At 39.7% G+C, this 68,308-nt stretch overlaps 2 protein-coding genes across 3 annotated transcripts; one reads left to right on the top strand and one right to left on the bottom strand.

Annotated features, from left to right (window-relative positions):
* Nucleotides 1-15,671: 15,671 nt before the first annotated feature.
* CARF (calcium responsive transcription factor) lies at nt 15,672-41,682 on the bottom strand. Of its 2 annotated transcripts, none has more exons than XM_075710599.1 (13): nt 41,659-41,682; nt 38,589-38,709; nt 36,190-36,319; nt 34,505-34,589; nt 29,334-29,523; nt 26,865-26,985; nt 25,785-25,928; nt 25,095-25,328; nt 24,533-24,695; nt 23,461-23,536; nt 19,593-19,711; nt 18,201-18,567; nt 15,672-15,844 (listed from the first exon to the last, which is right to left on the bottom strand). In XM_075710599.1, exons 2-13 carry the CDS (start codon nt 38,707-38,709, stop codon nt 15,726-15,728), a joined length of 1,869 nt encoding a protein of 622 aa, XP_075566714.1. In that variant the 5' UTR covers nt 41,659-41,682; the 3' UTR covers nt 15,672-15,725. The 2 variants fall into 2 exon arrangements, with proteins under 2 accessions (XP_075566714.1, XP_075566713.1); XM_075710598.1 differs by lacking the exon at nt 41,659-41,682 and adding an exon at nt 39,838-39,895.
* Nucleotides 41,683-46,972: 5,290 nt separating this feature from the next.
* Nucleotides 46,973-56,125, top strand: WDR12 (WD repeat domain 12). Its single transcript, XM_075710668.1, has 13 exons — nt 46,973-47,017; nt 47,102-47,196; nt 48,467-48,561; nt 49,223-49,329; nt 50,219-50,334; nt 50,744-50,898; nt 51,659-51,704; nt 52,520-52,605; nt 52,808-52,948; nt 53,058-53,163; nt 53,952-54,084; nt 54,921-54,993; nt 55,659-56,125. The coding sequence occupies exons 1-13, from the start codon at nt 46,977-46,979 to the stop codon at nt 55,734-55,736; spliced, it is 1,272 nt and encodes a 423-aa protein (XP_075566783.1). The 5' UTR covers nt 46,973-46,976; the 3' UTR covers nt 55,737-56,125.
* The last annotated feature ends 12,183 nt before the right edge of the window (nt 56,126-68,308 follow it).

The raw sequence follows: 68,308 nt of genomic DNA on the forward strand, positions 1-68,308 counted from the left end.
GTCAAGTAAATATAAAGACAGAAAATTAAAAATTAAAAAAAAAATTTAAAATATCATTCTAAATAACGTTTGACCTCCGTACTACTTTGTGGACACGTCCTTTGCAGATTAACAAACTATTTGGAAAGATGATTTATTTTTGTCCACTTTAAATCATTGTGTTTTTTTTTTTTATTGGAAGTCCCTTTTTCAAAAGGAACAGCGGAACTGTCAATTTATCTTCTTTGTAGTACATACACTGTTGTGTGTACCTTTATCATCCTGAGAATGAATGCAGCAAGAAAAACTTCCTAACATTTCCTACTTGCATCCTTTAAAGCAATCCAGGAAGTTGTCTTTAGAAGTGAAACTTTCAAGAAGCATGTATCAGTTAATGCTAGTTTTTATTCTTAGAGCATTATTACTTCTGGGCACCGACCTAAAACTAGATTCTGTCATCACAGGGGTAAACAAATTGCTAGATCATTACTAGTTTGGCTTAGATTTGAAGCAATAACCTGGCCTATATCTAGACATAGAATCATATAATCATAGAATGCTTTGGGTTGGAAGGGACATGCTAAGCATCTATTGAGAACTTAGTAAATAGAATATTTTTCTGTTAAAGGACAAGTATTGTTGAATGAAAATGATCAAATTTACCGATTACAGCAGAAGCTAAATTCACAACAGATGAAAACAGGTCAGATCAGTTTGGTGCTTTTGCTGCTTTAAACACCTACATTAGAAATGCCTAGCATTTGTGAATAATTAGGTCCCCAATTTCTGGCAGAATCTCATGTCAATGTATACATTCCAGACACTTAAAGTTCATCACCTCATTTTTCTTTCAAGGTATTAGGGAAGAGACTTCAGCATCTCTCTGGCTACATTTAAATAGACATCTCTCAGGATAAGTTTTTTCTCCTCAGTAGCATGTTAGAAGTGTGCTAATTGCTCAAGCACAAAATTGGGTCAAATAAAATGGAAAAATCCTAAAACCCATATCAAGATCTCTCACATAATACAGCACACTCCTTGCAATTTATACTCTGCAATAAATGACATTTGCATTAATGGGACGATAAAGATGTGGAATAATCAAAAGCTACAGTTACTCTGTCCATCTTGCTAGTGTACTCTATACACATACAGATTATTTTCTATAACCTCTTGACAACACAGATTGACTGAACAGTCATTTACACTGGAGGGGGTCTCCACAGGTCAAGTGGCCCAATCTCAGCTAAGGTCATGGACAGATTCCCATCTAAGCATGGGAAAATTCCAGCCCTGTATTCCTCATGCATAAGACTACCACAACTACCTTACACGTATACATAGTCCAGGAAAATCTCCACTGATCACCTCTTTCGAGCTATCTTCCTTTTCACAGGATCACTTTTTACAGGACCGTTACGCTTCTGGAATGTCACTAGGGTACCAGACAGACATTTCTCTAGCATAAACCTGTCGCAAGTGTAAGTAGGTCTCAAAATTTCTCAAGAGATTTAATGTAATGGAAGAGCATGTCTTTATGGTTTGATTACTTACCTTTAAGTTCAATGCTACAAAAATAACCCGTGAGACTAATCAAGACATTGCCAGAAATGTCCACTCCCTATTTCATGTTTCACTGAAAACTTTAATCAGCTTACCATGGCAATGTTCAGAACATAGTGCTATGGTTCTGATTACCATGTTTCAATAGTGTCAACCTCCCAAATACTCGGAAGCATAAATTTTACAAAGATTACAGCATTTATTGCAGCTGTAATCAATCAACATACTTTAAATATCATAGCAATTACATCACACAACTTATCACCTGAACTAAAATAGGGACAAGAGTTTTATTCAGTTTTACTCCTAGTTGTATTCAATGGATATACAAACATGAAAGTGTCTCAATCTTAAGACGACTAATATTTCTTTTCTTCTTCACAGAAGAAAACACAGGTGAAAATGGTTGAGGACATAGACACATTTCCTTACCATAATTAAAAGTAAATTACCACTGGAAAAAAACCCCAGTATGTACACCAAGTTCATAGCAGCAGTCCTGGAGGGATGACAGGCATAAGAAAGTAGCAACAGTTAAATAAGTATTATTTCCCCTCTATCTCCCTTCTAATGCAAAACAGGGGGAACTACAAATTTGAATGCTGATTTATTTTTCCAACTTCTACTTTTAAAAATGGGGTTTCAATTTTTGACTGCATCAGTGCTTTTAAACTGCTTTCTCAAGCAATCCATTTAAACTGGGATGTGGTAAAATGACACTTTAAATTAACTTAAACTCGGTATGTGGCTTAACTAGAGACTCCTTTCCTTGCTCAGGGTGAACAGGAACAAACTTGTGTGGGTGCTGCTGAGAGGGTTTTGGAGATTTGTGATAGAGTGTGCTCAGGTCCACAATGCCTGCTTGGTTCATGCTCCAGGATTTAAGAAAATGTTCTATGGGCTTTTCAAGAGCAGGAGTTACTTTTAGTGCACATTTTCTTTGCGATACAGACTTTGTTAGGCCTTTCTTCAATATTTTCCCCACTGCTTCTCTTCTACAAATTTCTGACACAGCTCGTTATCACCAAGATGACAGCCAAAATGGTTGGGAAATTTCACTTCTCATGTAGCCAAAGGTTAACCATTCATTCTAAAACAGTAAGAAGGAATCCAAGTAAGTGCTGGTCAAGTAGCCAATAATGCTAGTTCACTTCTTGCTCTGTAGGCAAAGATGATAAACGCTTGCTGACCTGTGCAAAAGAAGTTCTGCTTCAGGTACCAGCCCTTGGTGAATGTTACGATTCAACAATGACAACATCAAAAAATTGTTCCCCTCCAATTCCTCAAAATGTCAGTACTCACCATCTTCAGCCAGTGCTGCCTTCTCAGAAGCCTTAAATAATTCCATCTCTGGAGAACTAGTTTTTACCTAGAGCGCCAACTGTACTAACCTTTCTGTAAATCATCTAAGTAATGGCAAACAAATCTTTTCTGACTAAATTAGTAAACAAGGCTACAATACTTCACATCCTAGAGAGAGCATGACCACTGGAATGTAGGGACAACACTCCCCTGAAGAAATTAAGTTATGGCAACTAGAAATCTGAAAAAAAGCCCAAATGGCAGTATTAACAATCTGTAACATTATTAGTGCTACCCGATCCTAGAAAATACTCCAAATAAACTTAACATATTATCTTTTGTTACCAAACAATGCTGGGGAGGCAGGGGGAAACAACCAAACAGTTTTTTACTCCTCAAATATATCAAGATAGTTACCCATGGAAAAAATTAAAATATGCCAGCTGTTGCCTCTGTTTCTGGGTTTAAACTAAACATTTATTGTGGACTCTCTTCTTTGTATCATCCCACTGGTACATCAGCAGCAAGACACTAAATAACGAACACGAAGTATTTAGGCATCACATAACAAAGCAGAAAGCATTGCTGCCTCACAGCATATTGTATTTGTATATGATGCCAGTCAAATCTCTCTGGAAACCTTGTTGATCTTTATAACATTATGCCCAAAAGGTAATGTTTTTGTGAGTACAGAGGTGGCTCCAGTGCCTCTTCTCTTCAGAAATTCTGGCCACTCAAAATTAAATATGATGCCAGTTTCTTTACCTGAAGCCATTTCTGCTGCAGTCAGGAAACTACAGCTCATTTGAAAGTAGTCATTTCATTGCTATAACTGCTCTCAAAGAAATGGGAATTCATCAATTCCAAAAGCAAAACATAGATAAAAGAGTGAATATAGAACATGTGAAGTTTCTCTCAAATGTCTTCTGATAATTACAAATAATATTAAAATCCTTTAACTGTCTTAGAAAATACATGAAATATATCTTGCCATGAAGAACTTGTGTATTATGCTCTATGTGTTAACTATTGACTTACTTTAACTTATTGTACATAAGAGATCAGATAAAACAGATCCTACACAGGGTACGCAAAGGAAACCAAGTAAAAGCATGACAAAGCCAACAGAAACCAAAACCACCACAGACTGGTATTTTACAAAGTGCTTTATTTCCCAGTTCTCTCTGCAGTGGCTCACAATCACTATTTTTGTTTGCAAGATCAGAAGAAATGTCAGCATACCACCAGAAGTATTAGCCTGTGGTTAATGTCTGAAAGATCTTAACTTACGGATGATAATTATGCTGGCTGACTTTATGCTATCTTTTGTTACCACCTGCCCACAGTGAAACTTTTCCACTTTGCAGTTATTAGCTAATCTCACTAGCGATCTCTCAGATAATTTTGCAAAGAAGTTCACAAGTCTGAAATAAAAGGAATTGAGATGCTTTTTTCACAGATTGAACTGGCTGAATAAAAACATGTTTCGCTATGAAAACATCAACTGCAACTGATAAACCCTGGCCACAGCTCCTGAAGATGCTAAATTTGGTTCCAGGGTAGTTTGCCTGCCTTTTTTTTGTTGTTGTTGTTTTTTTGGTTTTTTTTTTGTTTGTTTTTTTTTTTTAAAGATCCCAAATTCACTTTGCCTGATCCAAGTTCACAAATTTATGGACTACTTCAGAGCAAAAGATTTTTTTGGTAGCTAGGGAGCATAGATAATCATGTATTCTTCCAGAGCAGCTGGTGGCTAAGCAAGCACGGTTGTCCCCTGCAAAATGGGGGGAATTCCTCTCCCTTTCATAGAACCTCAAGAGAGAAAAGAGAATCGTTATATGCATTAAAGCTTATAGAATAGATGATACAATAAGTAAACAGTAAGACAATAATAAAAACTGAGTAATATCACTGGAAGAAATTACTTGATGAAGTTATAATGACGGTGCAATCCTTTCTGAAGCTTATCTAATTTATTATCAAAGTAGTCTTCGTTATCCACCGCAAATAGCTTTGCATCCTCCATACAGACAACTAACAATTCACAGTGCTCCTTTCAACAGAGGATCTTCCTTTCATAGTGAGATGTGGAGAGAGGGGAAGACATGAAAGATTAATTTAGCTAATGCTAGGAAGCTATCCATCAATTCTGTATTCCAAACAGTGCCCCTGTTAGAAACCATTAAGTGTGTCATGCCACCTAGTACCCTGTCTAGACACCCTTGGTGGCCAGTGCCAGGTATTTTTGGTAGGTGGTGTAAGAAGCCACATACAAAACTTACCTTCTAAAGAAGTTCCCTTCTCATTCAGGAAAGTAATCTCTAAAAAGCACAGGAATATCAGTCTCATTCCTGAACTCTGCTTATTTCTTTTCCCAAGATTAACAGTCCTTTTACCAAAGATGCCACTCACCCCAAGCTCTGTCCCCTTCTGAAGCACAGCTAGATATAATGTGTGAAGATGCTGCATGCTTAACATCTGAAAAAACACACTGCCAAAGTAGATAAAGTAGAATCCACTGACACAGCATCCTTTCCTCAGAATGATTCTCCCATGCTCAAACCTGTAAAAATATGGCTGATACTCTTCTCCAGCAGAAATGTAGTGGATTAGACCTGTTCCTGAGTTGACTCTGCAGCTGAGATTTACTCTAGTGAAAAGGTGAATGAGCAGAACTTGAAAAGCCTAACCAGAATACATTAAAAAATGCAACTCCTGATTCATCCAGGGTGCACTCCTTTCTACACCCAGAATGATGACTTAAAAATTAAAATTTGACCCATTTAAGTCCTACTTAAAAAATTAAAGGCAATAATGGCTTGTAGCGATCAAAGAGAAATCAGTATTTTCCACTGTGACTTGAGTCCAGATATAAATTTGGAGTACTTGATTTGATATGAGGAAAATTAACTTTATTCCCGATTAAAATAGTGAGAAACAAATACAAGTTAAAACAGCACCTTCCCCTCCTGCTCCCCTCTTTCTCCAGGCTCAACTTCACACCTTCACCCCCAACTCCTCTACCTCCCCCCTGCCCAAAGCAGCACAGGGCAAAGGGGAATGGGGGTTTGCAGTCAGTCTGTAACAGCTCCTTTCTGTCGCTCCGTCCTCCTCACACTTTTCCCCTGCTCCACCATGGGTCCTCTCCACAGCCTGCAGTCCTTCAGCACAAGCCTGCTCCTGCATGGCTCCTCTTCGTGGACTGCACTTCCTTCAGGAAATCTCCACCTGCTCCGGCATGGGGTCCTCTGTGGGCTGCAGGCAAATACCTGCTCCAGCACCTGAAGCAAGTCCTCCTCCTTCTCTGACTTTGCTGTTCAGAGGACTGCTTCTCTCACTTTCTTCCTCGCTCTGCTCTGCCGTGCAGCATTGTGCCCTTTCTTAAATACGCTTTCACAGACATGCCACCAGCGTCACTAATGAGCTCAGCTGTGTCCCGCAGCAGGTCCATTGCAGAGGTGGCTAGAACCAGCTGTGTCCTGCACAGGGCCACCCACACCTGGGCACCCACACCCAATACAGAAGCATAACCTAAAAGCTGGAGATTAAGAACTTCCTGACCCTCTCCCTGTGCTCCCCGCTTCAAGTTGTGCCCAAAGAGTAATTAGTGGGGTGCACAATGGGCCAGGCCCACAGACTGATCTGGATTCAAAACAATATAAGGCGGAGAAGGACAGTTATTTGTACTGATAACTTGCTGATACACATAATGCAAGCCACTGCTCTCATCAGCACAGCTCTGCAGTTGTGCTAGCCTGCATGGAGATGCAGGTGCAGGAGTAAAACCTGTGGCAGATGCTTCCTGCAAGAACTTCTGGAGTGAAGGGGGCAGTGGAGCTCACCCCAGTATCTCACCCTCCTCAAGCAAAACATAACAGCATCTTACATTTCAGTCATGCAAGGAATCAACCTCCAGCACAATAAAGCAGAGAGGAAATTCATCCCCAAACATGGGAAACTGAGGATGATAGAGCAGTTTTTAAAAAAGAGAAATTTTTGTTTCTGTGCTGCTCTGGATGGGAGAAAAAGGCAATGGGAGAAAGGCAGAAAAGTGGTAGATGAGAGTGTGTTAAAATAATTCCCCCACTCCCAAAAAGTGCTGAGTATGAGTACAGTGGTAGGTGACCCCCCCCCAAAAAAAACCCCAAAAAAAACCCCATGCATGGGGAAGCCAGAGAGAGGTAAATTTATGTATTTTGTATTATGTTCAAAGTTAGACATGCACTAGAACCTGACATGAAAAACCTGTGCACCCACCAAATTATTGTGAAGATACTGATTTAAAACTGGTAAAGCCCTCTTTCCACAGATCATCTGTTCTCAGTAGAAGCAAGAAGGTCCAGAAGGTTCCCACTTTCTCCATCTCCTTACACAGACAAAACACTTCAGATGTGATAACAGCTTTGTCAACAGCCAAGAACACGGAGTTGTAACACCAGTTTGCATTCAGAAGATAACTAGTGCACTGAAGATAAAAGTAAATATACATGATTACCATTCTAGCTTTTATTAGATGTGAGCTCAGAGCATAAAAAAGTTGTATATTAAAAAAAAAAACACATTTACCATTTAAAGTGAACCGCTTCAGCCAGAAGAAACTGCAATCTTGAGCCGTAACTTTGAGAGCTTTCTATCTCCGGCAAGCAGCTTTTTACAGACTTCACTTCCTCTTCTGTTCTCCGTTCTGGTCTCTTGCCGGTTATCTGGAGTACTCTCAGAGGTAAGTGATCCTGAGAAAACATTCAACACATAGTGAACTAAGAGCTAAAAGGAGAAGCCAAGGACAAAACACCTGCACACTTCAGAAAACTGAAGAGTGTCATCTGTAAGAAACATAAATAATTAATTTCCAATTCTCTCTCCCATTTAATTTTAGCTTTAAGAGAAACATCTGTGAGAAAAAGTTAAATTTATGTCTAAAAGAACAGTGACCTGACAACGCACAACTGAATTTTTAGCATGGTCCTTTAGGAATTAAACACTGTACACTTAGATCTAGGAGAGAAGATATTTTTAGGCCAAATTTGTGGCTAATTAGCAAACCCACTGTTAAACTGTAAGTTGGGGGGGGGGGGGGGGGCAGGGGAAGGGAGAAATTGAGATTTGTTTTCCTCCCACTGCGGACCAGTGTTTCTTTCAAGATGTTTAAGAAACAGTACTGTGTGAGAAGGGTACTACGTGAAGACCAAGAACGCCTACTTTTACCATTATATTCTTCGGTTGCTTATTCCTTCTACCAGCTCCCATTCCTAACACAGCTTAGATTACAGCATGCTTGAGCGTGACTGTTCTAGGTGCTCCCAACTCACTCGGCCTATGTACACTGACCATCGAGTTTTCATACAGGGAGACCTCTCTCTTCCCTTAAGCTGGAAAGCAGAACTCCACGAGCCATCCTTGAGGAGATAAAAATGAGCAGCTCTACATCAGGTAGAAACACAAATGCAGCTCTTCTTGGGAGCTGGAAGAAACTGAAGGTTTTTCTTCTGCTCAACAAGTACTGCAGAACACATGGGCACAGCCTCAGAATGTCTCCCTAGCTCAGAGCTCAGATTACGACCAAATTCACAGCTGAAGGCTCTGTCAGTTCTTGAGACTTGACCATTTATGACACCGTTGGTTTCACTAAGCCAATACAAATTCCAAGCACAAAGAAAAGTTGTCACATCTAGACTTGATGTGACTATGGTTTGCAAATATTGACATGCTGTCAAGTGACCAGGTCAGATTATGCAAATGAGAAGGAAGTGCCCTCGTGATGGGAGAGGTGGTGAGGAAGGATTCTGGTGTCATCCCTGTTTCCCACCCCACCCCCTTCCCCTGCGCAAGTTTGGTTATATAATTGCTGTTCTTTTTTTGTGGAAGACCCTGAACACAGTGATTTGCAGCATAGATGGAAGATCACCTACAGAGGAACAAAAGTGCCAAACCTTTGAGGCTCTGAACATGGTGGTTTTGAAGGACAGTTTGGAATGCTTCCTGTTCTGGATAAAAAGAAAAAAAAAATTGGAAAAGGCTTTGGTTGTTTCAGGTTATCACAGGGTTTGAAATATACACTAATATTTCCTCGTAAGAAATTTCTGCAGAAAGACGTTATCTGCTTTAAGTTAAACCTTACTCTGCAAAAAGCATGTATCTGAAAGAACTTCAGACAAAAGCTCTCCACTGTTTCTTTATAAAACAAGCTTTCATTTACTTTAAGAAAATGTACACAGACAATACAAAGATTGGGAGGCACCACTGGCCTACAGTTTCAGTATAACATGCAAAGATGGCAACGCATGGATAAATATTCATTAACATTTTGGTACATACTCATAAAAACATTGAGATCTGTCCAAACACTAGGCATTTTGTCAAGCACATCAGAGACACACAGTAATTCTAATACTTTGGAAAAGGAAGATTTACTTTTATTCTCTTGAAAAACCCTCTTCCTCCCACCAAAGAATATGGGCTTTATAGAAGTCACGTCATCAACCTTTAATCTCCTCCATTCCATTCCTGCAGGTCCTCCCATAAGATCTCACACACTTTCTTAATGATCTCCGTGTCCTTTGCAGGCTTCTACAACTTCTTGAATGGGCAAGCAAAAAGAACAGCTATGCCAGAACACAAAGACAAATCATCACTGTTTCTCAAGGGGTGCAATTCAGGACTAGCACAGACAAACGTTAGTCTGGAATGAGGACACTGGGACTGAACTCCTCCCTCTCCCACTGATCTGCCAACACACACGTCTCTCTCTCTGCCTCTCCTGCTGCCACTTGATTGCCATAACTAATTACATTTTAAATAGTATCTAGAGACAAAGACTATTCTACAAAGAGCAGAAGTCTCTGATCTTTCCTGGAGCCACTGAACTATCAACATTTAACCACAGGATAGAGCTAAAATTTTAACAGTAGTTTAGTGGTAGCTTATGCTGTACTGACACTGTCCTGCTGTAGAAATCCAAGTACATTAGAAAAATGACCAAATGGCAGATCCAATAGTATGTAAGTTTTTGCTCTCTTGTTCCTTCATACTGAGGACCAGAAATTAAGTCTTATGAAACCACTATACTACAAACAGATTTTCATCCTTCTATGAGCCTTATCAATCTCTATTATAAAAAAGATAAGGAAGAGTGAGAACTTTAATTTGCTTAGAACAGCATGCTCTTGTTTAAACAGGCAGACTATCATTAGCAGAACCGCAGTCCATGCCAAATGACCAATGGAGCTGCACTGCAGAGAGCTAAGGATGGTAGTAAAAACATGAATTCCAATTATCCACATTAAAAGATCTGATTATATGTGTCAGTATATATCATTTATATCAATATATCATTTAAGCACAGTTAAGTGCAATTAAAACTGTATTAAAGAACTACATGCAAACGACTATATTCACGTCTCCATTTTCTTTTTTCCTTTTTTCCAAGATATATGCAATCCCTTATGCATGTATCACTTAAAACTATTAAGCATCCAAAGGTAACTTCTTCCATAAAGACATGATCATATGCATGCCTTTCGCAAGTTTTCTTTTACCTAGCACAGGCTAACAGATTACTGATGAGAATTACTCTCACAGCATCCAGTGCTCCCGATTTTCTGTCCAGAGAAGACTTCTTCGGACAAGGAGTGTCAGCATTTGTCCTCAGAAAGCATTCCATGCTTTTAAAATCCCTTCTATACTCGAACAGGATGGGGCCCTAGATGACAAACACCCACTGATACTTTCTATGATACAGCAGTACTGTTTATGATCACTCCTCTGAAGACTCCAGAAAACACATCAGATCACTTCAGAAAATAAACTCTCACTTGTCACGTGCAATGAGATACTGAGGTGTTAACAGCTTACATTGGAAAAAAACCCCAGGCAAACACACATACGCTCCTGTCATGTGATGAGATTTTTGCCTTCCCCTCCTCCCCCCAAATCATGCCTTAGTTGATGCTTGTTGGATAGAACTGCTGGATAGCTTCTGACCTAAAAAAATCAACACAGCCCATTTTACACAATGCTTTTTTCATTCATTAATGAGGTGCACTGTTGCTGGGAGAAGGTAATCATTACTGATGGGATAGGCTCTGAAGTTTAATCCTACAAAGCTTTTTTCAGAAGGGACAGGCAGATCAAGAATTCTTCTCATCAGAGATCCACGAAGAGCAGTAACTTTTCACAGCACCACCCTCAGCTATATCACGCTTTCTATCCCTAATGGAACAGATTGTTCCCGCCTAACCTTCTGAGAACATACCTGTTTGAATAGGCTTAAGGGAGCAATTTTTAAGTTTGCCAACAGACAGACAAGTCAACAGCCAGCTACTATCCACAGCCAGAATCAGGAATTCAAGTGGTATGAAAGAGGCCAGTTTCTCAATATAAAGCCCTAACAGCTGGCAGAAATTATCCTTTTCTCCTGTTTTCTCAAATCTTTTCAGTTGCTGTGAACATAACAAATGTCCTGTGAAATGTGGCTGCCTGATACTCATCCAGGTGAGGACGATAAGCCCCAAAGCACACAAAGAAAACTTAATGAAATTAAAAGGAACATATGGACTTAGGATCATGGGGAGACAAGAAGAAAAACTGACAGGAGCAAATTTCACCAGTGTTTACTTGTGCAGTGATCTCACCAGTTGCTTCAAGAGTGTAACAGTGAAACACTGAGAACTGGAGGCCCCGAGGGCATGGGACTTTGGTGGAAGCCCTAATAAGTGTGAAGGAAGAGAGACTTGGGTGGATACTGAGCATGCTTGAGGTAGTCAGAGCTGCGGTCAGAGGGACGAAGAGAGCAGCAAGTTAATTCAGCTAGGAAGAAAAGGTGTATTTTCCTTGGTAACAGGTAAAGGAAAAGAGTCTACACACTCCTGGGTGAAGGTCCAAGAGGAGTTTCTTCTTCATATTAGAAGATAAGAATGGTTGCCTCTGGTACTCACCAAAACTCAAGCAGCTCTGTTGGTTCTGAGGGCAGGACAGGCTTCCCTTTTCCTCCATACCTTTCAATTCCTACCATGAACTCACCCTATCCACTACTGGCATAGATTCAGGAGCTGCACTGAGCCTTTGTGATGGGCTTGTAACCCCTTTCCCGGAGCCCACCCAGCACAGCCCCTTCCAGCCCTCCCTGCAGGACCCTTGCTTTTCACACACCTTCAGGCCTTTCTTCCACCTGGTCTCCCTGGAGCTGTCCTACTTCTTCTCCCTTCATCCCCGGAAACCACTGCCCTCAAGTAGCTCTTGTATTTCTCCCCATGAGCCCCCATAACCACAACATAGACCATTACTTTAAAAGAAAAAGTAGTTTACATTTGAATAGAAATATTATACATTAAGTTACTATATAAATATATATATACACACATACATATACAGACATTTGCCTCTAAATTTTGTACAAACTGTAACAATCTTCATACCACATGACCAAGTCTGGATTTTTGAACAGCGCAAAAACATTAACTCATTAACACTACTGGTTTCCACCCAAGAGGCTGCCAGTCTTGAACGAGAGCTATGCCTGTGTGCCCTTTTATGTCTTCTACATTTCAGCAAAAAAATATTTTTGCATGCACATACATAAGCATAGCCCTTCTTGTCAAGCCAACCAATCACTATTACGTGTAACCAACAATGAGGATAAATTAGAAAATAATTTGTTCATTTACAGTACTGTGGAAGCTCAGGATTTCTAGGTTTGCAAAATAAATGCTTGAACATAACAACCACAAGAAAACAAAGTAAACATCAGAAAAACATCTACAATTCCAACACAAAGTAATAACCAACTACTTTGCATCAAGCTACATAACTTTCTCCGAAAAATCAGCTTTGAGTATTCCATGCAACCAAATTTAAGTGCATTGAAAGTGGTATTGTTTACTTGTGATTTTTTTCATATACATAATAGAGTCTTTTCTGTAAAATTTAGGTGGACGTTAGTGAACTACGGTGTTAAGCTGAATATAGAGCCTGGATATGGTGATGAGTTTGTGTTCCCCCATTAGCAACATGCACAAAACAATGTAAACACATTCTTTAAAGAAGAAAGGTTATGCTAAATTAAAAACCAAACACAATAATAAACTGGAATATGTATTTGGAAGACAACTGAAATTCTGTGAAAGTGAAGGAAACTGAAAACAAGAATGTGAGTATTGGCTGAAGAAGCATTTCAAATAAAATTTTTCGATGAACAGAATCGCAACTCTCATCCCCAGCTTTTAAAAACAACTAATTCTTTACTGCCTCTTTAAATTTCTCCCAACTTTTTGTTCTATTGTTTTCAGGGTAGACTATAAAATTCATTTCACAGCCTGCAATTCAAGATGGACTAAAAGAGTATTTCCTCCAGCTGTGAGCACTAAACCAAAAATAGAAGTACAATCAGAAATATTGTTCAGCGCAGGATGAGACTGTAGCTCACGGTGGGAAGAACAGTGACTGTTAAAAGAACAGATTTGTTAATGAGGGAACTAAGCAAGAACTGATGGAAATGTAACTTCTCTTTCCTTAAGCTTTTACTCCAACCACAAATGTATTATCTGCTTTGAAGAGAACTAAAACTGAAATAACCTCTTGCTGGTAATCTTTAACTGTAATTTATTCTTTTGAGAATAAGCATTCTCAAAAATGAGGAACAATTCTCCAAAAAATGAGTAATATTGAAAAAAGTGATATACTTCGGAATGCATTAAACTAAGAAAAACTGAAGGTGATGGAATCACTGAATACAGCAGTGTGGAAGGAGGTACCCGTTCTGGTATATAGTTACTGAGTTGGAAAAGAAAAGGTAACTGCTGCCTGTGTGCTCCAGAACTATGATTGCAGCAGAGAACATCCATTTTGGACATATTTACAACTAACAACAAAAAAAAACCCCAAAGGGCGAACCTTGTGGGATTTTACCTACCCAGAAATGAGTAAGGCATACCACAAAACAAGTCCATGTAGAAACTAAATATGAGAGACTCCAAAGAACTGGAGATTCTCTATGCACTTGCACAATAAAATACTGACTCTTATTAAATAAGAGCATGATCCTGTTGGAAAATTCTAATGTAAGCTAACCCATAAACATTAGCTTTAAATGAACAGCATTAACAGTGTTCGTTAACCTCACAGAAGTTAATATATTTTAAGGTAAGACTAAGATACAGCACCTACCTAACAATGCTGCATATAAAGGTATTAGGAACCCAAGTTCAATGTGAGACTTCTGAAAGTTTTAGCTTTAAATACTCAAAAGAAAAGTAAAAATTAATTTAAAATGGCCACTATTTAGATGAGGTTTGCGAACGCCTTGAACGCATGTTAACAAATTTACCAATTTTAAAATTTTAATCTTCATGTTCATATAATATTCCTAACACTTTCTCCTCTACATCAACGAACCAATCTTTTTCCTGGGATTTTTTTTTGTTTTTGGGGGGTGGGGGTGGGGTGGGGGTAAGAGAGGGTTATGTCTGAAAAACAGAAAGTCCTCAAATTACATTCTTGTACAGCATGCAGAAAAAAATATCTAATTCTATGATCAAGTTCTCAACTACTTAATAGCAACTAATAACAAAACTGCTGATATTGCTGTATACAAAATATTGTGAATGTTGCTCTAAGAATTCAACATCCGAAGCAAACAGTGTCATCATTTAACTTGATATCTACGTTGGCATCAGTTTCATTTAATTTACTACTTTAGATGGATTCCAAGTTATTTGTAGGTGTATTTTTTTTCATAAAGAAACATGTCTGTCAGATTACACAACTCGGGGCTTGTCACTTATTATGGCTTTGGCTTAAGTATTGCTAAAAGATACTTCTTTATCATATTAATTTTTTTAAAGATTCCTGGTAATTATTTTAAGTAATACAGACCACTTTAGTCTTAGAAGCTGCCACCATTGAAAAAGATGAGTTTGTTTTCTGAATGTTATAGTGACAGCATACTTGCACATATTGCTTGGATTTATATTACTTGCTTTGTTTTCTTGGGCCTCTCTTCGTTAGTAATGTATCCACAAGCCCTACATCACGAACAGCAGCAGGTTAAATCATATTTATCTGAGCTGATAGCGTAAGTGCATAAAGTAAAAGGTAGATAAGCTGAAATGGCAGGATCAATCATTTTCCATGAGACAAGACTCCTGCTTTTAGTTTTTATGACCAACAGCTAATACAGTACCACTGCAAAGGCTGCATGCAGCAATGAACCGCATTATAAAGCCAGAACATAAGCTTAAAGATGTCAAAGTTTAAAACATTCACCGTTAGAATTCACACACTTTTCTTCATCATACAACCTTACGTTCACCTGGCAACCTCACCTTTCTCCTCTCCTTGATCTTCACGCCAGTAACATTATGATCAGGTCAAAGGTGCATTTTCTGAAGCATCCATGTCCTTCATCACTTCAAAATTTGTGATCTTGGACCTTCGTTTTGTCCCAAAACCATTGCTGTATTGATAACACTTTGCTGTTGGATTCTGTCGTCTTGGAGCTGGTAGATTCTGTGGTCTCTGTAGTGCCGTAACAGTTGAGGGTCTCAAGGAGAAAAGCAAACCCAGCATTGTGATCCACATTCTAAAGCTAAGGAATTAAATTGTGGAAGACCTTCAGAAAACAGGCCATTTGGATAGCATCCAAATTACTCAAAACTTGAAACAGAAGAGAGAGGTGGTGTTCCACAGGGCAACTGAATGACCTGGAATTGGCAGTGAGCCACATCAGTCATAAATCAAAACAGCTGTCTGTCAGAGCTAGTGTAAAATATGCCTAGTCTGAATGTCACGATACCACTTAAAAAGAATGGTATATCTTTGAGAGCACCTGCCTTTTCTTCCAAGACATTTAGAGTTCTCCAATTTGAAAAATCATTCCAGGCTTCACAGATTTAAACAGGTGAGGAACTATGGCAGTCTCTGATTTTATCTGGCTCCATAGACAATGCTTTTTCTGTTGGCTCTTGTTTAACGTGGCTCACACAGATAACACTCTCTGTATTTTCTTCAGCTTAAAAACAAAACAAAAATCAAACATTGAAGTTCACACTCCACTGATAATACTTCAGACCCAATAACTGTATGCATTTAAAAGAAAAATATTTGAGGAACTCAAGCTAATAGGTAAGGCATTTGTGAAGTTAACTGCTGTTTCATTTGACAGCCAGTTATGTCATCTACTGTGCTATAAGACATTGCAAGTTGACATGAATTTACTGCAGTAAGGGCCCCCTTGAGTAAGAACATTTAAAAATTTTATTAAAAAAAAAGTTTGGAGATACAAAATTACTCGCATACAAAATGTCCTTCCTCTTTCCCAGGGAAAAATAATGCTACCGTCTCTTTTCTTCTTTTTTCCCCCCCAGGGGAAAGGAGGAATGGAGGTGCTATTGCTGAAAAAATTAACTCTAAAGCATGTTGCTTTAGAGAATGACTTACACTTCAGGCACGACTGGCTGCTTCTCAGTGACTGCACATACATTTTCAGCAGGAAATAGCTTATTCTTAAGTTAGCACTTGGACAAGAGAAAATCCAGAACATACAGGATAATTTTAACAAAGCATGCATGCGCATAAGTGTATGCACACACAGAGGAGAAAAAAAATATCTTGAAATACACACTTGCTGAACTGCTAAGTTCAAGTGTATGGTGTTTCCTCCAAATAAGCTCTGTAACATCACCCTCTCTTCAGTCTAGACTGTTTTTTGTCCTCTTTCTCTCTGGAAAAAGAACTTGCCTCTGGGGAAAAAAAAACGTATCTGTGCATTTTATAGGCAACTCCTCCACATAACTTAGGAATGGCACCAATATTCTCACAATTTCCAAATTCAGGCTGGTGATGATACACTGAGACCTCGAGCAGAAAAAAAAAAAGGAAATCCCAAAGGAACAGTGAGTTTAGTCCTTGCAGTTATAGATTTTTTTTATATTTGACTACATTTCTTTTTGTGTAAAATAGTATTTCTTTAAAAATTCACTTACAACACTCATGACTTACAAAAATTTTTGAGAGGCGTCAACATCTAGATTGAACAAATGGGTTAAACAACTGAATGGAAGAGGTGCATTTGATAACCTCTCTGAAATTCTTTTACCCTGAATGAAAACAGAATTTGTCAGATTAGTCAAATTCAATTATAAAAGGACAACCAACCAGTTACATGGACATTTGAGTATAGCAGGTAGAAAAACCCTTAAATTTAACTTTGACAATACTGCCACAGTAAAGTATCCCAATATTACTTTAACATGTATGAATTTCAGTATATTTCCTCATGTACCCTTTATTTTCTTTTTATCTCCTTATGTAGTCTTATATTTCCATTTTCAGAATATTACAGAATTTAGTACAAATTATGTTTTGCTGACCTGCAAAAGTCATCAGGACACATGGAGATAATTACCACTATGGCATTATGAAGGTGTAGGCTATGATCTAGCACATCTTTACCTAGATGTTCCTGCAAAACTACTCAAGTCATCTTTTTAGAAGTCATAGATGACACAAAAAGATAATATAGAAATAATAAAGCATTGCACAGCTAACATTTCAGACTCTCTGCAGAGTCAAAAGGACATGTTGCACTGATCTATACATACTCCATATCTAATAGGTTTTCTTCACCAAGAATTAGAAATCATTCTTTGAGAATGCAAGCTTTCATACTCAATCAGGTTCCATGGCTGCGAATTCAAAGACTGTATCTGTATTTGACAACAATGGTTTTAAGGAGCCTTCTATTTTGACAAGGAGAAAGTTATTTATGGTGTTTATTGTGTATTCTTTAAAAAGCATTTTCAAACAGCAGTTTGAAATTCCAAGCTATTACATACAACTCCAACTGGTCACTGCTAAAGCACATTGATGACTACAGGATCCTAGTAAAGGTTTATTAAAAAAAAATTCAGAAATCTGCTGGAATGGTGCAAAGAAAGAAGTAATCAAAAAACCCCACATTTCCTTCTGAAGAGTTCTAACTAGATTCAATATTGGTTATTTTCTATTCTTCTTATTTTTTCTTTAAAAAAATAATTTGAAGATCATAATTTTAGCTAAATAGGATTTTTGGCAAAAATATTGTGTTCTTCAAATAAGTTGGTATTTGGTCAAAGAAAGTGATAAGCAGTTTAACTAAGAAGTCATCTTTTTATGGGAAAAACGAGGATTTTGAGTTTGGTGGGGTTTTTTTGTTTTGTTTTGTTTTTTCAGTTGGCATGTTTTCACAGTAAAAGCTCATTAGAATCCACTGAAAGAAGTCTATGCTGGAGTTTCCCATTATCAACACACTTCTTTCTTCAAGACACACAGAACAAAATCCACCGTATTTTCTATATTTACATATTATTGGGAAGACTGAAACTTACTAAGTGCTGGATGGCTGTCCACAATCCGTACTGGAATAGTCTGTACATCTCCCAAAAGAATCTGTTGGACTCCTCCTTCTAGGCTTCTGGAGTCATCCACCCCTCCAACAGCTACCAACTGGTTCATGGTGACCAGACTCTGCTCAGAGCCAGGCAGAGTCCCAAAAGCAGAGGCAGCAGCACCGTGCTGTGTTAGGCCAGCACCTGCTTGCAGACTGTGACCCTGACTAAGTACTAGAGAATGGTTGGTTATTGCACTCCCTATGGAATCCAGGAGACTTGCAGGGCTGGGAGGGGAATGGTTATGTACAGCTATCAGGGCCGATGATCCATTTGTGGAGGTAAAAGTTGACTGCAGCTGTAATCCCTGTGAAAGAGAAGGCAGAAGTACTAACATACCAATATTTACAGCAGGAGGAATTTGCATTTAGTGGCACGTATTTTGCAATGCTGGAACCAGACAGCTTCTGACTTCCTATACATCATCTCTTTTGAACAGTCAATCCCAGCAACCCTAGGCTAAAGCTGTATTAGAAAACAATTAGGACAATGGTATCCAGCTGCACCTAGAAGCCTACTTAATGACCATAAAGCTCTAATTTTGGATTGATATTCAGTTTCAAATCATTCTCCAATACTGCCTATTCCCACAGGAGATGGGCACGAAAAGCTAAGCATACTGCTTTGAAAAAAGAGAGTGGCATGGAGCCAGGCTGTCTTCAGAAATAGAGGGAAACAGCAAGTAGAACAGCACCTTACTGCAGACTGTATTTCTAGGGAAGAGATCATGCATTTCATCAGGGCTAAGGAAGTACGAAGGTAGCTTTTCAAAGTAGTAGTTAGGGAACAAGGCTAAGAGAGCCAGCTTTGAAGGGAGATGAGCTTTAGAAGAAGCTCTTTTATTGTGACATTCTTATCCCCACTCTTGAGCCTTTCATCCTGGAAGTTTACAGATCTAAGCTGGGAGCAGTTTTGGAATTTTAACATATTTTCTTAAAAGGCTGGAGGAGGATTTAAAAGGAATAATTAAGACTGACTTATCTCCCCTCAGTTTTGCAACATTTTCATTATGAAATGACTGCCCCATGTGGAAAATGAATAGGTGCTTGGTTTGAGGCAGAAGCCCACCACCTTCACCTTCTTGGTTTTGCCTTCACAAGAAGCCCTAACTTCAAAGTGTCAAAAGATGGTAGTGGGATCCCCTGCACCACAGCTAAATGCTAAATGTGACATGCAAGAGAGGCCAAAGTAAGAGTTGACAGCTATTTCAAAGTCCGTGTTAACCTAGCCAGTGTTTGGGATCATTAGCTGAGAGGGAACTTGCCATTCTCAGCTTGCCTGCAGCATTCCCAACACAGAATGTCTGACATTCTGTAAACCACTTGACTGTACCTGAAGTTGTGCAAATATCTTGGGCTGAAGCGAAGAGAGCGAAGACAACAGCTGAGCTGTTTCTGGTAGCAAGGACTCCCCGCTCTGGTTGGATTCTGCTTTGGTGACGACTGACTCCCCTGCTGAGCTCCCTACAGTGCCACAGAGAGGACGCAGACAGTTATGACAAATTTCTTCTTCCCATTTAAAAGCTTCCCTTGTGAACTGGACAAACCCCTTCAATCTCAATAAAGACATATAAGAGACACGTATATACATATATATACTGTTCTCTTTGCAGACGAACTTGGATGCTAAAGAAAAAAGGCTGGGTATGAGAAAAAGACCATACTGTAGGAAGATTGTATGTGCCTGTTCAGAGTAAAAAAAGAAGCACCAATAAATCCATTTTGGAGAGCAAAGTAATTGCAGCCTACCCTGTGCTTTGAATTTCTATTTATAACATAAAAGCTGAAACATTTCTATCAAAGCAGCAATCAAATAATTTGACAATACATACACCTCAGTAAGGGCTCCATAACGGCTCAATAACAGACAGGCATCAAAAGAAAGTGTTGTCTTCCAAACTAAAAATCTACACAGGAAATCCTCTAAGTCTCACCACTCCCTTCCAAACATCTTTGTGGAATTAGGATAACTTCTATGCAGTATCACACCAAAAGGCCATTTATCTGGAGGCCTTTCAGCCTACAGATTACATCACATCCTCAAAATTCTTATTTAATGCAAGAGTGATGGACTTCATTTCCTGAAGACTTGTAAAAATTGAGATTCACTTGTAGCAATTCCTGCAAGGAAACTTCCCATGGGATCGTTCCATTTCCTGTTTGAGCCCTGCAGAACATTCTGGATAAGATTTATCCAGACACAAGTAGACACTGCCTAGCCTCTTATTTTGCAGTTTTATTGCTATAATTGTAAAAGAAGAGCTTGCCCTCTGCGTGTAGATTAGCCTGGTGAACGGAAAAAAATTGAGACTGGCCAATCACAAAAAGCTTTCTAGCAGAAAATCATACAAAAGTTTCCAGCAATCTAAGTGAGTGGGGATGCATTTTTCAACATATACACTGATTTGCAAACTCTAACACTTTATTGTAACTGACCATAAGATACATTCTATAAATCTCCTTGAACACAACTACTTCAAATATTCAGGCTCTTTTTAATACTATACAGAGATCCCATATGCATATCAGAATATTCACGTGCAGGAAGAGATGGTAGTTCTTTCCTTAGGTTGTATTCTACACCAACATGCCTAGGAATAAAGATAGTAGTTCAACTCCTAATCTACCCACTCCTTACACTGCATGGGCATTCAGTATGAATGCCAGAAGTTTAAAAAAAAAAAAAAGGGTACTTTATCTCACTTGTCATTAGACTTCATAAAAGATGTAAAAGGGAACACACTTAAGTTTGATAGTTACAGGGATTTGTACACCTAGGAGAGAACAGAGAAAGCTGTATCGCATGGAGATACAAAGTTCTGCACAACAAGAAAACAAACAGCTAGGCTTAGTTCTGTTATTGTTTGATTTCATAAATGTAAATTTGTCCCTATTCAGCACAAGTTGAAATGAAAAAAATGTATACAAACAGTAGTTTGAAAAGTCAGTGTTGGTTCTTCCTTGCTACCAATTCACATACATTAATGAGAGGTGATTTTTTCAAAGTCAGGCTTCTTTTTTTGCTTAGACTTGTAATACAGTTATAAACATGTGTTTGCAATGTGTACAAACACATACCCACATATTTAAGTGGAGACAAGATATGTTAGAATTAGAATATCTGCTTATATTCACTGAATTGATGCACATGTGCAGAAAACTAAACAAATCCAATTCTCTGCTTCCTTTAAAACTCAGTATGTCTCTGGATTCTATGGATATTTACACATTTGATAGGCTACTTTGCCCTAGAAAATTACCTGTAAAAGACAAAGAAAACAAGAACTGGTCTTCCTGAACCTTCTCCAGCACTCAGACAGTTCGTACCAAAAGTCATCCCTGTTGAGCTCTATCACAGGTGTTGAAGGCACAACTATTCCGTGCCTCTCCATAAAAGCGCAGTAATGGAAATATTAATTTAGACATGCAAGCTTAAGCACAGTAAGACTGCTCATACCGCAAATTCACTTTTTTCCTAAAACCCAAGACTTCCTCAAAAAAACCAGGGACACTATTCAAACTGAGCCTAAAAATTTACCTCTTGTCCTCTGACAGTTGTCAACACTGAAATTCTTAGCCTAAGAGCACCAAGCGTATATGATGCTTTTCAGTTCAAATTGATCCATTGCAGCAACAGCTGAAATAAGAGAAAATCCCAAACAAAACAAAGCCCAACACTGGCCTTTTTATTAACTGTAAATGCATGGGTGTACATGGAACCGCTCCACATAAATCAGGTTCACCAAGTCATTTAGGAGAAATCACACAGTGAGCCAAACCTCTGGGGGGTTATTTTTCCTGCTACAACAAAGAAAAGAAATAGATCAGGGAGTGACAGGGGCCAAAGAGGAAAAACCCAAACACATCAGGACTTCTTCAGGCAAGAACCACAGTGGAGGACAACTGTCAACATGAGTAAATCTTTAAACGTGACAACTGTGGCAGTGCCCCTTTGGTCCCTGTAGACTTCTCTATCAGCCGTCTGGAACAAAAAGTACCCATCACCATGTTCCAATTAAATGAGGAAACAAGGTAGTACCACTGAAATTAAAAAGCCTGCAGCATTATCTTAATGTATGCAAACAATTAGGCTCTTCCACCTTGCTGCAATCAGATGCCTGCTAAAAGCCAACAACTTTTCTGATGAGTTTCATATCAAATCTATTAAACAAGGGATGGGGAAAGCATCCACAAACATGCAAGTAATTTCTTTTGGTGTCACACTAGCCAAAATATCCTTGAAACCTGGGGAAATTTATTATCAGCCACCATGATCCAGCGGAGCATTGCAGCCTATGTGTAATCCTAATTATGTGGGTAGCAAGTAGATCTAGTTACAAACACTTGTATTTTGGTTTAGTACATGTTCTGAAGTCAAAGTAATAGTAGCAGGAACCTGCTTTTAACAAGGAAAAATAGTGCAATTAGCATCTACAAAAAAACCCACAAAACCTTCGACCATGAATGCATAAAACTAAGTTTCTATAGAATCTACACTCCGGTTTTGCAGCAGTGTGGAAGTTTAATACTTTGTTCGGTGGCTCAGCAATCACTGGGAAGAGATACTACTTTGGCTTCTCACATTAATAAAGAAATTACACCATATAAAGAACTAAAGAAACGTATCTCACAGCCTTGCTGCCACTAAATACCTGAGTTTCTATTCTAAGCATTGAGAAAAATGGAAAAGAGCGCTCTCAAATGTGACAACAGAAATACAGCATTCGTTGTTCAGGGCCTGATCCTAGCAGTGGAACTCATCAAGCCCATGACTTTGTGAGAAGCAGACCGTCACGGAACTCAAGTACCCAGGCTCCTGGGTATTGTGTGCCCTGACAGATATATCTATTCAGTAGGAACTTAATTCTGTATACACAGGTGTTATTAGCACCTTCATCCAAGGCAAAATGTTCTTTTCACACAACCATCTTGTTAAAATCTTCAGCTCCTTGAGGATGCTAAATAAAAGCCAAATTTATAATTTTCATACTTCTACCAGCCCCATCACGACTACACGTATTTTTCCACACATACAGTCAAACAGTTAAAAAGTATGCCAAAATAGACACGCCAAAATAATCCTTCTTAAGCTCAGCTGAGTGACAGAACATGACAGCAACCTCTCTGGAAGGAAACTAAACTTCTGTGACATAGCTAATAAATCACATTTGGAGACAGGGAAGTTATTAATGCAGTCCTACCATCTGAAGGTGGTGATGCAAACGTAACAGTCACTGTTTCTGTGAGAACGTTCCCACTGTCTGTGGTCCACTGCAGCTGAAAGGAGAAAGATCTCAGTTCTCAGAAAGGGTGCAAGTTTGTCTACTACAGGAACACAGGGTCAATACAGGACCTGTAGGAAAACAGTGTCTAAAACTACACTTTCTTATTTTCTTGTAACTATGTATTTTGGGAGCTCTTGGTTTACAAAAAGAAAAAATACTGTAAAAGATTTTTTTTACCATGCATTATACCAGGAAGGCTGAAGTCTGTTCATGACAGTTCAAAGATTTTAAAATAGAAAACAGTCATACCATTTGGCTAAGTAACAAGTATCACCCACTCACCTGGGCCAAGAACAGGGTAGGGGGAGGGAAAAGACTGATGACACAGCATGATCTAACAGTACAGTTTGTCAAAGCTGATTTTAAATCAGCAATTCCTTAGCAGTCAGCCTTGTAACTGGGAAAATTAGGATCACTGTGCATCCCTTATTACTCAATAGGCGGAAGAAAATTAAGGAACAACACATAAGAGTTACTGAGCATTCTGAAGTATGTACTTCATGCATACTTCACTTGCTATCAAGTGCATTTATTAATATTTACACATGCAAAATGTTGTGCAAGTCCTAGTTTAGACTGCACCTAAGACATACTTCACCCCCATTTTTCAGATACGGAAAAGTAGTAGTAATTTCTCCAAAACACAGAGAATGACAAAGCCATGAATAAAAGTTTCTGACGTGTGCCAATTTTTCTGCACCACATAACTTCCAGTTCATGCAGTCACCATGAAGTGCTAGTACTGTATGATTTGTCAATCAACTAATAGTAATCTAATGCTGATGAGATAAATACCAAATAAGGTCAGAAGGTTTTATTCACATTTAATCCAGTCTTGCTCAGCCACAGATTCCACTGAAGATATTGCTGCTGGAAATACAAAGTCATAGAGAATTTTGGATGAAATACAGCTAAGTGGTAAAAACTAAAAATAAGATTTCCAGTATTTAACTCCAAAAATCAAAAACAAACACAAAGGCCAACATACCGTTGCTGGGATACTTTCTGAATTATACACCATCTCTCCATTCCTCAGGGACTTCTGCACTTCATGAATGTGGTTCTTGATGTCATTCACAGTGGGGAAGAAGGACAGGTTATGTCTTTCTGGCACTTCATCAGGCTTGAATAATTCTCTTTCCACATACTTTCTGTCACATGTTAAAGGACATTAAAATATGTGTATTTAAAATATATCATGCTACTTCTGCATCTGTTACAGACACTGCTACCTTCTCCCTCCCCTTGTTGCAATGACAAGAGCAAGCTAGATAATCTTCCGACCCAGTTCTTTGTGCATCTGCTACAGAGTTTGGAATTTAAAAAAATCCCCATTTATTCAACCAACTTTAAAGAGGACAGCAGCTCTTAGTGGCTACCTACAACAAAATGGAAAGAGAAGACAAAAGCTGGGAAAAACAGACTCTCATGACATATGGGGAATATATCCAGCAATGCATCAGCACTGCCATTTAGCTGCAAACCAAATTAATCAAATGCAAGAGTAGATACAGCACTACAGACTGAGAGCATGCCAGACAGTTCTGTACCTTAGTTGCTTCCTCACTGCATAGACCTGCTCTATTCCCTGAGACACCAGTTCTCGGATCTTGTCTGCCACTTGAGGATGAAGTCGGGAAGGCAGAGTACAGTTCTCATCTCTAACAACTTCCTCCTCCTCCTCAGGAGGAGACACAGAAAAATGGGACGGTGAAGAAGGGAGGCAGGAAGTTTCCATCTCATGATATTGGTGGGCTTGCTGAGTGGGTAACTGTACATACCACCTGGCAAGAAGGAAAGAGTTTCTACACGCAATTCTCAAGCAAAGGCAAACAAAAGAGTCTCTTGGGAGAACACTCTGACAATCACAAACAACCTAGTTAGAGTGACTTAGGTTTTTACAGCCCCTGAGCTAGAAGTTATTGCCTTTCAGAGCTCAGGGCCCTCTCGCATCTTTCAATGCAAAATAAACCAGCTCAAACCCTCAAATAATACAACTATTTCTATCTACTCCCTGCATGAAAACATCTGCTGAAGTTCCACAGCTTGGTGCTTAATACATTTACTGAACTAAATACTCTAGAGCCACAGAAGTCTTACTGACATCGTGGGGTTTTTTACTATTGCTATTAAGCAAGAGCTTTAATAAAGGTGACTGAGTAAAAAATAAAGCAAACCAAGTAAATTATTGCTCTTTTTTGCTTCATTTGACAAGATATAGAAAAAAGTGGAAGTTTCACCTGAGGACACCACCAGCATCTATTAAGTTCTTCTTCAGCATGTTGAATGCTTTCTCCTGCTCCATTCTTATGATTTTCTTGTCAATTTTAGGGTCAGTAGGAACTCTGTATTCCGGAAACTTTTGAACCTTTTTAATATAGATCCTTCCAAGGGGTGGGGGGAGGAATTTAAAAAAAAAAAAAAAAAAAGTCTCCTTCAGTACACTTCGCTCTCAGGAGGGAAGGCAAAACCCCCTCCTACTTAGTATCAGGTATTAGTATAGAAAAAGTTCAAGCACAGTGTTGCAGGGGGTGAGGAGCCTCTAAGAGAACTGTAGAATTGTTAAGGACATGCCAGCAAAGTCAGATGCAGATGGATACATACAGACACACTTCTGTTCCAGGCTGGAAGCCACTCAGCCAGAGTGATTTTGCACCTCAGCAAAAATCCTCTGTCCCTCAGTATAGTAAAAGCACACCACCATTGCTGAGCAGGCTGTAGTTCACCCAGCTTGAAGCCAGAACCGAGCACGTACATATGTAACTGCAACTGTCCAGGTAAACACACTCTTAGCTCAGTAAAAACTGAACAAGCACCCAGGAGGATGCTCAGGGACAAGAAAAAAAACAGTAGTGTTGGATAAGGAGAAAGTCCCCAGTGAACAGGAAGAACTGTAACTCCTTCAGCAAATAGGACATAAGCTAAATTAGGATGACTGACTGATGTGAGTGCAATTAAAAGCCTGAAGGGAAAACAACAAATAAGATGACAAAGTTTTAGGACCGAAAATGGTCACTAAAGGACACCACAATAATTAACTAAAGCTCAGGTAGAGAATGATTCCCACTTGTATTTCATATCCTGATGTACTGCTACTTTGCATCCATGCAACCTACCAAATGTCAGCCTTACTCAGTTTAACAGGACAGCATTTCCTCCTTCCCTCTCAATGAGTATCAACCTCAAGTTATCAAGGAGACGAAGCTAAGAGCTGCAGTGCACATCAGCTACCACCCCCAAACAGTACTCCGTCAAGGCTCACAGAAAGAATGCTTTCTTAGGATGCTGAGTAGCTCTTCCAGCTTATAGACAATTCTTACCTTGCTGGACAAGTGGCTTTGTACAGATGGCCAGAGGTGCTTTCTTGCTCACCAGCTTTTTTGGGCTGGAACCCTTTCCTCCTTGGCCCATATTGACACTCCATTACAATGGCTCTGCTTCCTGGGAACAGAAAGTAATGCACTCTATTTATTCAAGCAACCACTGAAGCCATTACAGTAAAACAGTAACTACAGAAAAGATGAGAGTGCCGAAACAGTTATTTCTGTTTACCATCAGAGTCTTCAGAAGGCAGAACACTTAAGTTTAGCAAATACAGTACAAATGCTTCTCTTGCAGCATGTAAGGAACACAGAGCATTTTCAAAGCATTTCCCAATTATTATTGGGATTATTACATCTCACAACACTCCTGCAACGTATATGAAGGCAAAACATTGAATTCTGCCCTGGTGAACACCAATACTTTACAAGACAAGCAGCTGTGCAAATTACCAAAGCAGCACAAAGCTGGTAATAAACATAAGAGAAGCAGAATCCCCAAAATAACCAACGAAATCCACAGCTGAAATCAAAGGTCAGCAGCTATTTCCAGCCTCCTGTCTTAAATCAATAGTTCAGACCATGCTGTCCCATAAATTCTTACTTGCAAGTCTGACCTATCTTATCTGCTAAATAACACTGTTTCAGCGTGACATACCCACACAAAACCAGACAGGCTTAAACAAACATTGCTTAGCTCTAAACTTAAGTAAGTGACTTCCTCCAGTCAGACCTCTAACAAAAGGGGTAACAGCATTAAAGCAGTCAGGAAAGGAGCTCCTTCCAAATTTCTTCCACATCATGTTTAGTTATCTTTTATTTATAATTCATATACTCCAGTAAGCAGGCAAGGAGCTGCCTATACCACAAGTGATATAAACGAAACCTTTTTAAGTATCACAACAGCAACATAATGTGTTTCCATAAGATACCCAATGATTTATTGCCTTAGAATGTGACATTAAAAAATAAAAAAAATTAAAAACAAGTAAATCAATGCAAATAAAGAAATAGGAAATTTAGAAGAGAATTATGTGTAGCAAACAGGTATCTTGTCTCTTTTTTAAAAACAAACTTAAAATCTAAGCTCTAGGATTGAAAAGACTTCAATGGCTTTAAACTAGTCCTTGCTAATATGAATCTCAAAGGCAATTTAATGGGGCCCTTGTTTTACAGAAGTATCAACTATCCAAAATTCTTATTAAAAATAACAATCAAGATTTTGATGATTAGTGCATGTTTTACACTACAGGGAGCTACCCAGCTTCTCTGTATTTCCCCACAGCTGAAGCACAGCAGGGAAGGTGTTACAGATTGGTTCCACTTACACAGAAGGGATAAACTCCTTGAGAACAACATTTTTGTCCTGCACAGTTTAGAATTCAGTTACCTGGGATTTAAACTGCAGTTCACTAAATCACATTTACAGCCTCTGCTCTACAGGTGTAAAGGATTTTAATTAATTTCATAGAGGAGTTATAAACTAAATCTAAACTTATTGGAAGGGCAACACATTAGAAATACACATAATGCCTGTTTGGGGGTTTGAGCAAAGCAAAAAATGTTACAACTTAATTACCTGAGTCTCTATTAGTCTACAACACTTTAAAAAAAGAATATACAGGTGTTTTTTCTCTAAATATCTTACTGTGGGGCAACTCACTTATCAGGCAGATCTTACAGGAAACTAAAGATGTCTCATATGCATTTTGGGGAAATTATAAAAGTGTAAGTTGTTTTGGCTTTGTTCTTAGCTTTCTTATACCTCACAGTTTATGACTGAAGCTTTAAAACTGCTGCTAACATTTCACTTTTTCAGTTACTTTCAGAAAAAAAAAGAAAAAACCAAGCACGTAACCTACATTCCAGTCATTCATTATCTCTATGTTACAATTAAACCCTGTTGATTTCGTATCTGAATAAACTCTTAGTATTTTCACATATGCAGTGCATGAGCTACGTGTGTAATTACCAACCTGTGAAGTCTGCACATTCATTTAAAAAAAAAACATCTGTCTGCTAAGGTATGCTGATGTTTATTTTACTTTTAAAATTTGTTTTTTTAAAGGGTGTCATTTAAATAGTTTATTGGTTCCTGTGGAACAAACTCTTCAAAGGATCTCCAAGTTAGGCAAGAATACTTGAACAAGCTTTTACCCTTATGAGAACTTTCACATCCTGATAGAGCAGAGGGGACCCTCCATCTAAAGATCTCATCACAAGAACCCCCATTAAATGGTACTTAGTTAATTTATTTCTAAAGAACAAAAGGAATTAAACACAACAAAACATAAGCCTACAGTTTCAGGGAAACAAGCTCCTTCAGACTGTGTCACCCAGGCTGCTCTTTTTTTATGTTTGTGCCTTGACTTTATCAACACTAAGGAACACCATAAAGATCCTTCTTTGCGGCCAGTCGGCAACTGAGTTGAAATTTTGAAAATAGTTATTAAAAGAAAAGTTAGTTACCTGCATTGACAAAGGGGATCCCATCATATGGGACATACTGAGATTTCCACATCAACCGTGTGGCAGGTTTGGCTGGGCTTGGAGACTGGCGCGTCCCCCACACACTTTGTGTTTGCTGCTTGTGTAGCGTTAGAACACTCTCTAATTCTGTCTCGCTCACACAATAGCCGCGGTACGAGTCCCCAATTTTCTGCATGGAAAGGAGGTGAAATAATAGGATTATTCACCCAGCTGACTGCTGAACATTACACAAGAAAATGAAAGCAGTCAGGGACTCTGGCAGGTGAGGACACAGGCTCAGATTTTTGGTGTTTCATGGTTTTTTTTTCCCCACACTAGTATCCTTACAAATAGATTTACCATAGGATCTAACACCAAAGCAGTCCCCACCAAGGTCAGGATCTGTCAGCCCTCCAAGACATTAAGTACACCAAGAACCCCTGAAAATATTACAGTTACTGTCAACTCTGATTTCCATCGGACAACTTCACTCCTGTTTTTTTCCCCCCCAATACACACTTCACTTGCAGTCACCTCCTAGACAAATTCATCTTAGGCGAACATTTTCATTTGAATCCCACAGAGAATCTCTGAAGCACTAAACTTGTCTATGCATGTACTGAAACACACACAGAGTGCACTGAGCTGGAGCAAATACACCTGCTTGTACCACCAGTAACCGCCTCACCCACTTAGTGCGCTAACTTTGAATTCAATGCCTCATGTAATACCCCTCCCAATCTTCAAGGCAGTCTTGATTCTCAACATTACACAGAAACATAATATACCAGATTTGCCATGTGCAAATTGATGATGGTTTCAATGAACTCTGCTAAGCTCTGGGCAATTCCAGAAAAACTGCATCTAACCTGACTCAAAGCAAAAAAAAAAAAAAAAAAAAAAAAAAAAAAAAAAGCCAAAACAAAACAAAAAAACCCACAAACAACTTGCTGACTTTGCAACATCCCATGGCAGCTGTTCAGCTGCTCAGAGCCATCACAGCTGGTTCAGTGCTGGTCTACCAGGGCCAGCCAGCCACCAGCAAAAGTACTGGGACAGAGAAGAGCTTTCCATCCAAATTTGGAACACCATGCTCGCTTCTGTTCATATGCAGCTCAGGATCAGGCTGACCAAGCAGACGGAAGTAACACCCAGAGTAGATTACCAGCTCAGCCTTACAGCGTATCTGTGGGCCAAATGCATGGTGAATAAGTACTAAAGTCTGATGGCTCTATTTTGCCGCCTTCAGTGACAGAGCAGCCAGATGTTTAAATAACACCGACAACAAAAGCAGCAACAGCATCTCTCCAAGATTATTATCGCACAAATACGTTAGTGACAACTGCATAAAACCTGCCTCATAGTGGCCTAAGAAAAACAAAATGTCTGTGGTTAGCAAGACCTAAAGTCAACAAAGAATAAATGAACACCTTGTGAATGAACTGGGCCAGCATGGCATTGCTGCTAGCACAGGCCCAAAAGCAGAGGGTTATGTATAAGGGTTATGGGCCCCTCAGTACAAGAAAGACATTGAGGTGCTGGAGCGTGTTCAGAAAAGGGCAACAAAGCTGGTGAAGGGTCTGGAGCACAGGTCTTATGAGGAGCGGCTGAGGGAACTGGGGTTGTTTAGCCTGGAGAAGAGGAGGCTGAGGGGAGACCTTATCGCTCTCTACAGCTCCCTGAAAGGAGGTTGTAGTGAGGTGGGTGTTGGGCTCTTCTCCCAAGTAGTTAGCAATAGGACAAGAGGAAATGGGCTCAAGCTGCACCAGGGGAGGTTTAGACTGGATATTAGGAAAAATTTCTTCACAGAAAGGGTGGTCAAGCATTGGAACAGGCTGCTCAGAGAGGTGGTGGAGTCACCATCCCTGGAAGTGTTCAAAAAACGGGTAGATGTGGCACTTCGGGACATGGTTTAGTCTAGTCTACCTTTGATTGGCTTAGAGTAGACTTGGTAGTGTAGGTTAATGGTTGGACTGGATGATCTTAAAGGTCTTTTCCAACCTAAACGATTCTAAACGATTCTATTCTATTCTATGTATGCGCTGACTGCGTGAGTCGCTCTGAGATACCAGTTGCTTACACTTCAGCAGCTCACCGCACTGCAAGCACACTGCTCCAGCAGTTAAGAAAAGTCTACACAGGCTGCGCTCACGCAGCTGTGGTGAGAAGGAGAAGCTGGCAATTGTTCAGCCAGAAATTATAAATAACATTTCTGCCCACAGCTTGGTCTGAAAAATCCAGGAGAAGCAAAGCAGCCTGAGAAGTACTGGAAGTACCTTCTTTACAGAAACCTGGGGTGCCCCCTTTTGCAAGAGGGATTACAGTACCACTCCACACAGTGAATACTGCGGGACCAGCATTTTCCTTTCCACATCTTATACCTGTCACTAGAAATAGGTCATTGACCTTATTCTAGGGAGATGAGAGAAGACTGATAAAACTGTTGTGCCAGAAAAGTAGTGACAACAGTCAAGGCACTGTCTCCTATTCTGGCTCTACTTCTGCACAAGATAGATCATTTTCCCCAAAACTGGTGGGAGGGGAGGAGAAGGAGAAGAAAATCATATACCACATAGGATCACTGCTCTCTAGGAGCTTCCCAAGTAGGAACAAATGGACAAAGGAGACCATCTGCTCCACTCAAATACATGAACTTAGCTTTGTACTGTTGATTAATTAATGCATTTTTAATTACACTCTATTTCAGCATGCTGATACATGCTGAAAACGCATTCCGATCAGACCACTGAAAACTAAGTAGGTTATAGAAAAGAACTTTTTTTTTAATTTAAAATCTACTTTTTATTACCAATGTAATTACCCTGAAGTAAACTGATACTTTCCAACCCTTAAACTCCAACCAAGCTTCAAGCCAAAAAAAAAAGGAGCAATTCCTTCTTTCTCCCCTAGCCTCATCACAGCAAGTGTACATAAAAGCTTACACTGAAGTACACATATCAAGACTACAGTTTTCTTCGAGTGAACTAACAGCAAGATACCAGAGGCATTACACTGCCTAGGCACAGCAAGTGTAAGCTGAACATTTTGAGGCAGTCAAGGAATCAACACCAAACACAGAGCTTAGTGCTAATTTTGGACAGCTGCAGCTTTTACTGCTCTGTGTTTGCCTGCAGTACTAACTTCCAAAGGAGTCATTGCCCTTTGGAATTCAGTCTTGGCCAGCTTCCTGGGATATATGATTGGCAGCATGTACCAAGGCTATGCCATGGCTTCGCCTGCTGGCATCTTCTCTGAAATTCACACAAACCTCCGTGCTGTTTGCTTCTATTCTGGCAAGTGACTGCAAGAACGGAATTGTGAGTTGCATTTATCTGCACCTCTACTAGATCTTCAAATACTGGTTGGACCCTTCTACCCTGTTACTAATAACAAAACATTCTGCAAGACAGTCACACCTGAAAGATAAATGACACCTCAAAATCCCATTGTCTCTAGTCTGTGCCCATGAAAAGGCACATGCATCCTAGCATCTCCAGTGGATCTACACTGTGTAACTGACAAACTCAGCAAAGCAACTCTGCCGATAATACACAAAGAGGAAGAGAATTTGGGTTATTCCTCCTTGGATAGGCTGACTCTGCAGGAAGAACAGCAACAGAAACTTTTTTTTTTTTTTAAAGGAACAGGGAGGATTAATGCATACAGGCAATAGTTCTACTGAACAGCAGAGGCAGATGTTTATATCCTCAGAACACATACAGACAGTATTTTGATTTCCTTTTCTTTAAAAATAAGAACTCTTTTATAAATGCTGCTGCTGTGAATTTTAAACACAGCAGGTGAAATTTCTTGTAATAGATTCAGATAGACCAAGCAGACCATAATACAAGTCCTCCTATAAAATGAAACCAATAGTAAATGATTCAGATAAGCTACATTGATGTTAAGACAGGAAAGTATGTGCCACACAGTGCTAAAAACACAATAACAGGGGTTATGCATCTTACTGGACTTTAACAACTAACTGGCCATTTGAATTAAGTGACTCATTTATTCTGTGAAAACAGTACCTCCACCATCGAAGAATTAGTATTAATTTTCTGACCTCTTAATGTTTCAGTTGATCTAACACCGGACAATACCACTGATATGAAATAAAAGGCATGTAACAAAGAGGAACAGATTAATGTATTTAGTTAATTTAAAAATTATTTCTAAGTGGATACAGAAAGAAATTCCATCTCTAAGTCCCTGCAACTGCAATGTCCAGTTACCAGCAGCCAAGCCAATAGGAAAAACCTCAAACAGTAGGGATATCTAAAGAGGTGAACCAGCTAGGGAGAGTATGAGTTTTCCTTTAAAAAAGTATTAAGGCAAAGTAAAATAAACATCTATCAGGAAGAGTCTGGTAGAAGGAGGAAGGGGTAGGTGATCTCTCAAGAATCTTCCCATCTCCCCTCCCTTCCTTTTAAGTGATTAATGATGCATTCTAGCTGTTGATATCATCCCAGTCATCAGGACAGTTCTGCAGGCATCTAACAATATGCAAATAAAGAGAGAGTTCTGTTTAGGTCAAAAGCCATCATAGGGAATAAAGAGAGCATTTTTTAACAAAAGAGAAAACAAGCACAAGTAACCATACTGGTACAACAACAACAACAAAATCTGTGAGGATACCTAAAATAGAAATCCTTAGTAAAACACTGACATTAAGGTGCTCTGTTAAGTCCCAGACTTGACCCTGGCAATTCACATGGATTTTGATTTCTAAGTGACAATACAAACTAATATGAACAGTTGCAGACTTAGGCTATACAAAAGCCATTTCATTCTTTAATTAATGGATCACTAAGGGCAACAAAACCCAAATTGTTCAGCAGAGCTTGGACTGTAGTTCAAAAGTGAACTCTAACACAGCACAGAAAGTGTGGACCAGTGGCTTTTCCCAGCACTGTACGGCATCAAGATTTCAGAAGCTTCAGGAGCTGTTGATGGTCAGTTATTCTAGTATTCCCAAAAAAGGAAGGAATTCCATAGCATTTTTTGTGTTTAAATGTGCTAGTAGTACCAGCTAGTACCAGCACTATTTCATAATAGCAGGAAGCTTGAACACAACTTCTACAACTATGAACATTATTCCTTTCATGCAATAGGGTCAGTATCTTAGATCTAGATGATAAAACATCAAGTCAGAATTCTTTGCAGCCCACCTCACAGTTCCTGAGACGGCGCGCCCATGCAGGCGTATTTGGTGGCAATGGCTGAAGAGGGCTGGGAAAGGGATCTTCCACTATCCTGAAAAATAAAAAAAACATAATAATAAAAGAAAAAGTAAAAGTCTATACAGGCATCCAGGAAAGCAACAATTTAGTCTAAAGTACAGGCAACATATCAAATCAGTGCATTATGTATAACCCTACAGCATATGACAAAAATAGATATTGCATCAACTTGCCTTAAAAACATGACGCTCATTTTCCCCATATTCTATTTCATTGTTAAAATAATTCACAGTAAATATAAGTATTTAAAAAAACCACTGGTTTCTACATTCAGGAAGACTTCTGAGCATTCAGTATTCTCAGTATTGTTGCTTGACAACAATAAAAAAAAAAAACATGGTGAAATAGACCAGTTGATTGTCTTGATAATTTTCTTCCAGACTGCTGTTAGAATGCTAAAGATTAAAACCAATATCAAACACCTGTTAAATGCTGCACATTTTAGTATATTTTAAATTACTGAAAACCAGCTCCAGTAACTATTTTAAGTATCTAGTTTCTCCATTCCCTAAATCCTGGGACAGAAACAATGCTTACTTGATGTTTATTATTGCAAAACTCAAGTGCATCACCTCCTATCCGTACAAATACGTCTCCTTTCCAGGATTATTTTTCTAATGTGTACAGACTGCGTTCACAAAATCCATTCACAAACTGCTTCTCTTCACTTTAAATGTTTCTTGAACATAGATAATTTGTGCTGTAATTTGTGCTGTAGTGAGATTAGAATAATCTCTTCCATGTCTCGATTTTCAAAGAGCATAAACCAATGCAAAGCCAGTCTGCAGTCCACAGAAACATCTTCGTTGGGGTTATTTTGGGTTTTGAGGGTTTTTTTTGTTGCTTTGTTTGCTTGGTGTTGTTTGGGCTGGTTGGTTGGGTTTTTTTAAAAGCAAAAAAGAATCCCAGAGTATTCAGGAATTAAAATAGTAGCCATCACTTAGCACAGGGACAGAATCAGGCGGATATCAAGAGAAGAAAAACATAGTAACTATTTTAACTCTAGAAACTTTGCTAACCAGTCTGCTTGTCTGCGTGTTCCACCGAAACACACCATTGGCAGATACTTTCTCATATTTTACCAAAGGAAGCTGAAGAATTTATCCAGAGAACAAAGATTAGGCTCTCCCTGTTAACGCCACCTAATGAAATCTCTATCTAAAAAATTAATCTCTAAAATCAACCCTTCTTGTGGGAGGATGGTTTATATAGGTTTTAATATACTCATACAAGAAAGTTTGCTCCCTCGAACTTTCCCTGCAGTTCCTTCACTGGATCACTTTCAAGTCTTAGTAGGCAGTATCAGTGTCCATCTGGAGTAATTTCAGTAATCTGCACTGTGCCACTTTAAATACACACCTATTGCTCTGGTCAGAATATATCCAACTATCTCTTGAATACAGGTACTTCAATTGCTTTTTCCACTGCTCTAGCACATAAAAAAGCTGCCTGCAAACACAGTTGGCTACCCATCGTTCACCAATACTAAGGGTTTATAACCTCTATTCTACAGTAATTTTGTGATAACCATTGAAAAAACAAACTGCAATAAAAAAAGGCAGTACTAATGGTGGATCAAAATGATTGTTCATCCTTTTAAACTCCTGACCTACCTGGTGGTTGTTTTTTTCGATATGGTGAGAGATGCCTGTGGATGGAGAATATAACTGCTTGCACTGTCTGCTGTAGCAGCCACCGCCACAGTCTGCAAGTTCCCATCACCACACTTCTCTTCTGAAACATCTTTGCAAAAATAAAACATCCACCTGGTTAATAACTGAACTCAGAATGGTGAAATGACAAGCTATGATTAAACTTTGTATGTTGGAAAAGCAAGCATTTTGACATATGAGATAAGATTTCTCGATGATAAAGTAGTTTAACAGTTGTGAATCAATACTCAAACTCTAGGCACACATATGAAGATACACTTCATAAGGTGTTTGTACTCAAGGACTTTGGTAATCACGCTATTCCTAATGAATCCTTCCACAACAAAGTAAATAATCAGAACTTGTAAATTACTCTGCTTTACATTTCCACAAATCCATAGCTTTACATTTCCACAAATCCATACAGGATTGCACAACTGTTTTGTTCAGCTGCAAATCACACACTGATTGCTTTTAAAATAAGAAAAAACAAGATTATGACACTGCTTTGCACCTAGAAAAGAACACCTAAACAAGAAAGAACAGGCCTCTTGTAATTGAATCTGCCGTGCTGTTAGAACAAATATTTTAGCCTTTCTTGATAACCGGGAGCGATCCATAAGCCAAAAACTAGACTGAAGCCTGCGTGTATAGTTAAACATAAACATAATGGAAAACTGTGAAAGCAGGCATTTGATTCTTTGGTCTCAACATAAAGAACAAAGGACCTCTCTTTAGATGCGGGATTTTCGCCCTTCAATTATGAAAGCTTCCTTCCCCCATCCTGAGAGAGAGTGAAGCTATTGACTCAGTACAGAATCACTCCACTAGAAAGCTTCTGCCAGAGGATTCATAAGTGTGCGCCTCAGAGTAACACCACCCTGGCTGAAAGCTCAGAGCACTCGTTCCTTCTACATAAACGTGCCCTTAAGACACTACGATCTACTCTGAAGCCTGTGCCATTTCATGCATTATCACCACCTGCAGGCAAGCAAAACTCAAGGGCTGACAGTCCACTCTCCTTCCCCTTTAATCTCCACAGTAAACCACTGACAAGTCTTCCTAACTGTCTTTTGATGATCAAATAACTACAAAGTCTTTTACACAAGTCTCTAGAAAAAAGAAAACAACAAAAAACCCACAAAAAAACCTGCAGCACTGTTCCAGAACATATATTAAAATACTGTGAAACTGAGCTATTTGCAAACAGGGAGCCCCATGTAGGATGAAAAATGGGAATACAAAAATATTATTCAGCATCGCAAGTTACTGCCTACAAAAAGTAGCAGCAATTTTTTAGTAACTGAAAGCTCACAGTCAGCTTAAAGTCATGTAAGACTACACTGCGACCAAACGGTGGTTTTACCCCTGCAAGAGCAGGCAGAGAGGGAGGGAAGGATGAGCATTAGGGTAGGAGCAAGCCTTTCAACGCAAGGTCATGAAACCATATTCCAACTGTAAGTGAAAAAGGCTGGATCATGACTTGACAACTCTTTTTTTCTATCCACCCAGCATCAGGACTCTAATCTTACCTTTGAGCCGTCATTCCACAGGAGCACCAGCGCTCAGATTTTGAGAATTTTATACAGAAAACGCAAAACCAGTTTAGAAAACCTTGGAGAGTTTAACAAAATGTGACAACCTAGTTCTCAGTCTTATTCTGTGAATGTAAGCCAGTACACAGCATTTTGCCAACAAGCAAGGCTTGCAGATAAATAATCAATGCTTTCAGATTTCAGCATGTCCCTTTTCTAGAGGAAAGCTTAAAATTTGCACTTCTAGTTGTGCATCGCACGACATACATAAAATGTGACAGTTAACACATTGAGGGAAAAAACTTAGCAATGAAGTGAAAGTTACATCTCATTTTCTTCATTGGGAACTGAATTTCTACCTAGGTACTTAATTTCTGGCTTCACAAAAGATGCATCAACACCAGTGATCTCTGGAACAGACCAGAAGAACATTAAGTCTTCTATCTGCATTACATTAATTAACTACTTCACTCAAAATGAAGTAAACAGTGAAAATCTGAAGCTGATAGTACAGCTGTCTGACTTGGCACAAATATCCTTATTAATGGTCAATAAGGAAAGAAGCAGCTTTGTGCTCGATATCTTGATTTATCTATCACATATCTAATGTGAGCGTAATAGTTTTATTTCATAAGGCTTTCATCCAACAGAAAATGTGGTGTGGGGGGTGCCAGATTCATAATCAGAAAGCAGATTCAGTATCTATTTTTGTCTTATAACTGACTAAGGAAAGGAAACACGTACAAACAAGGTGCTTAAAAAGAGATCATGCAGGATATGCTTAGTTACAGGAACACACACCCTCAAGTCCCAGGTTAAACTCACCCTGCGTGCTGGTCACATCCAGAAGTTGACCTTGAGGAATAATCACTTGGGCCATTCCTGGCTGGGCAGAAGGAAGGACATGCAGCACCTGTCCATTTTCTGACTGGCTGGCAACAATCATCTGTAAGGCAATCACACAAAAGCATGAATGGCACTATTTTATATGGTGATCATCATGCAGCACAGCTGGGTTTGCTTATTACCAGAACAGGAAATATTTTGGTTGGAATTAGGGCCTGTAAATTAACTTGATTTCACATAATAAGGAAACTGCCTATTTACTGTCAATTTCTGAAAATTACTTTCCCACTTTTAAAATAACCCTTTAATTGATTAAAGGAGAGAAAAAAAACCAACCTTTAACAGGATTCTACAATGAATTACACATTTATTTGAAATGTACAACACTACTATTAAAGCTATCAAAAACCTAAAAGCCATTCATAATTGGATTCACTGTAACTCCATTCATGGACTAGCAGAATTAATCACAACATATAAAAATTTTCACCTTTACTACTAAGAAACTGACCTCTATGGGCAGCATTTTATGCAAAAGCAGATAGAAGAAAAGCTCCAGGACTTTAAAAAAAGATATAAATTAAATCTCCTAGAATTCTGGAAAACTTAAACTCCTCCTTATGGTAAATTTTCCCATAATTACCAAGGACTTGTTCCCAGCAATGTTATAAAACCTAAAATAAATAAAATATCGTCTTGTTTCCAATTTATTACACTTAAAAGGGTGAAGTGTCTTTTAGTGCCAGTACAACACATGCCAACCAAACCCTCTGGGTGAGAGAGTTACCTTTTTACAAAATAAGCATTAAGAATTACAAAGCGATGCTTTAAGCAAATTAATTGGCGGGGGGGAGAAGGAGAGACATAATGAGTTAGCTTAACGCTAATGTTCCAATCCCCCCAAAAAAACACAGAGAGACTTATCCAAGGAATATATAGAAAGCTACCAGCAGCGGTAGAAGTATGAGATCCCATCACACAATAACATCGAGGCTTGACAATGAGAAAAGACATAAGTTGCTGTTTAATAAAATTAGTAATGGCTGGAGACAGGATTTGCCTACCTGAGGAAGGGCAACTGGAGCATGCATTGAAAAGTTTCACCTTGTTGCTAGAAATAAAGTCTGAATCAGCTGTTGTTACAACAAACAAGCAGCATGGAAAAGAGTTCTTCAAAGAGCTCCCTCGTCTGTGAATACACCACCTGCCCTGTTTCAGACACACTCACCATCTGCGCACTGGGCCCTCCTAGGGGCTGCAGCTCATAGAGAGGCTGCCCGGTTTGGTCTACCAAGTGGAACTCCTCTGCAGAGTGAGGCTGTGGCTGGGGTGGCCGTGCAGGCGCAGCCGATGACGGAGAACTGCCCGAGAGGCGTACTGCGATGGGCAAGGCTGCGGGAGAGTCACTCTGTCCAAACAAGGGATCCCTGGAATCCATGCAGGTTAGATGCTTTCACAGAGGAAAAACAGTAAAATGTACTTTAATCTTGAGTAGCAATTTCTATTAAAAAAAAAAAAAGAAAGAAAAAGAAAAGAACATTTAAAACCAGTGTGCTGTATTGTATACTCAGAGGGAGCTCTTGTCCTTCTGATCAAGAGGCTACTAGCTAACACTAGCAGTTCCATTTTTGTTTTCTATTTCCATGCTGAAAATGTATTCATATTTCTGTTTCCTAGAACAAACTCTCTCTACTAAGAGGAAAGAAAATCCCTTGTGCCCAAAATCTGTTCCCCCAAACCACTCATCACTTTAAAACATCTCAAGTCTACCCAGAAACTGAGAGAAGTTATACCTAAACCAACTGTAAAGCATCGACCAACTTGATTTGACTTCAAAAGAAATCCTAGATACTACTCCACTTGGCCTTTAGATAATGCATTTAGCTATGAAAACAAGTATCTCTATATGCTTTCTTAATTCTTTACCACTGAAGAAACACAAGCAACACAAAACCACCAATTCAAGTCCAAGAATTACACAGTGCAGGACCGAGAATCAGATTTTGCAAGTCTCACAAAATAGGTACTCGGAGGTTATTCTCATCAAGCTTGCAAAATCAAAGTCTTGCAGCACATCCCATTTTCATGAAATTTAAATGTTTAAGCACAAATATCTGTCTTGTTGAAACTCTGACAACACAAATATCAAACATGTAAAAAAAATTGGAAAATAGGCAGTCCTTCTGTAAAATACGTCAGGCTGTCATTTGGCCAATGCAAGAAGGAGCACAATTTGTTGCATCTCTTGCAGCAATCACAGAAACAACTCTGACATTTCTGCTACAAAAATTTGTAAACTACAAATCCAAACAGTAGGGAAAAATGTTTCTAAATCATATATTAAAGCCAGACCTGGGCCAAATAACCTTCTCAAAAATTCTGCAGGTATAAATCTTCTGTGCTGAAACTGTCTACTGTAAACTACACCAGAAAAGCAGCAACAAATAAATGGCACTAGCTGTGTTAAAGACATTGTGCAGAGACCATAAGCACGCTACTAAATCACTACCTGAATGATATTTTACATTAGCTGAAGTAATCTGCAGAAAAACATTTATGCACAGAAATCTCTCTGACCAGGAATATCTGGCAATATTTGATAACAAATACATTAAAAACTCCCCTTCCCCAATACCTACACAGATGTCCTGTATCTCTGGATTTCTTATTTGCCACATTTGGTCACTAAGCAATTTAACCTGATTTTCAAGTGTTCTGAACCCCTCCTACTCCAAGGCATGTCATCAAGTATTCTTTTACTACAGGATTTTGTTAACATAATAAAACATGTATTTCTTCAGCACTGTAACAGCATCTATCAATATAATTACTAAAGGCTGTCATTACACCTGGATATTTATCAGTTCAAAACTGAATGGCACAAGAATTCACGGGAAGGAACTTTTGTACTTTTTTAGAAGGCACAATGTTTTACTATAAAGGCAAGAAAAAAACACATTGATGAAATATGATACTGTAAATTCATCAGAGAGGATGAATTAAAGAAATTAAAGAAAGCATCTGCAAAGACAGGACATTCATACCTCACCTGAAAAACCCGATCATTTGTTTCTGATTCTCCTGTACTATTACAGTTGCCTATGAACAAATCATTAGATCCTTCCATAGCGATGTCATGGTTAGCTCCATCTTCTTCTATTACAAGATGATCTGAAAAAGTTACAAAAGTTTATTTCAGCTTTTCGCACTTTAACCTCAACCAAAACGCTGCTGCAGGGTGGGTTTTTTTTTTTTTTGGTCTTACAAATTTACCCTTATAAGTTCTAGCGCTGTTGCAAGCTAACAGCAAAGCCCTCAAGAAATCCTTGCCTCTATCACGTTATTACTCACTGCAAAAAATTTCAGTGTGTTGCTCCAGGAGTATAGTTTAGCTGCTTGTGTAAGACAATTTGTTTGACTTGTCATTGCACACACAGATACAAAACACACGCTCTCATGTTTTTCATCTAAGTATGTCCACAAGCACTCAACTAACAACCATCCACATCTAGAGAACATTTGATATTTAATGATATGCCAGCACTGCTTTACAAAAATATCAGTCATCTACTATTGTAATCAACAGACAGGATTTGAGTTACCCAACTCTGTCATGCAGCCATCTTGAAGTAAATTACATCTGTTTTAAAGGGTTACAAAACAACATATAAATGAAATAAAATTACTACTGTTAGTCTATAGCAGTAAGCTTTGGGCAGGAAAAACACCAGGTATCCAAAACAAAATTTGGCATTAATCATATGATGAAAGACAAAAAGACAGAGCTCCTGGCATTTCAGAGATCTACCTCCTATCCCAAAGGAAAGTACTTCAAGGAGCTCAGCTGCCCACTATAAATGTTCAGGCAAACAGAGGATATTGGAGAGTGAATTGCCACATCCACAGGATAAGGCTTTCAACCAGACAGTACACCCTTTAAAGCAGTGACCAATCCCAAATATTCATAAGCAACAAGACAAAATGAGAAATTAACTTGGACCCTACTTTACTAGAGTACATATATACTAGACTACACACATAATATGCCAAAATGAATAGAAGAAAACTTAATTCCTGCAGTTTGGGGTGAGGGAGGGGAAAGGGTGTTCAGGATTTTTCCCTTCAGTATTTATTTTAAAGACAGGCAGCATTATATTAGCACATGACTTCTACCAGCTTTATCTTCTTCACCACACCACATAGTAAATTCCTTGAGATGGACCTTCTTGGCTGTGACATTTTAACCATTTACAGCTTTAGTAAGGAGAATATAAAAGGCTAGAGAATCACTTAAAAAGAACTGTACAACCCTGTCAGCACAAATTTATTTTGCTTTGCAAAGATACAAAGGCCCACAGGCAAAGTAAATCCACATCTCCTTGGGCTTTTGAAGCCGAATAAAGCATCCTGCTGATACAAACAACATTGTGAAGTTAAGCTGCTCATATGCTCAATACTTTAATCTAAAGCAGATTTATTTTTCCATTCAATTTTCAAGTGATGACACTCCAAACCAAGTTCCAAATGAAGTTACCTCACGTTTACCACATATTTTGTAGCTTTGGATCTGAGAAGAATTATGAGATGTTTCAGTTAAAATGTCTGAAGCATGTTAGCAGCAAATGAAAAGAAGACAGAAAACTAATTTCATCATCACTCAACCATTTCCCCTCAGTTAAAAGATGTAAAGAAGATATGTCAGTTTTGCCAAAGCAGCACATTTAGTTCTTTGAGACAAACCGAAGTAGTTTGTTCCAGAGATACCGATAGCATGTACCCCGAGCGTCCTGGAACCTGACTACAGAACACAAGGATGGCTGTATCGGGACAGACCAACAGCACGAGTAGCCCAATATCCTGTATCTAACACTCATTAATAATAAGGCTCAGGGAAAAAGTGACAACAGTAGGGTAAACATATCGTGATATTTATCCAGCTTCCTCTTATAAGCAGCCCAAAAATATCTGAAGTTTTACCTTCGTGTTTAAAAAATGCCCTTGGCATGTTTTTGCCCTGTGACTTTGTCTCATCACTGTTCTAACCCAGGCAAAACACTGGCATGCACATCACCCTGGACAATGAACTTCACGTTTTAACCCTACAGGTGTCATTAACCTAAGTGCTGTGCAACCCCAAACAAAAAAGATTTTTTTGTTTTGTCTTAAAGAAATATACTTTTACAGATACTTAAAAGTATAGACATAGTTAAGAAATTTTATAGTTGCATAAATATTGCTAACAAATGCCCCGAAGAAGACAGTTAAATCCTGTACACATATGCATGTATGAATATTTTGTCATGAATGAGTAAATAACATACAAGTATCTCTTCTTTTCATGAACACTGCACATAAGTGCCACAAAAATTTCCAATGTAACACCATTGTATCCCACATTTAACAACAGGTTGAAGGAGAAACGTTGGAGTTTAATGTTAGTGTAAAATGGGATCAACAGCTGTACCCTCAGTGCACATATCAAACAGGCAGCTCTCCATGCCTCAGCTTTAGCCTTAGCGCAGCTCCACTCAAACCACGCTACAGACTGCTCTCTGCGAAGTCCACCACTCCAAGGTCATTTCCAGCTCAAGGGTTGGCACATTCTAATGCCATAGGACTGCTTCCTTCACCCTGCTTCCATCTGGGAAACACTATGGCCATTGCTATCTTTGGTTCAACTCTACAAAGACAGCAAGCAGCCACAGAAACTGCTAGCACAGGCAAACACAATAACCATCATGAGCACTTTATGCAGGGTCTTACAGACAGGATCTTCAAGAGAGAAAACATTACGCACTGCAATCTAGCCTACACATTACCATTAGTGGTTCAATTCCAAAGACAAATGCACTGATAGTTGAAGATCATTCAGCAAAACACAAAAGGCAGCCAGATCTCCATTTATTCAGCCATCAAGAAATCCTGTGATAACAGAGCTGTCAAAGCCAGCAGCATCTCTTGCAACGCTAGGTTCTCACTGACCATCATCCAGACACGACTCGTATAACATCAGGCACTCTCAACAGGAACGGGATTTCAATGCCCACTCTGAGGTGAACCTTTCTCATAACAGTTGCAATGTCCTCTCTAATCCAGAAGCCCACATACTGATTCTTAATATATAAACTTTTAAAGACACTAACAGAAAAGTCAAACTAGCATTACTTTAAAATCCTATTATTGACTAGTCACATCTCCGCCCTGCCTTAAGGCAGGATATTAGATTTCTGTATTTTCTTGCCTCCAATTCTTTATTCTATGGCAATACCTATACCTACCAACTAAAAGCAGTGGTCCCTAAAAATATACCAGTTCTAGCCTGACATAATTTTAAGGCCTCGTATGAATGCTTGCTTCTGCCTTCCCTCAGTTACGAGGCCTCCTTGTGAAGGCAACATGCACCCAGATCCCAAAGGGAAGTACTGCCTTTCAACAGCCCAGAGCTAACTATTTTAACGCTGAGTCAATATTGCAAGATTTTAGTCATGAGAAGAAACCTAAACTGTAAAAAACAGGTAAGTCCATTGTGATACTAAGCACATTCTAGCTAGGATTACTCTGTTGAGGCAGAAAGGAGGGAATTCTTTTACATTTTTCAAGCTCCAAGTCTTCAATGCATACCCATTAAAAAAAAAAAAAAAAGTAAATCAAAGGCTGACTGTGCAACTTCATGTTTTCTGCACTTCTGATAGCAACATTCCCTATTCTGGTTTTAATTTGTACTTTTTGACAGGAAATACATACAGTTGAATGCCTTACCAACAATCTTTTTTGGGTCTTCCATGAAATGTTTCAGAGGTTTTATAAAAACATGCAAAATAATTGTACAGCTTACAACAATTAAACACTCTCTCTGAAAAAGCTACCTGTGACATTTCTCTACCACCATTATGATGGGGATGAGTTGCAGTAAAACATAACAGGGAGGAAGTTAGGACACAGCGATACCCTCAAGTACATGAGCTACAATTAGCTTTATATTAACTTGCACCAGGTTTGAGATTTAGCTTCTATCTCCGTCATGGAAGAGCAGGCAGAGGGTGTTAAGAATGCACAGAAGATCTGGGGACTCCTACTTAAAAGGTTTCTCAGGTAAATCACTTTTGTGTAGCTGGCACAAGTATCTGGAAAACGCAACTGTGTCAATTATGTTGACCAACAACGTTAGACCTTTTAAGCACACTTAAGAAATAAGACAAGATTTCAGAGCCTCCCAAAACATCAAGACTCACCACCTGCTCGCTCCAACAAGTTGTCCCAACCTGAGTCACGACACAGGGAAAGCGCAACTGCTCCCCGAGAGGCCACCAGTTACTGTCAAAAAGGCGGGATAAAAGACAACATAAACCAAGCACGCTGCAGGTACTCACACAAGCAGCCCTCTCCCAAAAAAGCAAATTCACTTACAGCGTCTTTTGGAGCTCTAGAGGAGGCTGGGTTTATTACTTTAGGTGGGAAGTTTACTGTCGCTGCGCCGCTTTACGTGCAAAGAAACGCAACCCAAGTTACACCGAGAAGACACCGCCAGCAGCGAGCAGTCCCACACGCCAGCCCGCCGGCCCCAGCCCCACACGGGGAACTGCTCACCGCCACGGCGGCAAAGCCGGTACGGCGGCAAAGCCGGTACGGCGGGCTGCCCCCCCCGCCCCACTCCCCCCGCCCGGCCGGGGGTGCAGGAAGGCGGCCCCCGGGTGAGGGGGAGGCACGGGACCCCCCTCCAGCGGCGCAAGGGCCTGCGAGAGCCCCAGGAAAAGCGCGCCCCCGCCCTGAGGGGAACGGCGGGCACCTCACGGCGGGCACCTCACCCCCGGCCCCTCACCCCCGCGCCCCCCGGCCCCCCCGCGCTCGCACCCCTCCGCGCCACAGCCCCGGGGCGGGGGGGACACGGGACACGCAAGCGCGGGCCCCGCCCGCCGCCCCGGGGATAGAACGCGGCCCGGCCGCCGCCGCCACCCCCGCGGGGAGCGGCGGAGGATGCAGAAGGAGCCTACTCAGCCTCGCCGGGGTCTCCCGCGGGCGCCGCCATGCAGGTCGCCCCTCGGCGCACGCGCGCCGCCGCGCCCGCCCTCGAGCCGGGAGGGAGGGCGCGGGGGCGCGCGGAGGGCGCCGGGAAGGGAGGGGAGGGGGGGGCGGGGCCTCCCGGGAGCCGTCGCTGGCGGGCCGGGGGCGCGCGCGGCATGCTGGGCGTTGTGGTCTCCACGGCCAGCCGCCGCCGGCCGCGAGGCGTGGCGTGGCGGGCGGGGCGGCGGCGGGAAGGGGCCTCGGCGGGGCCGGCGCGCGGCCGGCGGGCGGGGAGGCGGTGCCCCGCCGGCGCGGGGGCGCGGCTCTCCGCGGCACGTGGTCGGGGGTGAGGCCGGCGGCAGCATCATGGCGCAGCTCACGGCGCGGTTCCGCACCGAGAACCGCAGGTGAGGGGCCGCCCGCCCGGGCCGGGGGCGTGGGTTTGAGGTGGGGGGTAACGCGGAGGCGGTAACGGCGCTGTGTGCCCGCAGGTACGCCGTGGAGGATGTGCCCTTCTCGGTGCCCGCGGCCTCCGAGACCACCGACCTCAGCCGCCTCATCAACAAGCTGCTGGCGGCCGGTAACGGTAGGTGCCGGGGCGGGAGCGGGCGGCCGCTTCTCCCAGGCGGGAGCTGGGAGCAGGCACCCGCCTTCCCTTCAGAGCCGCTCTGCCAAGAGGCGGCAAGTTCGGCCTCGTCCCCGCGTTTCTGAGCACGAGCCCCGGGCCAGGGCTCAGGCTGCGGCTTTGCCGCAAGCTGCCCCGCCGCCGCGCGCGCCCCGGGCGAGCCGCGTTCGTGCTTTGGCTGAACTTGACCCGCGGCAGCGCACGGTGCACGGCTCGGGGCAGGCCCGGCCGGAGAAAGGCGCTGTCAAAGTGGGAAGCGGCACCCTGGTACCCACAGGCCCCTCGGTGAGGTCAGGCTTCAGCCTGAGCCGGTCCCGCCCTTCTGTTTTGGTCTGGCTGTCCAGAGTAAGGCACGCTTTGAGCTTGATCTGAAACTCAGCTGGTGGATATTCCCAGGAGAAATGCTCCAAAAGCTGGATTAGCATGTGCCCAGCACCACAGACCAAGCTGTCCCAGCAGATGGGAACGGAAATGTTCCCAAAACCTGGTAAAAGCACCAATGAAACCAAAGGTTTGGTTTTTATGAAAGCATTTAAGAAGAGCTCAACCATTCTGTCAGTGCTAGCTGAAATGGGCCTGGCTGACTTGAAAGATTTTCGGGGGCAAGACGCCTATGCAATGTTGTTGAAAAATCCCATTTTCTATAAGAAACTAGACTAACTGTATCTTAACCTGCTGAGACTTCTGCAAGTTGCTTTTAACCTGTGAAATGGCAAACGGCCTTGAATAGAAAACTAGTGCAATGCTCCTGTTGAAATGTGGGGCCTTTGTCAACTATGCCCTTACAGAGGGAGAAATATGAACCAAAAATTCTTAGGATTTTCCTCTTGCTGCCTCAAATACAGGGCTCCAGCTAGTGATGATAAAGATGTGAGTTAGCAGTGGCAAGCTCCGTACAGAACAGTGGTGAAGCACCACTGGGGTTTGATGACACATAGCTACAGAGAAAAGGATTTAGAACGTAATGTGTTAACAATAAGATGCAAACTAAACTCTTTGAATGCCAGCAGCAAATTTTCCTTCCCTCTTAACTCACATAGTCCTGTGGAATTCATGGGCTGCCCACTTAAAACTGGGAGAAGAAACTGACTGTTTTGTTGGGGTTTTTTTGTTGTCTTTTTTAAGCTCTTGCTGGCTCCATTCTCCTGAAACAGCCAGAGAATGATGCTGTTCTTGATGGTATCAAATAAATAGTGACACCTGAACACGGATTTTTCTTAATTTGTTTCAGCGGATCACAAATATGTGGAATTTGACTTCCTTATCAATGGCCAGTTCTTGCGTATGCCGCTGGTCACGCACATGGAAATGGAAAATATCTCCACAGTAAGTCATACTCAATTTCTCCCCATCTTGGAGAGTAGAACAGACTTAGCCAGTTTACTTCAATCTGATTTAGGTATTACACTGTCACCCTGACTAGGTAGATTTCCTTCCTCAGTTTTATTTATTTTCTGGCTTTCCCAGGAGAATTCCCTGTACGTTTAAATCCATTCTGAACTGCAAAGTGATTAGAGAGTATGGGACTGTGCAAGGAACATCATTATTCAGTCTGTTCTCTGTACACAGTTCAGAGGGGAAATTCTTGTCTTACTCAGTTCATCATTAATATATTGTTGTCTCTTACTCTGTTAGTTACATTGGGGGATAATGGGGGAGGTTAGTATTACCTCTAGAAAACATTGTAAAGTATTTTAGACACCAGTTTTGTGTGGGTAAATACAGAAGAAGAGGAACCCGAGAAGACTGAAATTATTTGCTTTTGCTTCCAGCTTGCTATTAACAGTAATTTGATAAAAATATGGAAAACAGTATAATTCGAACACATTTTTTCTAAAGACTTTAATTCCACTAAAGTGGCAAAGGACTTGGATACCAAGATCTTTGCCTGATAAACTTGTGTATTCACACCACACTATGGTTAAATATTACTGTTATTGATTAAAAAAAATAAAACCACACTAAAGTATTTTGTCTGTGAGCTCAGGAAGAAGTGGTGGAAATAGAGTATGTGGAGAAATATATGGCCCCTCAGCCGGAGGAATGCATCTTCCACGATGACTGGATCAGTTCTGTTCAAGCTACTGAAGAATGGTACCACACTAAACCAATTCTAAGTTTTGTCTTGCTTATTCCTGTTCTGTGCAGAGGACTCCATGGTGTCAATGGAGTGGTATTCTCTATAATAATCTGGGTTGGGTCCCCGCCCCCCCCCCCCCCCCCCGCTTTGCTCTGGTTTTGTTTATTTTTTTTAAACCTGTCAAGTTAGTCAGCTACTTGCTTTTGTAAGCAGTTCAGTTTTAACACCTCTATTCAGTGCTGACAGTGACTTTAACAAAAGTAGAAAACAGCTAGAGTCACTGAACATGAGATACCATTAATACAAACGGATAATACAAATGCTGTTTGCTATTCTTTTCTTAAAGGACAGCAAGATTTCCTTATCTCTCTTTTTAGCTTAAACCCTTGACTTCAAATATGACAATCATTAGCAAGAAATATAATAGTGTACCTTTATGCAGAGCTTGTCTTTAAAAAACATAATAATAATTGCCCTTTTCTAGTGTATTTTCACATTCATTTTCAATCAACTAGGCAACGTTCCTATACTAAGTAATAGTTTAAAAATGCTTTGAGATCCTCCAGTAACATACCATGAACAACAAATTATCTTTTATTTTAAATGTTGTAAGCGATCTTGAAGTCTCACCTACCAGAATATGCAGTACTCTTATTGCTTTTCTTTTTGGCCTCTACTCCTAGCCTTGCAGTTGTAGGTTTTAATGAAGCTTTGCTCTGTAACAAAAAGGTTTTTTTACTTTTTCAAACTTTGTTTTTAAACGCGCGAAGTAGCTATATTTTGAATTCATTTCAGCTAACCAGTTACTATGCTAATGTTTTCCAAGTTTCTGGTTGAGGCTTTCTTTCATACAAACATTGTTGGGTTTAAAGACAATAATGTTTCAAATTCTGTACCCTATAGGATATTAACTGGCTGCTACGATCAGACTGCTCGAATCTGGTCTTTGGAAGGAAAATCCATCATGACAGTAGCTGGGCATACAGAAGTAGTGAAGGATGTGGCATGGGTGAAGCAAGGTCAGTATATATATATATTCGGGGAGTAGTAATAGCTTGATTTATTGGGGGAGAAATGTCAGCATTCCTCAACCGTGAATATTTAATTATCTAAATGCTACAATTATTTTGATCTCTGTCAGTGGTATTAGAAATGAAGTCATGGTGCAAGTAAAACAGTCCTTTAACAGTAATGAGTATAGCTAGTTTAACATGTACGTTGTCTATCCACCTTGCAGTCTTTGTTAGCAAATATTGGTATGTATATTTATATTAATTGTACTTGCAGGGTAACATGATGTAAACTGAGATATGTACGAGTTTCTATCTATCTGCTATTTGTTCTTTGACTAGAATAATTATATAGAGACTGTCAAGACTTTGGAAAGCTCAGTTGGGTGTGAGCATGACTTTTTTTTTTCTTCCTCAGATAGTTTATCGTGCCTGTTACTCAGTGCTTCTATGGACCAAACCATCCTACTATGGGAGTGGAATGTGGAGAAAAACAAAGTGAAAGCCCTTCACTGCTGCAGGGGACACGCTGGGAGTGTAGACTCCATAGCTGTTGATTGCACAAGAACTAAAGTGAGTGACTTCTGGAAAGAAACCTTTGTCTTTTGGGACATTAGCAGTCCGTATCTCAAAAACCATCTTTTTGTCCCTGCATAGGTACTAGTCATCATGTTATTATGGCTGACACACTGATAAGTTTCCAGTCGTGTTATAAATGATGGTTACATCAACACTAGGCCATCTTTTCAAAGTGATGCACTTAACTTCTAATAACGCAAAAAGTTGAAGGTGACTTTAGATAGCACAAGCCATTATACTGCTGCTTTTGACTTCTGTGAGTGAAGTCGAATGTTTATTTTTAAGTAAATTTTACTTTTAACACATGTGAATTTTGCATTATAGTGAACTATTTTCAAATTTGACCTAAATTTTCACAGCAGTTCTGCTGGGAAAAAAAATTTCCAGAGTGATACTCAGAAAAAGCAGGTGGTAGAAGAGGTTCTTTCCCTTTATCCAGGAATTGAACAGTTAAGAGCACTCACACCAAAGGTAGAGCCCATTGCTCCCAGCTTGACTCAATATCAGACAGGTTAAAATAAAACTGTTTGGTGCTGAAGGAATTAAAGAGATATTTTGTAGATATTTTTCCTGCAAAGGAAGGAAAAAGAATAATTTAATCTATGCCAAACTTTTTTTTTTTTTTTTGAGGAGCCCAGCACTACTGTTCATGTGTTATAACCCATTGGTTAATTTTTCAAGCAAGAAGTACAATTAGTATGGCTTACAAGGTCTGTCTGGATCAACTTGTAACAAAATGTTTCTGTTCATACAGTTCTGCAGTGGATCCTGGGATAAGATGTTAAAGATCTGGTCTGCAGGTAGGATAAGCGTGAGCTGGGATTCTTGGCTCTTAAAAAAACCTGTGCTTACAACAGCCTGAAAGATGGATATCTGAATACTTTTTTTTTCTTTAAGAAAATTTTAATCTGTAATATTAAAAGCAAGCTAGCACTTTTTTTTTTTTTTCTGTAAGCTTTGTAAGGCTATAAATCACTGCATTAAGTTACTGTTTTGGTTGGTAACACATTTTCAGATATAGTTATCAACTGCGTGCTGATGTTTTTTTTATTTATAACAAAGTACTTAATCTTTTTCATACATTTTTAATGGATTTATATAAATGTGCATGTTTGAGTATAGACTTCCTAAAAATCAGAAGTTTGTGGGTTATTTTCGTGTTCTATTATTGACACCATAATATAGAGGACAGTAAGATGACCAGGTCTTTCCTCAAAATGTAGGCTAATCCCATTTGATCTGAATGCTTTCTTTCACTGTTCCAAGTAATTTTCTTTCAGTTTGGGAGTATATATGTAGGTACCGTACCTGAAAGACAGATTGTGTTTATCATGCACCTGAATTACTGTTGGAATTTTCCATGAGTAAGGATGGTCTTAAAAATTACTTGGGATTTCATTTTAAAACTGCGTGACCTGGAGAATATCACTTAATTTGTATTCATTTTCCTCTTGCTTAAAATGGAGATAATTCTGACCTGATCAGACATGTAAGGTTAAAATATTCATGCATCATAGGCAGGTTAACTACTGTGAATATGGGGGTTTGCTTAATTACTTATATGGAAATGCAATTCAAAAACCTCTAGATCAAGTCTGACTGTCTTCTGTCACAGTACCTACAGATGAAGAGGATGAAATGGAAGAAGCAGCTAACAGACCACGGAAGAAGCAGAAAACTGAACAGTTGGGACTAACAAGGGTAAGATGAGCTCCAGGTTTGTCAGGATTTTATTTTAGAAGTGTGGCCACACAAAGTAATTTCTCTTTGTTAAAAGTGGCTATATGAAAACTTCTGGTGATATGTGACAGGCTGATCAGCCATGTATTTTTATTTGTTGAAAGAAGAGATTTTTTTTTTTTAATGATATTCAGTGTGATCTCCTCTCACCTTTATGTTCTAGACTCCCCTGGCAACCCTCTCCGGCCACACAGAAGCTGTCTCCTCTGTGCTGTGGTCAGATGCTGAAGAAATCTGCAGTGCGTCATGGGACCACACCATTAAACTCTGGGATGCTGAGACTGGAGATCTCAAATCAACTTTGGTGAGATCATTATACTCTACCTGTAGGTTCAGCTGAAGTCCAGCTCAAAGAAGAAGGTTGTGCAAAATAGTAGCTCTTCTCTCAGAGTTACTATTGTCTTTTCTGACAGACAGGAAACAAAGTGTTTAATTCTGTCTCCTACTCACCACTGTGTCGACGCCTCGCATCCGGGAGCACTGACAGACACATTAGACTATGGGATCCTCGCAGCAAAGGTGAGCTAAAACATGCATGTTCTCCAAGTTGTTTTTCTTCCAAATCAGAACTTCTCCCTGTTGGGAGACATCTCACAAACCGTTTTCTGGTCCCTCTGCTTGAAACAAGCCATTTGGGGGCTTTTATTAAATAGAAAGATTACGTTTATCTTCTGTAATCTGATGCAAGACAACTTCTGATTTCTCACCTAAAAATTTAGAAAATTAACTCAGATTTTTTTTTTTTAGCTCACTAATGAATGTTCAACTGTGCAGTTGCAGGCCTGAACTATTTTTTTGTAAGGTTCACACCTAAGTTGGTCAGACCATCATTAAAGTGAAATAGTAGTCACTTTATTACGATATAGTGGTGCCATGTCTGACAGGATTGCAGATAACTTATGACTAAGCCTACCAGACTTATTTCATAGACATGTTTACTTGTTTAGCTTCTATAAATCTAATCCAGAATTTAATAGTATTTTTTCTTATATGTTAATAATAAAAGCATTTTTTTGTTTGCTTTTTTCAAAAATCTTTGAAAAGAGAGTTTAGTGACAAGAAAGTACATTCTGATTTTTGTTTATTTTGTTTTGATTTATTTTCCCCAGAACTGATGTGGCTTATATTTTTCTTTGCTTTCTTTAAAGTTCACTTTGATTTTTGAAGTTAGAATTACTGGTGGGAGAAACACTTACCTTGAACACAAATTTGTTGCTGACTTTCTCACTGCATTTTGTATGCATCTTAAAAGTGCTGGTTTCAGTCAGCATTTACTGATGTCTTGTTTTTCCTCTTTGTCTGTTCAGATGGTTCCTTGGTTCTCCTGTCTCTGACATCTCACACAGGCTGGGTGACATCTGTGAAGTGGTCACCTACCCACGAGCATCAGCTAATCTCTGGTTCTCTGGACAACATTGTGAAGCTCTGGGACACAAGGAGGTAAAATAAACGTGTTCTTTGCTGTTCAAAGGCATGTAAGCTTACAGGGTCAGTTAAGCTAATGAAATAGCAAAAGCAGTCTGAGACATTAATTGGAAACTCCCGTGGCGTTTCTGAAAATCCTCTAGGTTTTAGAGTCAAGCATGTAAGGAAAGGGAGAAAAATACTTGTAGTCTACCAGAGGACCTGTGGCTTAACATCCGAGACACCTGTATGGCATTCCAACACGGGACTTACCTGGCATTAACAGCAGCATTGATTGACATGCAGAAGGCAGCAACCATAACATTGCTACTGGGATTAGGAACAGCAGAAGGTCTGCTAACTGTTTCTCTATTTTAAGGAACAAAATACATTCTCTTTCTAAGGAATGAGACTAACAGTGTGAAGTTTCACTTGATACTCTCTTCAGACCTTTCATTACAAATTTCCAAGCAATGAAATGTTTTGTGTTCAGAAGACATAAATAGCTTTTCTGGAAAACACACACAATCAAGCAGCATCCACACATTGAAGAAGGCAACTATATAATAAACTGTTCCTAACAAGCAGATTGATTAAACTTCGGTCTTAAGGTAGTTTGCAAGCAGGTGAAAAATGTTGCTGCTTTTCTCTTTGGGGGTATAGGAGAGGTTACCATAGCTGCAATCAACTCTGGAGAAAGCAGAGAAAGCTTCACAGATTGTAGATATCTATACTCTCTGAAAGTGTTTATAACTGCTAGACCGCATTTGTTTGATAGCGTTGTGATAGCATTTCTTCCAGGGACCAATTTTGTTTTCTGTGATTGCTCACATAACCTCAACATGTGACTGTAAATACCTGTGTTTTACCAGTTGCAAAGCTCCTCTGTATGACTTGGCTGCTCACGAAGACAAGGTTTTGTGTGTGGACTGGACAGAAGCAGGGGTAAGAATCTGAAGAGCAAGTTACACAGTTTGTATGCATGGTGGTTAGGAAGAGGGCTAAAAGCAGTCATGGACTATTTTTTCCTTTATGCTTAAAGATGGAACCCCATGCTACTGTGCAAAGGAGTAGGATGGGAGTTTAAGCTCTGTAGCATTAAGTGGGCATTACACCGATATTCCAAACAAGGAGACACACGAGAACAGCACCACACTTTCCTGAGAAAATACATGTTCCAAGGTACTGTTTGCTGCTGTGGAGACTAAAGCAGCAGCATGAACTGACAGCTGGGGCATGGCAGTGCATGTAGAAGCAGGGAACCATATAATCCTCTGTAGCAAGCTGTTCTGCTGCTGTAGTGGTACACACATGTATAAAATGGGAAGAACAACCCATTTTTTTAAATGTTCAGGATTTTCACTGTGTCTCCTGTTCTCAGTAAAAGGCAGGAAAAACTTCAGAAATTTCCTGCAAAAACTTTGCTTCTAGTTTTAGGAGGAGGGTAAGAAACAAGGTTGCTTCTGCACTTTGATTCTGGGGTTTAGCCATGCATTAACAGTTCATTACTTTTGATGTCTTCAAAGGCAAGAAAATCAGAGTCCTCAACTTTTGTGTTGGTATTTTGCTTAGTTCTGATATTAATCACAGTTTTCATTTCCTCTCATCAGTTGTTATTGAGTGGAGGCGCAGACAACAAACTGTATTGCTACAGATACCCAGCTACAGCCTCTGATGTTGGAGCATGAAGGTCAGCAGCCAGAAGACTTTTTTTTTTTTTAAAAAAAGATTTTTTGCAGCAGTCAGTCTGTTAGCATCCTTACACACCCAACATCTGAAGAAAGCAGTTTTTTGTTGCTCAGAGAGCTGTTGTTCCTGGTTTTTGTATTGGTAACCTATATCCATATTTGTTACAGAAAAATGGCAACAAGCAATTATGAATGTGATTAGTGTGAAACAAAGCAAAGGGCGGTTCCTCCCTTTTTGATGGCTTTGAATTAACATCTTTTAAATTACTATTTGTATAGCCTTTTTAATAAGGAGTAAACTGTTGCTGATACTTACAGAAAAATTACTCACTGGACTAAATTATTTTTTGAGTTTACCAGCTTTCCCTTGAAAGAAATAAAGCTTTTATCTACAGTTCATTGGTTTAGTGCTTCACTTCCAATAAAAATCAGACTTCAGCTCTCCTTTCAGTATGGCTGTTCTTACAATTAGGTCCTTAATTGATGAATCCAGGCTTCTTTCCAGGGTGAAGACTTAGTATGTTTGCAGTGCAAATGGTATCATATAAAGGAACTTGACAGATTCACTGGCAGATGAAATACTCCATTTTTTTGTTGCTCATAAGTTAGGGCTGTAAATTACTTTATAAGAATGTGCCTGCCTTGTGCTACAGTAAGTGTTATGTTGCAGTACAACTAATGTAGTATCTTGCTCCTAAACAGCAGCACATGTATAGAAACAGGATCACACAGAGAAGACGGAAGAAAAACTAATTTGTTCCTAGAAAGAATGGGTACAAAAAGTTGCAATAGCTTTTAGGTTGATAGAGGATAAGTACTATCCAAACATACCCATTTTCTCTGCTGGTGGTCTTGCTTTTACTTCAGTATTTAAATGAAAAAGCTATTACTGCGGTTTGTTATATGCCATATATGTGATGTTAAACCAGCAGATAGTTTAACAATGCAAAAGTAGGTTTTGGTAGACCACAGTTCAGAAGCAGGAGGATTTTTACACCCTCCTCTCACTTCGGTTTCTCTTATTTGGAAAAAGTACTGTATCAGACACAAAGAAGCAATTAAGTAAACCATATTAACATTATGAAGTGATATCAGCATAAAAAGTACAATATATTTTTGGAATGCATCTGTCTTTCCACTGTCTATAAATTATCTTAAAACCTACAAAAACACTTTTTAGATTTGGCCGACTGACAGTTCGTTGGATAATCTGTAATCTTAATTAAAACATTTTAATAAGACTATCTGTTTTCCTCCAAACATGTAGTTCTTTCATATAAAATAATGACATAAAATCAGAATGGCCAGCATGAGTTCATTTTAAAATTGCAAGAGAACTGAGTCAAAAACAAACTTAGTCTTCCAGAATCAAGGTGTTGATGGTGATTCTACTCAAAAAAATACTTCCCGCCCCCTCCCCCCCGCAAAAAAAAAGACCCCAAATATTTCTGTGTATTTGTAGTGGCCTGGTAGCATAACATAGAACAGTAAAGAATTTTTATGTACTAACAGCTAGTTTTCCTTAACCGTCAACGTGATACAAGTGAGGGGAATAAAGACAATAGTCAACTACTGCAAGCTTTACTAATTTTTTGTATCAATGGGGGGGGGGGGTGGGTTTGTTTTTGAGAGGCTGTGCAATAAATTGTTCTATTTCATCTTTGCATTCTGCACTGACAGCTGGCATAAACTGTTTACTAGCGCAGATACGCTGCATCTAAATACAGTTCAAACAGCATCATGCATTAAGACACACATTAAAAGCATGAGTTTAAGACAAGGGTTCACCTGCTTGGTCCTTGGTTTAGTGTCACACTTGCATTTTCTGTTCGCATGTTTGCTTTTTCCCAGCTGGTTCTTTCATCTTTCTTCTTGCTTTGAGACTTCGATCTTTGTTTCTGGATGATTGTCATCGCTTCCCTACAGCCAGCCCTGGCAGAGCACTGTTTTTTCTCCCTTGTTGGCATTTTGTTTAGTTTTTTTAATCTTTAATTTCCTAGCCTTCTCTCAACTAGGAGACTAAGTTAAAAGCAAGGGCAGAGGGAAGAAACTGTAAATGTTCCACTGAAAGTGACACACAACCTGAATCAGCATGTGCGGATAATGCCATTCACCATGGCGCCTTTTCCACAAGCCCTGCAGACCCCGGCCAGGGAAGGGCACGTCAGCTCCCCCACAGCACTGTGGGCAGCAGCCTTAACCCCCATGCCGGTCATGGCTTTGAGACCCCCAAACTCACCTCGGATACCTGTTCCCCAGTCAAAGGCTTTGCTGCTGGATCCTCTTCTCTGGGTGTGAGCTGCTGAGGAGTGCACCGTGTGCTCTGGAGGCACAGGCTGACAGGAGACCATGGCTTTCTTAGTCTGCATTTTTTTTTTTTTTTTTTCACGAGTTTGGGGCAAGGATGCAGATCTCCAGCCGGCACTGCTCTGCCTATTCCTTTCAACATACAGCCCATAGCCTGGTGGTGACGTTTTTCCTTAATGAAAATAAATTTATATGAAGCTTAAATGAGTTTTGTATAGGCTGATAAATTTCCAGCTCATATACTCAAAACTCAACATAACTTCCCTAGATTTCCGCACACATATATTAGGAAATAGATCTAACTACATATGCTTAAAGTGACTTCTACAATTTAAACAAAAATACTTCACAGAGCTTGGAAGGAAAAAACTTATATAGAAAAAGGAATACGCTTTTAATGAAAATTCCTGAGATAAGTAGTTTTCTCCTGCATTTTCTGTGACATTTCTGCAACAGAAAGCACTAGATAGGCAGACACAGAGATTCCCCAAAGGAAAAATACTGTGTTATTCTAAACATGTTGGTTTTTTTTTTAAAAAAAAAAGTGGTGGATCAGATTTGGGCAGATCTGTTCCATGACCTAACTGAAATTTCAGCACATGCTCTTTTGCCCTGCTGTGGGAAAGGCGAAAGGTTTTGTCAGATTAAATACTTAATGTGAACTAGGTCAGCACACTTGACTTGGATTTCTACTCTCTGCCAGAAAGGGGCTGCCAAGCTGGCCTTCACATGCCCCAGTCCAGGGGTGAATATGGTTTATGGATTATTACCCTGCTTCATTTAACACTATTATTTGTTTTATTGCATCTTTTTGTTTCCTTGTTTGTTTTTGTTTTTTTTTAAAAAAAAGTATTCACCAAAAAAAAAGGTATTCACATTTGGTAGGATTAGTTATTGTTTACCTGTAAGTGTTACTAAATATGCTCTGAGAATGCATAATTGTGGCAGGCTGTCTTGTCACGCTATCCCCATTGCATCTCTGTATGATAGTTAAATGGCTGAGGAAGACAGCTTTTCAGAGGGCAAGGCTGAAGATCCTGTTCTGATGGACAGAACTATAACCTACCCTGGATTTCTAGCCCAACATCCAAGCAAACAGAACAGCTATTCCTCTGGTTTAGCACCAATGCCAGCGTAAGCTTCAACCTTCCCTGTAGTTGACTCCTGCTTGGCCAGCTCAGGTGAGAGAAGCACACAGACACAATGAGCTGCACAGACTACTTTGTTGGATAGCAACAAGTTATAGTAGCTTACATTGCAATTCACATGCCAAAAAATCCCAATCAAGCTAGAATCACCAATTTTGTTTGATGTAAGCATGTGGGCAGAGATCTTGAATTAGGGGCAAAACTTGGCTTAAAATTAATTGTCATGAAAACCAATTTACATTGTCCTGTAAATTGCATTAAATGAGTGGTTTTTCAGCTGCCAGTGAGAAGCTGGCTGAGTCTGGTCTAGGAAAGACAGCTGCTCAGTCTAATGAGTCTACCAAGCTGTCCAAATCAAGACATGTACTGTATGGAATGCTGAAAATGTAACTCAAACCGCAAAAATGTAAATTTCTGTATCAGTTACAATATTCATATTCAAAACTTCAAAATGTCAACTTTGCATATCTTTGTAATTTATTCCATTGGGCAACTAGTAACCTGTGACCAACAGGGGATCTTAGTATAAGTTTAAATGTCTGTAAAACTAAACAAACATCAAAATAAATGCTCTGCAATCGCTACTGAGACTTTCAGCTTATAATTTAAGCAAAGAAATTTCTTTAAATATTTGAAACCATCTCTGAATACAAACCAGAATTCACAAGAAGCTATAGGAGAAATACGATATGCCAATTATAGCAAAACATGCCAATAATCTAGATTGCTTATCCAAAAGGGTCCCCCTCATCATGCTTTCTATTGTCTATGGTCTATAAATTTAGAGTAGGGAAGTTCTCATCTTCAGCCAGACCACAGCTGCTGTAAACTGCATGTGAAAGACAGTTGAGATCCCTTGGAAGAGCATTCAGGAAATGCTCACTGACTTAATTGCTCTCCTTTAACTCTATCTCTAGCCCAGTTGTTGAAAAAACTTTCGAGTTTGTTACGCACACATGCACACACGGAGCGCTCTCATGGATTTCTACACACAAGACAGGTCAAAAGACTGGCCAGTGCTCGACAAAATGCAGAAGAAATACTGGAAATCGGAACAAGCTCACTAAAGAATGAAGATGAGTATGTGATAACATGTGATGCAGAGCTGGATGCCAAATTAGAGATAAACCTCAGGACTGTAAGCAGTATCAGTATGAATTGATATGTAGAATATGAATACATGAAAATGGCATCATTTTTCCTGCCACTAACAAGTACTAGTTACTTTCAACAGAGCAGTCTCAGTCATTTGTATCATTTGAGAAGCCCAAGAAACGGTATCTAGTGTTGGAATTGCATTATTGTTTTCTGAATCTATTCAGCATCAGAGGAGGATTTTCTTAAATTATTCTCCACTCTAAATGGTGTCACTACCACATCCGTGCACACATTCCTGCATACACTTAACGTGTGGTGGAACAGCTTAGCAGTTTTGCGTTTACTGCATTAACCAAAGCTTTACCATAGAGTCTGCCAGCCAGATCAAGAATTTTTTCTGTCATATAGGGCTTGTTTGCAGATTGGGAGGATGACAACAACGAATAAGCTACACTCTCCTTTTTTAAAATACTTGCAGCACTGAAGGCTACTGGGTGACATAAATCCCTCATTTGTGTGATTCTAAGGCTGAAGGCACATAGCTGATCGAACAGTGGATGCAGGCACCCAGAGGCATCTGCTGAAAACATGTACTCTGAACCAAAGTTTGGAAGGCGTGGCACGGGTGTGCATTAGCAGGAAGAGTTGTTCATACTATGATGTGGTTTGGATTCACAAAAAACATCTGTTTTCTAACGTTCCCTGTTAAAGTAAATACAGTAATGTGTTTTCTAATTTAAAAAGCACAATTTTCTCTCTCTCTCTCCCATCCTTTCCCTCTCAGGTTTTGCATCAACTTCAGCCTGAATCTTGGAAGGTTCACACAAATTTGGGAACTCTTTTTGATTAAAAAAAAAAAAAAAAAATCAAAAAGTCAAAAACTGACAGAATTTCACTGAGTTCCATCAGGGACCAGAATCTGTTTCTGTGCTTGTAAGATCACAGTGATCTTTGACTCTTCCACCCTCAATTTCAGATGAGAGATCTTATCTTTCAGCAGATCTTGATAGAGTAGTGGTAGTTCGTTATTTTGGTGGACTTTGTGCATAGGATGAGGTATTGGAATTTGCTGGCAGTAGGTTTTTAATACTTGGAGCAGGGATCAAGTATAGTTCCTGGTGTTACACAAAAGATCTTTCTTCCACCTTGCATCAACATGCAAGTGGTCCTCTTAATATATCCATAGCATTTAAAAGAATAATAAATGAAATAATAATAAGGTTTTGCCTTTAGGTTTAAGAGCATACAGAGACCCTCAACGGATAGCCTCTGTTGCTTCTCAGAAAACTGCACTATGGCCAGTAGCTATCTCCTGCAGTTAAAATACTAAACAAAATGTTTCCTAGATCTAAACAGCACAGATTTAAGCAGATTCTGGTTTCAGTTACACTGCTGTAATTCCAGAGCATGTCAGTTAAGACAGCAAAGCCTATCAAAATCAATGGACTTAATACAGATTTACAGAGGAGCTCACGTGCAGCCTATCTGAATATAATTTATAATAATTAGCTCTTGTATCTCAATGTAGCTGAAAACTGAGTCAGAACCAGTTTCCAAAAAATCAAATACTGCATGTCAGGAAGCCTTTTCTGGAAGGAAACAAATAAGATTTGTCTTCATAGTAACTAAGCTTTGGAGCAGAATGGTGAGCGGGATAATGGTTTTTCTCCCCTTCTAATCCGATCTATTTAAACAGAGGAATCAAAACAACAGATGTTTAGTATAAAAAATGTTTCCTGAGATACTGGTGCCACAGAATCCAGTATGAACTCATCAAAGACGAGAAGATGAAGAGTCTACAGTTTCCCTGTTTCAGTTTTACCAGTCTCTAGTCTGCTGCGATTTAAATGTACAAGTCCTGAGTGTCATGTTAAAAAGAAGCCATCATTTCTGCAAGGAGAGCAGTTTACAACCCGTGCACTGTCCCACTGTGCACCATTCTGAATCTCTGCAGTACCTATAGTATTGCTTGCTAGATGTAAACAGAGGATTATGAGATACAAAATTTTATCTGACCAGATCATTCTCAAGAATAATATTAGACTATGTACCAGAGAAGTCTGTTTTAATGAAAAAAAAATCGCTGCTACTAATCTTTTCTCAGCTTCCTGCAGTATAGTGCAGCAACCGAAAAATATTTTCAGTTTCGGGATATCTGAATTGTATCTCTCATATCTTGGCAGACACACTTGAAGCTAATCATTTTGCTTAGCTGGCTCAAGTGTTGTTTTCACCATTTCCTACTGGCCTTCTCTAATTACTTTTTATAATTTATGACACAGCAGTTTGTAGAGCTGCTACTGTAAAAAGTTAGAAAGAAACATAAGCTTTTTTTATTTCCCTCTGCAGTAGTATCTTCTTGCCATTTACTCTCCTTATTTTGCCACCCACTCTGTGTTTTATAAGGAAAGTATCTGGTTTCTTATTCCTCACAGAAGTATCAAGATCAAAGAGGTAAAAGTCTCCCTCCTTTTAAGTATATCAGGTTTTGACCTTTAGGCTAACATGTCCCCATACAGCAGGCACTCCGGGTGCCTAATGCATTGCCACTTTGCTTCTCTTCCCACATACATTACTGCCTACATTATGACACGAGGGCCATTATGGCAGGCACTATTTGCCTTTGACACACCTTTTTGTCATTTACCTTTATTCTGCAAATGCCTCTGCTATTGGTTTTTCCCCCCACCTTTAGAAGAATTACCAAGCGCCTGAAGAAGAGGGGGTAAGTGGAAAGGAAGCGCAGCTGGTGCTCGAGCAACGAGCAGCCGCCCCAGTTGCTAACACCTCTCCTACGCCAACAGCAGGGCTCTGTGAAGAGCCGTCACCCGTGGTCTGCAAGCGCAGTCAGATGTCTGCACCCCTCTAGCTGAAGCCAGCACCCATTCTCCAGAAAATAATCCTCCCTCTGTGTCTGTGGTCCTAATCAGTTTCAATGACAGGCACAAATAGCTTGAACCACCACTCTTTCTTTGTGTGTGTCGTGGTTTAGCCCCAGCCAGCAACGAAGCACCACGCAGCCGCTCGCTCACTCCCCCTGCCCCGATGGGATGGGGGAGAGAGTCGGAGGAGCAAGAGTGAGAAACACTCCTGGGTTGAGATAAGGACGGTTTAATAATTGAAATAAAGTAAAATAGTAATGATAATAACAACAATATAATAATGATGATAATAATAATAATAATATACAAAGCAAGTGATGCACAATGCAATTGCTCACCACCCGCCGACCGATACCCAGACAGTTCCCGAGCAGCGATCGCTGCTCCCCGGCCAACCCCCCCCAGTTTATGTACTGAGCATGACGTCATATGGTATGGAATAGCCCTTTGGGCAGTTTGGATCGACTATTCTGGCTGTGCCCCCTCCCAGTTTCTTGTGCACCTGGCAGAGCATGGGAAGCTGAAAAGTCCTTGACTAGCATAAGCAGTACTTAGCAACAACTAAAAACATCAGTGTGTTATCAACATTCTTCTCCTACTAAATCCAAAACACAGCACTATGCCTGCTACTAGGAAGAAAATTAACTCTATCCCAGCCGAAACCAGGACAGTGTGTGACTTTTGTCTTGATTAGATTTCATAAATTGTCTACAAATATACACTCAGCACTTGTCAGTAGTCAAGTTCGACTCCTGTTTCAAACAGAAATGTCATCTGCTTATGTCAAGGTGAAATCTGGTTAAATCTTTGAATGTGATTCTGCAATTATTGCACTGCTGCCCAGTGAAACACCATATTGAAACAAGATGTTCTCAATAGAAATACCCTGATGTTCTCCAAAAAAAGAATTTTGTTCAACTTGACTTGCAGTTTCTTTTCTTTTTGTTGCTGGGAAGCTTGATTGCTCTGAGATAAAAGAATGCTGTTATATATTAATTTTTATAATTTTAAATTTGTATTGTTCATTTATATGCTTATATAATTTAACATTATAGTTTAATTTATTCTGTCCACAAGATAACGAATCAACATTTCTTTCTGAAAGGCTTTTTTTTTTTTGTTCCATTCAGATGGCCTGCGCAGAGATCTACTACTGAGTAGTGGAATACTGATAGGGACTTTATGGTACTATATGCAGTGAGAAGTTTATTCTAGTTTGAGGCTCTTCTTCCTTTTGTCCTTCTTTTTAGTATTATTTAAATAAATACTGAATCTGTAATATTAGGGATATGTAATCTCTCTATATATTTTAATATATGTATATTTATATAGTTTATAACATCGGGATACATTAAAACATTTACGGTCTCCTGAGGCAATCACTGCTTCAGATTGACCTCAGAGATTACGTTTGAGATTTCATGAAAAAGATACATTAATGATGCATTTTCACAAACAAGAGAGAAGAAAGTCCTTTGTTAAATATTCAACCTAACTAGACATTCCAGGGCCTATTACTGAAGCTATAATTGTAATGAAGGAAGAACTTTATAATCCTTGAAAACTTTAATGATGTCTTACACACACAAAAAAAATATTTTACGGATTAAAAAGGATTTAATGTCTTTCCAATTACGAATTTAAATGCTGGCATAACAGTATGTAATTGCAAGTGTGCTATTCATTATAAATCACACAGCGTAACAGGACTACTAAGGTGGAAAGTTTATAGAAAAGAAGTTCCCCCTCCCTTGCACCTTTACCCCTTGATCCTTAAAAAAAAAAAAAACCCAAACAAAACCCACCTTGGGATAGTGAAATCAGTATTTTACAGATATATTAAGAACATTTATGAGAAGTGGTTTGGAAATTAATATTTAGAATTACACTACAACTGCATACCCTTTCAAAATGCTGTCTGCCGTTCATAATGAGCATTTCAAAAGTATTAAACATTCAGCATTCTTTCAAAATGTTCATGAACGTATACATAAAAACATATACACACATGGTCCCTCATATTTATTTTCATCTTTTTGCTTTTTTTTGTTGTTATTTAGGGAATTATTGAGAGAGATATATATATGTATCACAGATATTATAATTTTTTTCTAAGCTTCCATAAGTCTCAAGAAAAAGAACAGAAAAATTTCCCTTTTTAAAATTCCTGGAAACGTTATGTTGCTAGGAATGCCTTCTTAAGCCCCAGAGTTCAATTAAAGACATTTAAGTAGAAAACCAGCAAAAAATACCAAATTTCATAATACAGTAAAATATTCACATTCATCTTCCTTTGTAGCATGCCTATATATACCTTAGCCATTTTTTCTTTGCAACACCCATCATTTCACCATTGTTCCACATGAAGTCTGACATGGACATCAGTGATTCGTTTTATAATTAATTCCTCCCTCAACCCCACATACACCACATCTAACTGCAAATGTTGTCAAAACCTGAAGGCCTTTTTATGCATCTTACCAGTTGAACAATGTGCTTGTTCTGCCACCCCCAGCGTACTCATGATAAAAATAGTCAATAAATTGGAATTGCCACACATTTTATTTTTCAATTATTTCTTTTTATAGCAGTATCTGAGGAAGAAAATAAGCTAGGGTTCTTATTAATGTTTCAGGCAGAGCAGAATGCAAGTGAAGCTGGAAAAAGGACATATGGCAAGGGAAGGATTCTCCTTTCTTCTGCCCAGCAAAGGTTTTCAACTTTTTTTTTTTTTAATAGTCCCCATTCACTCAGTTCAATGCACTGCTGTTAATTCAACCGAAGGTATGATTCAGAGAACATGCATGTATATGGTGCAGAGGTATTTGGAGGGACATGTGTCAAAAGCAAAAGCCATTTTTTATAGCTGAAGAGAAAACCACTTTCCTAAACTCTGATCTATGTAAAGTACAAGCTAGCAGGTGTTGATGGTCTGGTGATAAAAGGGAGCTCTACACACCTCTCTCTTCCCCATCGTTCGAGACAGTTCAAGCTGTGTGCCTGCTCCATTTCTTTCCCACAAGCCTTTCTCCTGTTCAGAGTGGGCTACACAACCACCTCAGACCGGGTGTTAATACAAGCCCATCCACAGAGATATACCAAATCCAAAGTTTCAGCCTGATACGCAACACTTAGCAAAGCCCTATGCAATTCTGTAGGAGGGATTTTACCGCTAAAGTGCGTGGGCAACAATAAGCAATAGATGTTGTTAGGCACTCAAGCTATTACTGGATGTTTTCAGTCAACAGATTGAAGGTGAGTTCAATGCTACTGCTGAGTAGATAGACACACACACCTTGCTATCACATCCAGATCCTTCACCCACTTGTCTACTAAGAGTTGGCAAGAGTGTAAGAGTCATTATTACTAGATGACATTTTAATTCTATTTATATTCAGAATGCTGGGAATTCCAATAAATACTGCATGCACTTACCCCTCATGATCCCAGAGGTTTGTGCCACTTCTTGACATAGAAGATAGAGAGAAAATGGGCATCGCCTAAGCTGGGCGTTTGCAGTGTTCGGATGCACTGTTGGCCATGAGCATGCAAACAGGTTCCTGTTGTTGCTGTAAATACAGGGTTGCATTTATGGAGCACGCATCTCTGGTACTTTTACACTCTGCGGCACAGAATGGAAGAAAATCAAGTTTATGTACCATCTTTTAGCTCTGCATTTATTATTGTTCTTGCCATGTGGTAGGCAGGCAATGAGGGGCAGCCTGTGTGTGAATGCTGATAAACATGAAGGCTAAAGTCTTAATTTTAACCAATTTGTAGTTACAGTCAGTCGATTTCTCCCATGTTTCCCCAAAACATTCTGCTTGCTTGGGCACTTGTGTATTTTACTATTTTTTCATCTTTTACCTTCAGATTGGCCTTTTTCTCACCTTGGGCAGGAACTACTAACATTCAGCCACAAAGCTACAGTATCTGATACTCTCTGGAGCAAGCCTGTGTGCTGTACAGAGGAGCATCACTGTGGATGAAAGATGAATCCCAGAGTTGTATCCTGACAACTGCAAGCAAAACAGGGAATTCCAAAAAGTAAACATTCACTCATCCATGCAAAGACTATCTACACTAGGTGAAGTACTGGTTGCCAACAAGTTCACCACAATTTAAGTGGAGGCAAAGACGTGTCATCTTAGTACATTTTTTAGCTACTGATATCTATTGTATCTCATGAGTGGGCTCAGCAAACAAAACAAAACCAGAAAGAATCCCCTCCACACCTGGAGGAAAAAAAAAAAAAAAAACAACTATTGTTCCCTGTATTTGTTATTAAAACAGAAGAATGTGCTTATGACCACGAACAAGTCACCGTAAGAGGAACCGTGCAACAACTTTCCTACTCATATAGATACTTGCTGTCCAAAAGTCTCTCCATCTTGTGTCTCTCCAGCAGTTGCTCTTTTAAGTGTTTTTTTCTAAGCAAACAAAAGGCTGAAGGAAAACAACTCTGTTTGCTGCCTGAAACACCCTCCTCCAGGATGACACTGTAGTTATGCCCGAAGTGCGCAGAGTTAAAATTCTGTAAAATAGAATGAATGAAAGTCAAAATTGCATGTCTACTGCTAGATTACTGTACAAGATTACCCGCATATCTTCAGTATGTTGTCACTTTTAGGAAGTGAAGAGGTTATAATTACTACTCAGTATTTCTACATTTTTCTCAACAGATGGTCAGTTTCTCTGGGATAGACACAATCACCTTATTATATAAGCACATAAAATCTCATAACAATAGGATATGTCCCAGTCCTACAGGTTTCTAAGTCGGTTTGAATTTATAGATTCTCTAATCAGAAACTGTTGCAGGTAGTATACTGTATAATAAGAGTCAAAGACTGGTCTCCTTTTGCTGTTGCATCTTCCAGTTTTCACAGGTTTAGATACAGATGGAAGTAAGGGTTACCAAGTCTGCGTTTGAGAAGTTGAAGGGGCACCTATCAGAAGGTGAACCTGCTTTAAGGCAGTCACTATAACCTGTTGTCACATTCCCTGGCATTCTATCAGGTACCTGCCGTAGCACCAGATCACTCCTGCTCACCTGCCTTCCCCAGTCTCCCATGACTGAGCATGCAATTTACCATGGTAGATACAGACCTGCTGCCTTTGTCTGTCTGTCTTCTGG

The sequence above is a fragment of the Pelecanus crispus genome, chromosome 5, assembly GCF_030463565.1.
Source record: "Pelecanus crispus isolate bPelCri1 chromosome 5, bPelCri1.pri, whole genome shotgun sequence".
NCBI lineage: Eukaryota > Metazoa > Chordata > Aves > Pelecaniformes > Pelecanidae > Pelecanus > Pelecanus crispus.

Excerpts from the sequence above, each read along its gene's own strand:
- WDR12 (XM_075710668.1), top strand. The coding sequence starts at position 46,977 with ATGGCGCAGCTCACGGCGCGGTTCCGCACCGAGAACCGCAG. Across the intron at positions 52,606-52,807 it reads AACAGTTGGGACTAACAAGG|ACTCCCCTGGCAACCCTCTC; the intron begins GTAAGATGAGCT and ends TTTATGTTCTAG. Across the intron at positions 52,949-53,057 it reads GAGATCTCAAATCAACTTTG|ACAGGAAACAAAGTGTTTAA; the intron begins GTGAGATCATTA and ends CTTTTCTGACAG.
- CARF (XM_075710598.1), bottom strand. Across the intron at positions 24,696-25,094 it reads GCAGTGAGGAAGCAACTAAG|AAAGTATGTGGAAAGAGAAT; the intron begins GTACAGAACTGT and ends AACATGTGACAG. Across the intron at positions 18,568-19,592 it reads AGATATTTGCACAACTTCAG|GGATTACAGCTGCAGTCAAC; the intron begins GTACAGTCAAGT and ends TCTCTTTCACAG.